The 71,843-nt window shown below is 46.8% G+C and overlaps 1 protein-coding gene and 1 non-coding gene across 3 annotated transcripts; both read right to left on the reverse strand.

The window, feature by feature from the left end:
* Positions 1-18,855: 18,855 nt before the first annotated feature.
* TRNAG-CCC lies at positions 18,856-18,928 on the reverse strand. The gene has a single exon. It is a non-coding gene; the product is annotated as a tRNA-Gly (tRNA).
* Positions 18,929-22,966: 4,038 nt separating this feature from the next.
* AK2 (adenylate kinase 2) lies at positions 22,967-43,105 on the reverse strand. Of its 2 annotated transcripts, none has more exons than XR_006342356.1 (7): positions 42,927-43,105; positions 34,366-34,491; positions 31,973-32,083; positions 31,749-31,843; positions 27,181-27,253; positions 24,474-26,008; positions 22,967-23,843 (listed from the first exon to the last, which is right to left on the reverse strand). XR_006342356.1 is itself a non-coding variant. In XM_043909652.1 (7 exons), exons 1-7 carry the CDS (start codon positions 43,023-43,025, stop codon positions 23,839-23,841), a joined length of 705 nt encoding a protein of 234 aa, XP_043765587.1. In that variant the 5' UTR covers positions 43,026-43,104; the 3' UTR covers positions 22,967-23,838. The 2 variants fall into 2 exon arrangements, 1 of the variants encoding a protein (XP_043765587.1); XM_043909652.1 differs by having other exon boundaries at positions 25,813-26,008; positions 42,927-43,104.
* Positions 43,106-71,843: the final 28,738 nt, after the last annotated feature.

A 71,843-nucleotide genomic window follows, 5' to 3' on the forward strand; every position in this document is an offset into this window, starting at 1 on the left:
GAATGTGAAAGTCACTGGTATATATACCAACCAGGCTCTTTATGCCTAACTATATAAATACACACACACACACACACATACACGTGCATATGTGCTAAGTTGCTTCAGTCGTGTCTGACTCTGTGCGACCCTCTGGACTCTAGCCTGCCAGACTCCTCTGTCCATGGGATTTCCCAGGCACGAATACTGGAGTGGATTGCCATTTCCTTCTCCAGGGGATCTTTCCCACCCAGGGATCAAACCCTCATCTCCTGTGTTGCAGGAGGATTCTTTCACTGCTGAGCCACCTGGGAAGTTCCAATTATATAACACGCCATGTATTACATATAATAATCAACATAATTAATATTATATATTGTATATAATGAGCTTCCCTGGTGGCTCAGATGGTAAAGCATCTGATCACAATGCGGGAGACTCGGGTTCGATCCCTGGGTTGGGAAGATCTCCTGGAGAAGGAAATGGCAACCCACTCCAGTATTCTTGCCTGGAGAATCCCACAGATGGAGGAGCCTGGTAGGCTACAGTCGATGGGGTCGCAAAGAGTTGGACACGACTGAGCGACTTCACTTTCACTTTCATTGTATATAATTACATATATTACAATATATTACATATAATGTGCTAGGCATAAAGAGTCTGGCACACAACAATTCTCATTATTGTTATCATTATTGGTTACTATTAATAGTTTCAGCACATTCCCTCTGAGATAATGAGTTGGGGTGTATCTCTTCCTACTCCTATTCTACAAACATTGTACACATCCTACTCCTATTCTACAAACACTAGGGAGGTCTCTTAATGTGATCGATTAGTGAGATGAGCTTCCAGCCTCTCCCTGCTCACTATTTCTCCAGACAAGTTAAGCCCCCTTGGTCACTCTGCCATACCTGCATGCCAACTGTATGTGTACTGTGAAGACCTCTCCCCGGGTGCCTCTTTTCCAAGGTCCTTCACCTGCACTCAGGTTCTCCTCAGCTGCAGGGCAGCTCTCCAGCCCATGTAAAGTCTGACAGCCCTGAGGAGCAAGAGAGGTTTCCTTCTTCAGTCTGGGACCTGCGTTTCTACTCGTCTGCCCAGTGTTTGGCAGCTACTTCACTGGGATGACTCACTCTGGTCTGAGGTCAACCAAAACCCCCAAGCCTTTTTCTCAGGAACTGTCTGAGCTCTAGTTGTTCGGATCACTCAGTCCTCGATGTTTGCAATTCATTTCTTAAAAATAGCATTTGCTTTCGAATCACAAAGGTAATATATGCTTGATGCAGTAAGTTAGGAAAATACAGAGGGAAAATAATCACTGGAAATGATTGTTTTTAAATGGACTGATTTTCAAAAATGACCCTATGTTTTTGTAATCAAGGGAAAAACACCACTGTCAAGCAATTTCCATTTTGAGAGAAAGAAAAAAGAATTGGAGAAAGCAAAACTAATCTACCATAGGGAAATTGTGAATTCTAACATATATAGATATCTCATCTCATACATAATTCAAATGTATAATATAAACTCATCTCCCAGAGACTACCATTGCTAATATTTTTGATATAGCCTCCAGGCCTTTATGTTTAACATTCTGTATTTTTAAACTTAAATCTAGGTCTAAACTTGGAAGTGAACCTGGCTCGGATTCTGGGTTTTGTATTTATTGGTTGTATCACTTTTGACAATTGAGTTAAACTCTTGAAGCCTCAATTTTCTCATCTGTAAAATGAAGGTGATAATCTCTACTTTCCAGGATTGTGATAAAGATGAAAATTAATGGAAATAAAGCACATAGTTGTTGTTTTAGTCGCTAAGTTGTGTCCCACCCTTTTGCGACCCCAGGGACTGCATCCCGCCAGGCTCCTCTGTCTATTGGATCTCCCAGAAAAAAATACTAGAGTGGGTGGCCATTTCCTTCTTCAGGGGATCTTCCCCATCCAGGGATCAAACTCACGTCTTCTGCATTGGCAGGCGGTTTCTTTACCGCTGAGCCACCAGGGAAGCCAAAGTACACAGTAAGAGACTGCAAAGAGCTTATATTTGGGTTGTTACTATTGCTAACTCCACCTGGCCAGTTGTTGCTCCCTTCCTGATCGAGGTGGGACACCACTCCTCTCTGTAGCCTTGCCTGGATGCTCTTACACATGACGCTTCTTCCCTGTTTCCTTGCTGCCTTGCGCCCATCCTTTACAGCACCAGACACACGCTGCTGTGCCCCTTGCACTCCTAAACTCCTCCAGGTCAGAGACTGTGTCCACCTTGTGCATTTCTGTGTCCCCAGGGTCCAGAAAAAGGCGTGACCCAGTTTGGCTGTCCGGAAGAGTCAAGTGAGAGAATTAGAAGGTTCTGGGGTTAAGAATTTGCCGAGGGAGTGCATGAATAAACATCAGGGACGTTGAATGCATGAATGGATGAGTGTATGAGTCAGTAGCTGCTGGCGTCACCTACCAGCCGGACCTTCTTTCTTCTAGCGGGAGCGAACCTTTCGTCTCCCAAGGTGGGCCTCCGCAGGTAAAGGGGCTGAGCTTCGGCCTGGCCCAGCCGCTTAGACCTGCCGCACCGCTGGGGGCGGAGCCTTTCAAGTCTCAGGTGCTTGGCGCATAGGGGGCGGGGCGGGGGCAGGGCTGGAAGGGTCAGGGAGGCCAGCGGGGGCTGGAGGAGCTGCTGGCGCCCAAAGGGGGTAGGGTCGGAATATTTCCACCCACAGAGATCGACGCGTTTCAGCACACCCGGCTCCAACAGTCTGCGGCCCTACCGGAGGCGTGAGCTCTGGAAGGGCTGAAAAGCTGAGGCCTTAGGGACGCGAGGCGGCAGGCGGCAGCCCAGGTGTCAGGGTACAAGCCTGGCAGGTGCTTCCCGCCGCCAAGACTGACCCCAGCCAGTTAGTTCACTTGCCGTGTGTGACCTTCGCTAAGTCAAGTCTCCTTTCCGGCTCCGGTTTCCCCAACTCTGGGGGCTTCCGCTTTGGAAACGACGGGTGAGGCTTGACTCTTTCCCAGGCAACCTCCAAAAAAGTCTGCGAAAGCTAAACAAAACTCAGAACCTGATACTCTACGGATACACTACTGAACAGACCTTTAGGAGGAACAAATTGCTCAGTCTGACGGAAAAGTCGTTATTTCTCGGAGCTCCTTCCTGCTTTCACTTTCCTTACCTGGAAAAGGGCCATTGATAGTAACTGTAACGCCGCCGCGGGTTGGCTGTGAGGATTAAGTGAGCTCTTGTGTGTGTGAGGGCTTTGCAACGGTGCGAGTGTGTGACTCGTCCTCTCAGAGAGGGGCTAGCTCTAGGCCCGGCCCAGCCTGGGGCCAACCCGGCACACACCCTCTGCTGTGGCCGGGGCAGAAAGAGGGCCTCCTGGGACATTCCTGAGTCCGGCGTGGCTGCAGCCAGACAAGCTAGTCCCTCTGTGTTGAGAGAGCCTGGCTGGCCTCAGGGCCTGTGGGGAAGGGAGTTTTTAGAGAAGGAAATGGTTGTGGTGAGACAGGATGATGGAGCAACTTCTCTCGGGGATCTGAGTGGAAAGCCCCTCGCTCCCGGTGCGCTCTCATGGTGGGATGTGGGGCAGGCGCGGGGGCCCGGCCCATCCTCCTCACCGCCAGAAAGTACCTGGTGTTCGCCAAGTGCTGAGGTAGGGCAACAGCAGGTCTTAGCTGACGGAGCTTGGGGCCAGCCCCTTGCCGTCTTTGGGCCTCAGAATCTTCATTTCCCCAGAGACGTTTCCCACGGTCACCCAGAGGCTGCTCCCACCACCCCTCGAGCCTCTATCCTGCCACTTTATGGGACAGCACATGGAAATAGCTGTTGACCTTAGACCCTGATTTTCTGGGTGACGTGGGAGGTTGTTTCCCCTCCCTGGATCTCAGTAGGGCAGAGTCAAGTTGCATCTGGTTCCACAGTGGCATCATCTTGAACCAAAGATATAGTGGCCAAGACAAGTATTTTGGAAACTCTGGGCTTGAGGACCGTAGAAAGGTCCAGTTCTGTGGAGAGATGAAAAAACACTTGGGATGTTTGGAGGGCTTGATCACTATTTACTGAATAGCTTGGAAAAGACCCAACCTTCTGTGTTTCTACTTCCTCATGGGCAAAATGGGGACCTTCCCCTCTGGGCCTCTTTTTCTTTCTCTGTAAGGTAGGAGGGGGATGGGCTCCAAGTGATTCTCTTCCCAGCTGTGACCCTGGGCACACACTTCACCTCCCTGTGTCTTAGCTTCTTCATCTGCCCAATGGGCATTTACCCCTCCCCTCAGAGTGGGGAGGGGTAAATATGGTGAACAGGGAAGAAAGTGGACACTGATGTGGGCACAGCCTGGCTTCATCTCCCCTACTCCCTGAGGAATCTGGCGGTACTGTTTCCATGGTGCTTGCTGGGAGTGACCATTTTTTTTTAAGAATTAAAAAAATTATATATTTGGCTGTACCGGTTCTTAGTTGCAGCACGCATAATCTTTTATCTTTGTTGTGGCAGTGCTTTCTTAGTTGCAGCATGTGGGATCTAGTTTCCTGACCAGGGATTGAACCCAAGCGCCCTGCATTGGGAGCTTGGAGTCTTAGCCACTGGACCCTCAGGGAAGGCCCTGGAAGTGACTTCTGGAATCATCTCTCTGAGGATCTGTTACAGACTTACAGTGGCTCTCCACTGCCAGAAAGGAATCAAGGACCAATCTCAGCCTCCACTCCAAACCTCCTACCACTCATACCTAATTCTTCCTGCTCTCCAAGACATACCAACAGCCTTCCCCAAACAAACCTTTTACTTTTCCTTCTCCAGACCTTTACTCATAATTTCAGGGTCCCTGCTGTGCTTGTCATCCTCCCTTTAGATTTGCACTTCTTCCAGCTGTCCTTCAAACTAGGGAAGCATACCCCCATGTACCCGGGAGCTGAAGCCTGGAACTTGTCATGGTTTATCCTCAATTTCCTTTTTCTCACCACCCACCTTTATACTAGCCCCAACCCATGAAGATTCCATTCTCTGTGTCTCTCATAGGTACCCCAGGACCTTGTGGAACATGTGGGGACAATACTGAATAGCCGGCACACACACCTTCTCTATGCTAGGCCCTGTGCTCACTTTGGAGGCACAGAGGTGGGTCCATCTTTATTCCTTAGGGGTTCCAGGCTGGTGGGGAGAGAGTCACATAACCACTCTCTTGGACTTGCCTCTTCTATTCCTTTACCATCTGAGCCCCTACACGGTAGAACACAGTGAGACCTATAAACATGGGTTGACAAGAACTGAATTGGCTCAGTGGGGAAGCCCGTTGGATCTCTGTTTTGCCATCTGAATAATGGTGTGGAACTGATTGAAGAAGGGAAGATTGGGGGCTTTTCCAGTTCCAACAATCTTGAAAGCAATGACTCTCCAGGTCAGGGAGCAGGGGGTGGGAAGGGAGACAGAGGCACCGCTGTTTAGACATCTGATGAGAGCAGGGGAGGTCCTGCTCCTGCTGGCCGGTTCCTTTGGAGCCCCAGCCCCTTTGCCCTCACCTGCTTGCCCAAGAGGGCGTAGGACCCTTTGTAAAGCCTTGCCTAAAACAGAGAAGCTGTTGTTTAGTCCTTCCCCAAGCCCCGCTTGGTTATCTCTGGCTGGCCCATGGCCTGACCTGGCTGGTAACTGGCTGCTTCTTTCCAGCTGGCATGAGGCTGGAGATCAGGCTGGGAAAAGACAGCCCTGGATCTCTGCCCAGAGGCTGCTGCGGCAATGGGTTCTCGAGTCAGATAGCCTGGGATCGAACCCGAGCCCTACCACTAGTTAGCTGTGAGGCTGTGATAATTTTATGTGCCAATTTGACTGGATCACAGGGTGTCCAGATAGCTCCAGACTTGGACTGGAACTAAACCATCAGCTCTCCTGGGCCTCCAGTTTGCTGATTCACCCTGCAGATCCTCGGACTCGCTGGCCTCCATAACTGCATAAGCCAATTCTTTATATATATAAAAAAAATCTCCTATATATGTGTGTGTGTGCTAAGTCACTTCAGTAGTGTCTGATTCTCTGCGACCCCATGGACTGTAGCCCACCAGGCTCCTCTGTCCATGAGATTCTCCAGGCAAGAATTCTGGAGTGGGTTGCCATGCCCTCCTCCAGGGGATCTTCCCGACCCAGGGATTGAACCTGTGTCTCTTTATATCTCCTGCATTGGCAGGTGGGTTCTTTACCACTAGCATCACCTGGGAAGCCCCATATAGATGTGTGTGTGTGTATATATATATATATATATACTTATAATAAATCTTTTATAGATATAAGTATAAATATTTGCATATAAAAATATAAGTGTGGCAATACATATCTCCAATTAGTTCTGTTTTCCTAATACTGAGGCTTTGAGCAATTTGCTTCCTCACTCTAAGTCTCTATTTTGAAACTTGTGAAGAATCGAAAAAATCATTTCTTGCTTAAGTACCACTTCCCTGCTTTAGAAGTTCTGTTATTTACTGAAAAGAACTCCAAATCTTCTTGGTAAGCCTTTCAGCGCTCTTTGCCCTGCCCTGGCTGCCTTGCCAAGACTCATTTGCCCATCCCTGACTGGACTCTCTGGCTCTAGCTGGATGCCATTCCCTCTCCAGGCCCCCTGCCTTTACACCAGCTGTTCCTGCCTTTGAAATGCACGTCTTCTCTTTTGTCTACTTGGTAAACTCTCACACCTCCCTCAGGGCCCATCTCCAGGGTGTCCTCCTCTCAAGACCTCTTTCTCCCTCAGGAGTTGTCTGTACCCTCACAGCGCCTGGCACACCCTGGTTGCTGTCACACTAATCATGCCATGTTGGTCTGTGTGTCTGTCTACCCAGACTGTGAGCCCCTCAGAGGCATGATGTTAAACCACTCATCTCTGTACAAAACAAGAGTGGTATTTTCCCCTTGTTTGTGTCAGTTCAACGTTTTTCAGTTTACCAAGTACTTTCAGATCTGTGATTTTACTTATTTATTTATTTGGCTATGTTGGGTCTTCGTTGCAGCATACAGGATCTTTAGTTGCAGCCTGTGGGATCTAGTTCCCTGACCAGGGACTGAACCCAGGCCCCCGGCATCGGGAGTGCAGGGTCTTAGCCACTGGACCACCAGGGAGGTCCCAGACCCACAATTTCACTTAAATTCCTATTAAAGCATGGAAGGAGGCAGAGTCAGGATGAAGGTCTCCAGTTCGTCCCACCTCCCCAGACAAGGCTTTTTCAGAAAGGAGTAGAGGCTGGTTATTTGGCTTCTAAGGCCTGCTGCTCAGCAGGAGCTGGAAAGGCAGGGCCAGCTTGTGCGGGGGGCAGGCAGGTGGGGAGGGTGCAAGGGCAGATGGAGGCCCCAGGACAGGGTCAGGTCTGATTCCAGATGTGTCCTTCTTGTGGGGATTTGGATTTAATTTCTCCTCCTTCAGTCTCTTTAGCTCCATAAGATGAAGCTCTGAGGGCTAGTGTGGAGTGTGAGATCATCAGGGAGTGCGTGCTCCAGGGATGAAAAGAACTGAACTGACTCCATAGATACACAGCAAATATATGCAAACACTTCAACTGTTACCATGATTCTGACAAGTGATCTGTTATTGTTTGAATCCCATCACTGGGGTCCACAGTATTCAAAGACTCCTCATTAAAACCCCCAAAAGATCCATCTGTAATGGTCTAGAGGTCCTCCCACTGGGATCCAGAGGCCCCTGAATGGGGATGAGATCCCCTTGGGATCCAAAGATACTCATCCCTCTTCAGGGCTTGAGGGTCCCGTGCTCCAGGGCTTAGAGCTTCCTACTGTTTACAGGTCTTTCTGAGGGTGGTGCCTGTGTCCCCTAGAGGCCTGTCCAGCCCTTGCTTACACTCCATTTCATTCAGCAGCAGTTCTGTTTGAAACATCAAGGGCAGAAAGAATCATGGCCCAAGTGTTTACTCTGAGCTCTGGGCTACCAGTAAGGGGGTTCCTGGATACACTAAGCCCAGGAACATGGTCTTAGCGTGGGGCTGCCCCAGAGCTGAAAATATTTCTTAGCAGCTCTCATCTCAAGGAAGTTGTTTTCCAGGAAAGCCCCTTGGGTGTCTGTCATTCCAGGGATGGTCTGGTCCAAGGCAAAGCTGGGAAAGACAGCGTCGCATTTCCTCCATGATCTCACTGGGTATCTCAGAGCCCAGACATGTGGACTCTTGCCCTAGATCTGTGGACTTGGGTGAGTCACTTGGACTTCCTAGGTTTCAGCTTGCCTCTAAATGGGCAGGTGGGCCCTACTTCAGGGAGGATCCAGCAAGATCAAAGATATGGAAATTCTTTACTGGTGACATCTGAATAATTTGAGAAAAATCCCGATGGGAGGAGGACTGTGAGGCAGTGGACCTGGAGTCAGATCCCCTTTGTGAACAGAGGACCTGGGACAAGTCATCTGGAACTTGGTAACATTCTCCCGTCTCGGGCTTCAATGAGTAAGCCAGCAACTCTGCATCCTCAGGCTCAGACTGCAACATTACATCAGGAATGCCTTCTCTGTCTACCCAGAGAGGTCAACTCCTTCTTATAAAGTTCTCCAGCTACATGTATTTTTCTTTTATTTATTATTTTTAAAATTTTGAATTAATTTTATTATTTTTTATTGCAAAATTTTTTTTCACGATGTTTTTTAATCGGAGGATAATTGCTTTATAGTGTTGGGTTGATTTCTGCCGTGCAACAACTCGAATCAGTCATAATTATATATATCCCCTTCCTCTTGAGCCTCTCTCCCCCTTCCCATCCCACCCTTGAATTAATTTTTAAAATTGGAGTATGGCTGCTTTACAATATCGTGTTAGTTTCTGCTGTATAGCAAAATGAGTCAGTTATACATACAGGTATATCCACTTTTTTTTAAGGTTCTGTTCCCATATAGGTCACTACAGAATATTGAATAGAGTTCCCTGTGCTATTCAGTAGGTTTTTATTAGTTATCTATTCTATATATAGTACTGTGTGTATGTCAGTACCGATGTCCCAATTTATCCCTCCCCTCCTTCCCCCTCTGGTAACCACTGATTTGTTTTCTACATCTGTGACTCAACTTCTGTTTTGTAAATAAGTTCATTTGCATCATTTTTAAATATTCTATGTATAAGTGGATATTATATGATAGTTGTCTTTCTCTGACTTACTTCACTTAGTATGGCAATTTCTAGGTCCATCCATGTTGCTACAAATGGCATTATTTTCATTCTTTTTTTATGGCTGATGTGTTTTTCTAAACAACCAAAACAACAGTAAATAATTATCAGCATGCTCCCCTGTTTAGCATTTGTCCTCCCAGCCAGACTGTGAGCTCCTTGCAGGCATCCTGTCTGGCCCCCTTCTCCAGAGATTAACATGGGGACTGACCCACAGGTGCTCAAAACTGTTTCTGCATCACCTGGCGGCTTTGAGCCTCAGCTGCCTCACTGGACTGCCAAGGAAATCTAGAAGATAGAGGATGAAGCTCCCAAGGATAAGGTGCTTGAGATAACTGGGCTGCTCTGTGAAGGACTTTGTCTGAGACTGGAGGGGATGGAGTGCCCTGACCAGGAGGGCAGGATGACTTTTGGTCTTGGAAGGGAGGAGGAACCGGCCACCTGGGGCTCCAGAGGCTCCCTCCCAGCTGCCCACGAGGCCTGTGTGTGGGCTCTGCTCCTTCTGGCCGAGGAGCCTTCGGCTGCGCCTTAGCGGCTTGGGACTCAGTGCGGCCCCGTGCTGCCTCCCACCTGCCCCTTCAGCCCCATTTCCTTGAACACATACACACTCCCCTCCCCACCACCTGCCACATGATGCTCAGCTTTTCCTCAACAGACCAGTCTTTTCTGCCTCCAGGCCTTTGCACAGGTTGTTGCCTCAAAAGGAACACACCCCACCCTCTTCTCGACCTGGAAGATGCAAGACACAGTGCAGTTCCCTGTTCTTCCTATTTGCAGGCCTTCCAGGTCACTGCAGGCAGAGTCAGCTGCTCCCTCCTTGGAGCCCCACAGACCCCCTTGGGTATCCTCTCTGTGCAATAAAGTACCGACCACACTGGGCTGCGGTTGGTTTTACCATCTGTTCCCTAGTCCCACAGCTAACTGGGAACTGCTTGGAGGCAGGAGTCAGCTCAGCCCTGCTCTGTGGCCTCAATACAGAGCACAGGGCCTGGCACTAAGGAGAGACCCTAAGTAACATGAGGGCCAGCTTTCCTGGCAGGAGAGATGACTCTGTGTGCCCCAGTGCCCTGCCCATCACAGGCCACGTAAGGAAGGAAGGACAAGGACAGGGGCAAGTTTTACTCATTCACCTTCCAGGAAACTGAGGCCCATGGAGGGGTAGGGATTTCCCAAGATTCCATAGCACATCAGTGACCCAGCTGGGGCTCCTAATGCTGGGTGCCAAGCTATGGGCTCTAGCAGCCTTGCACAGTGTCCTGGCTTTAAGCCAGGGTGTCTGGAGGCCCCTGGGGCCCAGGCCCTGCAGCTGCCCAGGTCATACTGGCTCAGCCGTTCTGGCTGGGCTGTCGGCCAACTGCAGCACGAGGCTCTGGATGCCTCTGCCAAAGGTCACTGTCAGCAGTTTGGGGAGGTGGCCAGGTCACTTCTCTCTGAGTGGCGCAGATACAGCGAGGCCTGGAGCAGTGTCTCCACTGGACTCTGGGCTCTGGGGATGGCCTTCCAGCTGGACAGTATCCTTGCTGACCTGATTAGATCTTGATTAAACCTGAGGTAACAGTCCAAAGTTGAATACGCGCTTGGCAAACCTCATTAGCATAGCATTATTATAATTGCTGTGATGCTAGTGAGAACCCATATAGCACAGAAACTGAAAGCACAGGCCCTGAAGTGTGCCACCAGGGTGCAAATCCAGGCTTCACCACTTAGCAAGCAAAGCAAGGTACTTGACTTCTTTACACCTCAGTTTTTCAATCTTTAAAAGAGGGTCCTGGGAGAATGGGATTTGTATAAGGTGATTAGAATCGAGCCGAACAGACTGATGACTGAGTGTTAACAGTATTTAGTGGCCCAAACCCCTGGACTAATAGAGCAGCTTCCTCCCGGGCTTCTATATCCCCTCTTCCCTCTACATTAAAACACAAACTGGGACTTCCCTGGCTGGGGCCCAGTGGTTAAGACTCCATGCTCTCAATGCAGGGGGCCCAGGTTTGATCCCTAGTCATGGAACTAAGATCTCGAATGCCTCACTGTGGGGCCTAAAATACAGAATCCCTCAAACTGACCATGTCACTCTGCTCCTGTTTGAAGATCTTTAATAACTGGCCCTGGGATGTGTATGTGTCTAAACTCCTTGACATGAGGGTGAGGTCTGCTGCTCCTTGGCCCCTGCCTGCCTCCCTAGCCTCATCTCCCATATTCACCCCTCCCACCCCACCCCTTGCCTCTGGCCATTCCTCTTAGGCTCCAGCCATAAGGAATACTTTACTGTCCCTGGAGCATGCTGGGCTTTTTCATGCCTCTGTGCCTTATATAAGTTTTTTCTTCTCTCACCACCCAGCAAACTCCTGCTTTGCTTTCAAGGCCCAGCTCCATGTTGGCTACTGCAAGTCTTCTCTAATGCACCCAAAGTTACAGGTATCCCCCACTTTTCAAAAGTTTGCTTTCACCACTTTGTGTTTACAGAAGACCCACCTCAGTACCTGTTTTTGCTAACCAAGGGGAATCCGAAGGGGATTTTCACTTTTACAAAACAAGGCAAAAAGCAAAAACAGCATTCAGAGTTTGTTCTGCAGCCAGCTGTAGAGGCAGCGTGCACCCAGAGTGGAACAGTGAGAGTGGCATGGCCAAGCTCCTTCCCTGGGAATTCCACTCAGCATCTCAGCATCAAGCCCCCATAGCTTTCAACTGTGTCTGTGAGCATCTGGGCTCAATTTTGTGCATCCTTGTGTCCTGAGGTAACTGCTTCTTTGCCTTACGCCATTTTGGCTTATGAAAGGTTGCAGTGGAACGCCCGATTTCAGGTATCAGGGGAAACCTATAATTGCTCTCACTTGTTTTCCCACCATATCACCCAACACTACAATTACCTGTCAATGTGTGTTTCTCCCTGGACGGTACCCTGTGCTTCTTGCATCCGCTATGCCTTGCTCAGCGCCAGCAGGCCAGAGGCAGAAGCCCAATGTTGGCTGAAGAAGTGGACTTTGAACCATCCACCCAGAAATGCAGCCCTGGGTCAATCCTATGCTGGACACTGGGTAGACCTACTTTTTGTCTTTGAAGGATCCTTAGTCATTTGTGGAGGTAGGTTGAGTCCATGTATTTATAAATAAAAAGGTGTCCAGGTGGCTTGTGGGCCCAATTATGTTTCCAGGAGATGAACTAGAGGTTGCCAGGCGGGTGTGGAGAGGGAGGGGACTCAGGGAGGAGAGACAGGTTGACGTTGATCTCAGGGACCTTTAAGAGGTTCTGTTGTAGTGTGGAGATTCCTTAAAAAAACTGAAAACAGAACTCCCACACAACCCAGCAATCCCACTGCGGGGCATACACACCAAGGAAACCAGAACTGAAAGAGACACAGATACCCCAATGTTCATCGCAGCACTGTTTACAATAACTAGGACATGGAAGCGACCAAGATGTCCATTGGCAGATGAATGGATAAGAAAACTGTGGTACTTATACACAATGGAATATTCCTCAGCTATTAGAATGCATTTGAATCAGTTCTAATGAGATGGATGAAACTGGAGCCTATTACACAAAGTGAAGTCAGTCAGAAAGAAAAATACCAATACAGTATACTAACATATATATATGGAATTTAGAAATATAGATGACCCTATATGCGAGACAGCAAAAGAGACACAGATGTAAAGAACAGACTTTTGGACTCCGTGGGAGATGGCAAGGGTGGGATGATTTGAGAGAATAGCAATGAAACATGTATATTATCATATGTGAAACAGATCGCCAGTCCGGGTTCAATGCATGAGACAAGTGCTCAGGGCTGGTGTACTGGGATGACCCTGAGGGATGGGATGGGGAGGGAGGTGCGAGGTGGGGTTCTGGATGGGGAACACATTTACACCCATGGTGTACATGATTCATGTCAATGTATGGCAAAAACCACTACAATATTGTAATGTAATTAGCCTCCAATTTAAATAAATAAATAAATTTACAAAAAAAGAGGTTCTGTTGTGCCAGAGTGTAATATACAAGGGGAAGATGAAGGTGGATGGGCCTCTGTGTGGCGGGCTGGTGAGTCTAGATTTTGCCTTGCAGGTAGCTATGCCTCCCTAGCCCCTTGTTCTAGGAACTCTTGGCCTGGAGATGAGTTTCTAGCACATTTCTTTGTTTCCTCTGTAAGCAAGGTGGGCTGAGGTAGGAGCTAGCAAGGCCAGGCAGCCCAATTAATAAAACACATTTGACACAAAATCTGTCCCCCACGGCTGCCTGGCAAATTTCCACTCCTCTTTCAAGGTGTGGCTCAGATGTGCCTTCCTCTGAGGTCTTCCCAGATCCACCTGGCTGAGCTGGTCACCCCCTGATGTGCTCTTACTGCTCCCTCCATGTGTCTCTGACTTTACATCTGTCTCCTCTACTAGACCGGGAGGTCCTTGAAGGCAAGCAATCTCATTTGTTTCTTGGTGCCCAGAGCCCAGTACAGAGAGTAAATATATTGAATCAATAAATGTGTTTATTTTGCAGATGAGGAAACTGAGGCTCATAGAATGTGAATGATACATATTAATAAAAGCTGCCTAGTAAGGGGCAGAACCAGGACCAAGCCCAGGTGTTGGGAGTCCATCCAGTGGGAACAGAAGGCGTGATTTCAGACAGCTGTGGGTCAGAGCTTGGCGAACTTTCAAAGGCATTATGCCTCGGTTCTGATCCCTGCTGCTTGGACAATGGCACAGCTGAGCAAGGAGGGGAGAAACATATAGTGAGCACCTGCTGTGTGAAGACCTAGCATGGGACACTCTCACATATAGGATTCTGTTTAATTCTGAAGAAGGTGTCACTGTCCCCATAGTACAGAGGAGGAAGCTGAAGTGCACTAAAGTGACTTGCCCACCATCCCCCAGCCAGGGAGATGCAGAAGGTGGGGAGTCAGGGGCTCATATGAGAAGGAGCAGGGGCTGGGTGGCGACTCTCAAAAGGGGATGACCTAGTATATCTTTTGAATGGGGGGGCCCAGTCATGTGATTGTGCCATCCAGCCTGGGGAGCACCTCCACCCCAGAGACAAAGGACCTTGTATTCTGGGGGTCTGCCCAGGGCTATCTGTTATTCCTGCTGTTCTCTTGGTCTGGCACAGAGCATGTGAGGGACCACACTGCAGCTCCACACCTGTGCCAGCCTGAGGCAGAAGCAGGGAGTCTCAGAGCCCGGCCTTGGCGGCCTCAGGCCAGTGGGGCAGCACGGGGTGGGGGAGGGCTCTGGCCTACAAGGGAGTCATATTAGCCCAAGCCAGTATCTCACAGGAGGGGACTCTTGCCCACCCCCACCCCAAAGTCATCACAGCGACTTCCTTTTGGTTTCTCAGCTGTTCTGAAGGGAAGATGTGTGGACTGGGATGTGGAAGAGGACAGGAGGATTCCGAAGGCCCTGCTGGGCAGGGCTGGTGTCACTGTGTCTCACAGACCATAACTTGGATAACGAAAGCCTCCATTTCCTGCAGAATCATCATGTGCCAGGTTCTGTGCTGGAAATTCAAAAGAACTATTTCTCACAACAGCCCTGGGAGGAAGCGCCATTATAACCCCACTATACAGCTGAGGGAAATGAAGCTCAGGGAGGTTAAGTGACTTGCCCAGGTCACAAAACCCGGCACAGAGAAGTTGGGATCTGAGTTCAATCTGGCTCCAGAGCTAATAATGCTCTTCAAGCCATATCGTTGTGGAATCCCAGGCTCCAGGGTTCCAGACTCAACTGGTTCCTTGGGAAAGTCCCAACCTCTCTGGCCTATTTCTTTTCCTATAAAGCAAGAGGATTAGAGAACGTAAAGCTGAGGGCTCTTTGATATCCCTCCGGTCCTCAGAAGAGGAGGTCACCATGGCAACCATAAAGGGCAGTTCACTGTGTCAAGCCCCCCAAATACAAAGGTGAAGTGCAGTTTTTGTGAGCTCACATAAGTCTAGTGAGAACACAGTCTCATGAAGTTCACATGGGCTAGGTGTTACAATGTATTATGGGGCTCAGGCTGTGAAGAGGCAGGGTTTAGAGAGGGATGTGGAGAAGGAATTCCAGGTAGAAGAGACAGCATGAACACAGGCTGGGAGACGAAATTCCGGAGCCTCACTTCACAGTCTTAACTACCTCTGTGATGATCTTCGAGGTCAGGCCACTCCACTAGTGCACACACTTCTCAGGTGGCCTTGGCCCTCTTCACTCACTAACATCATGGCTCCAGAGCCAGACAGGCTGGGTCCAAGGCCCAACTTCAACAATTACTCTGTGTCCTCTGGGTTTCAGATTCTCACCTGTAAAATGGAGACAATGAAGATACTCAACTTGCAGGTCGTTGTGGTGATTAACTGAGATAATGCCTAAAGAGGGGTTAGCATGCAGTCTGGCACATGGAAATGCTTGTGATATCTTCACAAGGGTCCTTCCTTCCTCTTCACTGCCCCCAGCCCACTACTCCCCATTGCCTAAATCGTTCATCTCAGGTTTTAGTTCAGTCTCTTCTCCGTGAAGCTTCCCTTGTCCTCCGGCTGCTGCAGCCCTCCCTCACTGCCTTCTCTTAACTCTTGCAGCCTATGTCTATGCCACACAACTCAACAACTGAGTCAGATGCCTGTTTGTTACCTCTCCAGGAACTAGATTGCTTTTGTCTTCTCAAAAATCTCAGTTTCCACTGGGGTTCCTCATGGTTTCAGGGAAGCTGATTCTACTCCCTCCTGCACTTGTTCTAATGGTAGGGCACATGATCTAGGCTAAGCCAATAAATAACCCCTCCCACTAATGGCCAGTTCACAAGTGATCAGATGATCTTTGTGAAGAAGCTAATCAAACGCGAAGAGCTGACTCATTGGAAAAGACCCTGATGCTGGCAAAGATTAAAGGCAAAAGGAGGAGAGGGTGGCAGAGGAAGAGATGGTTAGATAGCATCACTGACTCAATGGACATGAATTTGAGCAAACTCCAGGAGACAGTGAAGGATAGGGAAGCCTGGTGTGCTGCAGTCCATGGCGTCACAGAGTTGGACATGACTTAGCAACTGAACAACAGATGATCTTAGTCCACAGAAAATCCTGCTGGGAATTCTTGGATACAGATTCTCTTTCTGGCTCCAGATGGTATAGAGTGTAGATGTGAGGTCTGGAACTGCTGCAGTCATTTTGCTGGCATGAGAGTAGCCAACGTGAGGATGATCCTGAGAGCACAGAGCTAGGGGACCAGCAGAGAAATAGATCAAATCATCAAATCTACCAGGCTCCACTAGACTTCTCAGCTGCATGAGCCAACAAATTTCCTTTTCAAAGCCAGTTTGCTGTTATTTGCAACTAAAATCATTCTGATTCAAATACTATTAATAAACTACTTTTACAAAGAGATGTATTTTCTTCACTGCATATTGATTAAGCCCTTGCTACATATCAAGTGCTATGCTAGGTGTTAGGGATTTAACAATAAACAGTATTGATGTGGACCTATCCTCCTCAAGTTTATAGTTTAGTGGAAAGAATCAGGGATTTAAGCAACTGCTTTGGGACCTGACTCTGATGTTATATTTAACCTGCTTAACATCCAACCCCACTCCCTTGGACAATAGAACTCTGTCTTTTCTTTGGACACCATATAAATGCCTGGTCAAATGACCTAGGTCTGGCTATTTGGCATAGTCCATGACTCTGCCCACAGTGACTCAATCAGTAACGGGCATTAGGGTCAACTCTGGGGCTGCAGACTTTAAAAACAGTTCCAATACTTCTGCAGGGGTCATCCAACTGGAGAAACATAAGCCTGGGGTTTCCTTGAGTTGAGAGAATGCTAAGACTAGTTGTAAGAGTTGGTAGCAATAAAATTCTTTGATTTTACTCATTCATTCAATCAGAATTCAGTGCCCCCACCCAAGCTGCAAGACTGGGGAAAAGGAGATGAAGAAGACACGGCCCCTCCTTTTGAGGTCAGTCTAAAGAGGACAAATGAATAAATAATCACAACACAGAGTAGCCATACTAGGAGTAACCAGAGAGACACCAGCTCAGCTTGAAGGCATTAGTTTTCTAAGTATGTGATAATTATACACAGAAAAATTAGAAGACCCAAGGAAGTTTTTTAAAAACTCCATAGTTCCAACACTCAGCTATGATCACAGTTAACATACTTTCATCTGTAACCTCCCATGCTTTTTCTGTGTGTATAAACTAAAAAAAAAAAAAAAAAACCAACCCTAAATGCAATGTAATATATTGAGTTGGATCCTGGAACAGAAAGAAAGGACATTAGTGGAAAAACTGGTGAAAACCAAATAAAGTCAGAGTCTAATAATGTACCGATGTTAATCTCTTAGTTTTGACAAATGTACCATGGTTATGTAAGATGTTAACATTTGGAGAAGCTAGGTGAAGTGCATGCAGAAACTCTCTGTACTATCTTTGGAATCTTTCTGTAAACTTAAAATTATTACAAATAAATTGTTTACTTTAAAAAATGGACCCATTCTCTATCGTTTAATAGCCTTTGTTTATTCACTCAATATTTATCATGAAATTTTTCTGTCTTGGAATGATCTCATGATAGCATTCTATTTCATCCCTTGAATGAATCATAGCCTATCTCCCCTATTGTTGGAAATTTAGGTTGTTTCCAATTCTTACCCTGTCATACAAATGCTGTGAATACTTAGTCATTTCCTTAGGATACTTAACAAAATGGAATTGCTGAGGCGGAGCTGCCAGCTAGGGAACACATACGGAGCACCACAGGCTGTCACTGTTCTGAAGTGTCTGATACACATGAACTTGGTTGCGCCAACCACAAGGGGGAGGTACCGCTCTCATTCCTTTAGGGCAATTTTCAAAGGTTTTCAAAGGATGAGACAATAAATTCTCAGCACTCTCTTTCAGCCCAGTCCAGCACCTCCCTGGTACCCCTGCTGTGGACGCACACAGACCTCTCTTGCTCTTTTGCACACCTTCTCATTTTGGCTTCCAGGAGGGCAGTTCCTGCAGGCAGCCAACAGGTGGTCTGTGGAATAAGGGCAGGTAGCAGAGGTGGTTTCGGCAAACACTCCAGTGTCAAGCAGTCTTTCCTGGTTTGGTGTGGTAGCCATGTGGGGGTGGGGGGGTGGGGGTGGAGGTGGCACTGGGGAATAGGAAAGGGTTAAGACAGACATTCTGAAATACACCTGGTAGCTATGGTAAGGTCCTTTTATCCTCAGCAAGTGGCCATGGGAAAGGAGAAAAAAAGGGTCACTTATTGGGCAGCTGCTATATTTCATATTGACTCTGCCCACCTATAGATAAGTGCTATGATCCTCATTTTACAGTAAGCTTGTTGAGGCTTCACAGCAAAGTGTCACCCGAAGGCACACAAGGGAGCTACAGTCAGTGCCAAGATCTAACGACAGGTCATCTTCGCCACCCCCAACCCAGGCCCACAACCACTAGGCACATGACTGAACGCTGAGCTACAGTAAAACAGGGCTTCTCCCTCTTCTGAGGGACTGCTGGGTCCCACAGCAAAGGATCACCCAATTCACGGTCAAAGCACCCATGAGGAGAGCCTGGGGGAAGCAGGAAGAAGGGTGGCCTGTGGTTGACCTTTAGTGGTCCCTCAAGCCTACATGTACATGCCTCTGTGCTCTTCTGTGTTCTTGACATTACTTTTACAAAAAACAATATTTATTATTTATTTGGCTGTGCCGGGTCTTAGTTGCAGTATGCAGAATCTTTGATATTCATCTTGGCATGTGGGATCTTTAGCTGTGGCATACAAACTCTTAGTTGCGGCATGTGGAATCTAGTTCCCTGACCAGGGATCGAACCTGGGTCCCCTGCACTGGGAGTGCAGTGTCTTAGCTACTGGACCACCAGGGAAATCCCTCGACATTCCTCTTGAGCTGAAAACCTTCTCTTCCCTATGCTTGGTTTCAAGCATATTTCTAACCAGTTGCAGATTCCCCAAGAATTCTAGAGGCTCACTAGGTAAAAGCTGCCAGTAAGTGCCAGTGGCCTCCATACCTCCCCTTGAGCCATGACCCTTGCCTGGAATGCCCATCCTCCCTCCATGGACCCACATCGACCCACCTCCTCCATGAAGCTACCCATTTCTCTGTAGTCTGACTTCCTGCACCACATAATTAGCACTTTTTCCACATCCCATTTCTTTTCCAAAACAGACTCAAGGCAGTTTACAACACACATTGGGGCACAGAACACTAAAATTATAAAAGCAGAGTTTGGGTGAGGTGGGGTAAGAATCTCACTAAGAAACCATGGCAGAGGAAAGCATAGCAAGTGAACATTAGGGGAGCTTTCTTACAGCAGGTAAAAAGGAAACAGTAGAAAATGAAGCATTCCTTATCTAATTGAAGAGTGCAGAGCAGCTAAATAGGAAGCAAAAGGATCTCCTAGCTCCAAGCTCAGAGAGGTTTGTCCCCAAAGTCTTTATCTAAGGGACCCCATACAGAGTAATTATTTGCTATGCAGCAATGTTACCCTCAAAGTGCAGATCTATTTAGCCTGAGTTACCAGCATAGGGTGGGGGGCCTAAGTCTTGTCTTGCCCTTGCTGACACCTCTCTTTCCCCTCCTCTCTGCTCTCTGCTTGGGGGCACCTCATTCAAACTGGGTACCTGGAAAGGGCCTTCTGTAAGGGCAGCTCACCATCACAGTGCCCTGGATGACTCCAAACACACAGCTGCCACATTCCCAAGACATCAGCAGGGCAATGCTCCCTCTGGGGTGTGGGAGCCATGAGACGTGTGAAGCTGCAGCCTGAGAGGAAAGACTGTGAGGCAGAGCCTCCTGTTGCCACCCTTCCCAGAAGCAGGGGTTATTCCAAGAGCTTTGCAAATCCAACACATCGGTGCCTTCATGCCCAAACAAGGAAGCAAGAAAGAAAAACAACAGAGAAAACTACTTTACCCTGAGGTGGCACTCCTGACCCAGGCCCTTCACTGGGACAGAGCAAACCTACTCAGGTTTCTTCTCTGTTCATCCAGGCTTCTCTGCATCACAGGTGCCTTCAGAATCTGTCTTCCAGAAAAATGTCAAAGCAATTGGCACAATGGTGTGCGTGGAGTCACAGACCAGGCTTAGCCATTCATAGGTATATGAGCCTCAAAATGCATACATATAAGATGAGATAGTGACTATCACTATCTCACTTACTTCCACATGGTTATTGAGAAGACTGAGATAATATATGCAGGACCTACCAAACAGTAAGCATGAAATATGTTAATCTATTATTAATTATGAATATACAAAAATACAGAATTCTACATACAATTTCAGGCGTCCATAGACTTCTAGATCTTCAGGTTAAGAATTCTTACAAATTAAATGTCCATCAACGGATGACTAGATAAAGAGGATGTGGTACACATACATAATGGAATACGACTCAGACATAATAAGAATGAAATAACACCATTTGCAGCAACATGGATGCAACTACAGATCATCATACTAAGTAAAGCAGGAAAGAGAAAGACAAGTACCTTATGATATCATTTATGTGTGGAATCTAAAACATGGCACAAATGAAGCTATCTAATAAAACAGAAACAGACACACAGACATAGAGATCAGACTTGTGGTTGCCAAGAGGGGGAGAGGGTGGGGGAGGGAAGGACTGGGAGTTTGGGATTAGCAGATGTAAACTATTATATATAGGATGGATGAACAACAAGGTGTTACTCGATAGTACACAGAATTATCCAATCTCCTGGGATAAACCGTAACAGAAAAGAATATTAAAAAGAGAATGTACATGTATATATAATATAAAACTGAGCCATTTTGTTGTATAACAGAGATTGGCACAACATTGTAAATCAATTACACTTTAATTTAAAAAAAGAAAAAAACAAAAGAATCTTTAGCCTAGCTTGGTTCCCAACTCAGGAAGACGACAGCTCTTGCCCACACCCACATTTTCACTCTGAGCTCCATCAGCACACACCAAGCACCTGCTGCATACCCACGCAAATGTCTTGGTCACCAGTGTCGTCAGCACATCTGAGGGGTGGGGATTATTCCCATTCAACGGATAAGGTGCAATGATTTGCTGGAAGGCTGGTAGTGGAGGAGCTGCTGCTGAAACCTGTCATCTCTGACTCATGTAGCTTCTTCCTGAGAAAAGGCTGGTTAGGCTTCTGGAGGACCGAGCCTGCTCTTCACCCCACTCCATCCTGTCTGCGACATTTCGTGCACATGAGATCCTAAGCACATACTTTGGGTCCTCAGACTGTCAACGATATCCCCCAAACTGGCTCTGGCGGTGTGGGGCGTCCACAAGAAAGAACCCATCTGGACGGGCCCTTTCTGCTGCAGTGGCAGCAAGCCACTGGATCAGTTCAGCAGCAAGTTGTCAGAGACTGTGTGTGAGTCCCGACTGCTTCTTACGGCGCCCTCCGGAGTGTGACCACTGCCGAGGCCTGGTCTCCTCCCCCATGACAGAAGACAGCGCCAACCAGCTAGGGCGCTTTGCGGGGGCTGGGGAGAGGTCAAGCAAGGTCGTGGGTGTGGGGCTGCTGCAGAGTACCTGATGTGTCAGCCTTCCAGAAGCGGTGGGGACTCTTCATCCAATCTTGGTTTCCAGAGAAGAGGCCAAGCCCAAAGGTGTGAGCGAGCAAAAGCTCACCTGGTCTTCTTCCAGTTTATCCTTTCCACCCATACCACGTATGCTCCCAGGCTGTTCTGACAAAGATTTCCCCCAGTTTGTTGCATGATGATCAAGGGAACGGAAGAAAATTTTCATGGGACATTTAAATACTTAGGGAATGAAAAGATCAGTGCAAATAAATCACCTGAGAATGACCTTGCAGAGGTGGGGGATGTGGTAGAGCAGAAGAGGGAGCAGGAGTTCGGACACCAGAAACAGGCCTGCCTCTCTCCAGAGCAAGAACGCCTGCCTGGAGAAGGATGGTGCTTCCAGGTCAGCTCCAGCTGCTTTCAGGAACAGCAGTCACTTCTCAGAAACCCCAGTGCAAAGACAGCCCTTTCAAAGAGCACGAGAGCTTCAGTTTGGACAAATGATTTAAGCTCCTTTTTGCAGGGGAAGAAATGGATTTACAAAGAAGCAACCAAGGGTATTAAAGAGGCAGCTGAAAAGGCAGCCAAAAATCTGGCTTAGGGATTAGAAGCACTGGCTTTCTAGGCTGCGGACAACTGTTTGCTTAACAATCACCCACCCTGGCAGGAAGCAGGTTATTTTTCTATGTATCCTTGGATTCTGCTAGCATTTATCCAGTGTCTATTCCATGCCAGGTGCCAAGTAGAAACCTTCTTATAAACTTCATTTACTAGCAAATGAGTCTGAGAAGGTAGTATCACTAGCCTCTTGTTAAAAAATATTTATCAACTTTGGCTGCGCTGGGTCTTTGTTGCTGCCCGTAGGCTTTCTTCAGTGGCGGAGAGCACGGGTTACTCTCTAGTTATGTTGCACTGGCTTCTCACTGCAGTGGCTTCTCTTGTCGTGGAGCACAGGCTCAGAAGCTGTGGTACATGGGTCTAGGTGCCCCGCGGCATGTGGGATCTTCCCAGACCCGGGATCGAACCAGCGTCCCCTGCATTGGCAGGTAGAGTCTTAACCACTGGACCACCACTAGTCTCTTTTTCACACGAGGAAACAGGAGCAGAGTAAATGATTGGCTGGGATTTGATGTACATCTCTGAACCCCAAGCACAGCACTGTCTCCTCTGGCCCAAGCGCCCTCGTCCTAGGGCTCAAGAAAATCCTGCAGATGAGCTGAAGGCCAAGAGGGAGCAGACTCTTCTTATGAACACACACTTGGACCTTCCTGCCTTCTCACGACTTGTAGTGACCCCAAAGGGCTTCCAAGTCAGATCCAGAATTCAGCGTCAATTTACTAGCCCACATCTCCTTAAAAAATACCACAACAGGGGATACAAACTTTTCACACACTTTATTTAGGGGCCAAACAAGGCAGCATTTGGACAGTTAAGAAAGGCACCTCATTGAAAATAATACATCACAGTGTTGTAGTGATCCCGGTCATAGGATTTGAGGATGGAGAGGGCAGTCTTTGGATAATGTTGCTTAGGACACTTGCTCATTCATTAAAAAGAGTCCTTTCACATAATGTGAATGGAGGAAGGCAAGAGTGCCGGACTGTGGCGTATGCTGGGTGGCTGCCAAGGTCTCACCCATGAGGGCAGGTAAGCTGGTAAATCAGCGGTGAGTATGGAAGGGAGGGACACCAGCCTGCCCCATGACTCCAGTAAGCCGGATTTGTTGAGATGCTGCCCCCAGGAACACACTCCATGTCTCTTTCACGTGTGGAGATGACGTTCTGATTTCATGGTATGGGTAACCAGGATTAGTAATCAACTCCCGCCCTGTTCCAAGCTATGGGGCAGACAGGACAATAGTGTGATTTCCTGCATTCCTGGGCTGGCATGAGGTTCTGATAAAAGCTGAGGTCTCTGGGCACTGAGACCTGTCCAGTTGTCACCAGTCCAAAGTAAATGAAAACATGATTCCTTAGAAATAACACTGTATCTCCTTGTTTCTATTTATACCCTCAATTCAAGTGTTTTAAAAAATTAATTTTTCCCTTTGCTTATACTTTTAAGAGTCCTACTCCATGTAAAAGAAATTGCATCACGGCAGCACAGCTCCTCTCCCCCTCTTGGGCCCTTGCCGCTCCTCCCTCCCCATCCTTACCCTGACCGCCCCTCCCTCTGCCCAGCACCTAAGAGCAGGGATCATGCCGTGGGGTGATGAGTACTGGTGCAGTCTCGCCTGGCCTTCTGTTACTAGGCTGAAATAAAGAGAAGACAAGAGAAAACAAAATGGGTGTTTAAAAACCAAGCAAACATCAGAGAAGGTTGGCATGCACACCCCAGCAACCAAATGCATTAAACACTGGACATTTCTCTGCCAGGTGAAAGCTCTCATGCCTGCTGAGGTTAAGTTCTGGAATTAAGCGAGGCAAAAATTGAATTCTACCCACCCCCCAAAAAACATATGCACCCCCGACGACCTGCCCTTTCCCACTGGCAGCCCCAATAACACAAGTATGTGTGTGCATGTGTGAATGCACATGGATGGATGACAAATATTTGAGCAAGGATCATGCACACTCTATCAGCAATCATTCAAGGACCTCAACTTTGAGGCCAAGTGCCTGCCACTGTCCCCAGTCGAAGGGGAGTCAACTCTAAGATTCATGAGGTCACCTCACCCAGAGAAGCAGCCCAGATCCCGGCAGACACAGCAGACAGTTTTGATTTCACTCCCCTTCCTAGTCCATTCTCAGAAGTCATGTGCTTCCCAGAAACATCCCATGCCAGACTGGGTTTCCGTTAAGCATGGGTGGAGTTAGCTTCCAGCCAGGGAAACCAGGCAGAGCAGAGCCAGCAGACACAGAGGGACACAGATGGCCACGTACCGCAGCCAGTTTCCAGGCGGACAGAGGACAAGCCCTCTGGTGGTCCCATAGACAGCAGGAGAGCTCAGGTCAGGTGGGGGCTGGGCACTTCCGAGGCCACTGCACTGAGTCAGCAGAGTACCCTGGGCAGGTGGCATTATTTACTGGACCTGTCACTGACTTTTTAATGGTTTTTCCAGAGCCTGCTGTTTTTGTGGTCCCTCATAGCAGTCTATTAATTCCTCTGTTTGCCACAGATCAAACCAGAGACCAAAAGGCACAGCGTGGACCTCAGGAAATGCCTAAGAGCCGGGAGCTGAGGTTAGGAAGAAAAGTTGGTTACTGCCATAGGTGATCTTATTTTGGGGGTGGTCCTTTCTTGGGGAGACTGTGGCCACCACCGTCATGACATAAGGGGTGAAGGACTGGATATGGAAGGGAGAGGGTTGAGTTCAAAAGGGATATATCTGATTTCATATCCTGTAGAGACTGGGCTTGAATAAATTCTAATCAACATGATCCCCAAATCACCATTTTGTTCACACTTGGAAACTGAGCAAACATTAAAAATAAAGACAAATCTATCCTGCTGTTTTTGGGGAAGTGGACTGGCTGCTCTCAGATGCCCAGCCTGGATGTTCACAAGATAGTCTGAATTCAAGAGGACCTTTCACCTGGTTTAATTCTTTGGCATCAATTTAGTATTCAACCCAGGAACCAAATGATTCCTACTTTACAGAACCATGGTGCAGATCACAAAAATAATTCAACTTGGCCAGGCTCTGTCTATGGTGATATCCTCTCTCAGTAATTTCTGGAATCTAAGTGCCTTTTCATTCCTGTTTAGGGGGGAAAAATTAATGATCCCTTTCCACACACTGACCCGCTGACTTTTCATTATGGGTGAGAAAACAAGTGGAATTTCTGGCCAACAGCCTGCCATCAGGAACTGTAGCCCTGCCTGACTGCACGTGATCCAGGACTTCTAATTAGCTGGTGGAGATGGAAAAATACCCGGTAACTTGTCTGGCTGGTTAGTTTATTTTGGTTGAAAATAAGGAGTACGGCTAAAGAAGTAAACAGTCTCTCCTATAACTTAGGAAGTGTGAGACTGTACATATACTGACACACGTATGCACGCACACACACACACACATAGATGAGATGAGACTTGCACACACGCCAAAGGTACATGAAGCAAGTGCTTTTTTAATCAATACATCAAATGATATTCTTGCTGGCCTGAGGAAGCTTCTCTCTGCCTACTCTGCCATTCCCACCCACTTGTTCAACAGGGAAAGTAAGAAGAAAGAAATTCCTTTTTGGACCCGACATTAAATAAACACAACCAAGTCTTTACATGTGGCTTTGGAGAAGGCTGCTAGGATGCTTGCAAACACGATGTCAGGGGTCTGCGATGCATCGATGGCAGAGTGGATCCCCCGTTTACTGTAGTACTCCACCAGTGGGGTGGTTTGAGTGTGGTAGGCCTCCAGACGGATTTTCAAGGCCTTCTCATTATCATCTGATCGGCGGATCAAGGGTTCCCCAGTGATCTGAGAACAAGAAGAGGGCAATGAAAGGCTGGGACTCGGCAAGGTCTCCTAATCCAAGGCCAGATGCAGATCTGAGATGCTGTCTGATCCCAAAGTCCATCACAGGGAAAGACAGACAATCTAGACCTCCTTCAATAGAGAACTATGAAGACCTTCACTATTCCCAGTGAGCTGGTCCCAGGAGCAGACCACCTGGTCCAGAGAAATTGGGGAGCCTGAAACAGCAACTGTGAGAACAGGGCTGAGTGAGGCGATGGGCAATGTCTTTCTCTCATAGCTGGTGCTCAGGCTGTTCAGCTTCCAGGACAAACACTTTGAGGGTCAGAAACAAGAAAGACAGAGGCCCCTGAGACCAGGAGCATACATCAAAATCAGGGCTGCAGTAGCAATTACAATCTTAACTGCCTCAGTTTTTTTTTACCAGGCCATCAACGTTCTAAAAGTGGCAAGTGAGGGAGGGGATGCTGAGTGATAGCATTGCAACTCTGAAATGTGACAAAGCTGACAGATGGCTTTGAAACCTGTATGACCTGATGAACTTGCTCATTTGACAAAGGTTAAGTCCAGGAAATTCGTTCTGTTGTGGCCTGCATGTTCTGAAACAGATGAAATGAATTATTTATGGCAAATATTATAGCGACTATGTATGAGACTCTCCCTTTTACATCTGCAAACAATCGAAGACTGTCATAGGAACTTGGCAGTGTTAACCTGGCCAAGTTCTTCTGGAATCTGTAGGGTACAGTAGAGTCATTAGGGAGACAGGATATTCTTCTGAAGCGGGGCTGGTCAACAAACCTCTCTTCAGTCCTGTCCTCCCAACCCTGGCTTTAATTCGGGCTTCCAAGCAGCCTTCTCCTAATTAGTTCACCATTGAGGTTCCCATGATGCCAGGAAGGGGCTGCTCTGGACAAAACAGGTACAAACTGGGTAACATCAAGTAGCTGGCACGGGTGGCTACCTCAAGGTCAAGCAATAAATCACCTGGAGGGACCTCTAAAGATGAGCCACAGTCCATGTGATTTACGTGACAGTGATACTTTTCATAGTTTAGTGATGCTGGTAGGAATAGAGGGAAGATGGGAAGAACAAAAGGAAGAAAAAAAGAAGAAAAAGTGAAGTAAGAAAGAAGAAGGAAAGAAAAGGACATTTTCCATCCTGAATTTACATACATCATCTTTCATGGGTTCCTTTGGGGGGTTGAACTCATCGTGGTACGAGCGGCCACTCTGGGGGTGAATCAGTCTGCAAGACAGCAAATGAACATCAATCAGGCTGCTGGAACTCCAGGGGTCTCCAAGACCACAGGCACAGACAGAGAAGCTGGATGCAACGCCTTTAATCCAGCACAGAAACCAGTTACAGGCATCCCTTGCTTAGGAAAATAACTGGGCTTATATCAGAGTGAGTATCTTTTCTCTTCTGACCCAACATTAAAATAAGTGTCTGGCTGGCTGGCGGCTGGCATGACAGCCTGTGGGCTGTGTGTCCCATAGGTCTCACACAGCCACCCATGTATTCACCTGTTCATTCAACAAGTGCTGACTAACTGCCTAGTCCAGTTCAGGTCTTGAGCTGAATCCAGGGGCTACAGAGAAGTGAGTCAAGATCCCTGGTCACAAACAGCACTTAATGTAGAGAGGGAGACAAACGTGGAAATAAGTAACTACAATAGATGTGGTAATCCTTTAACAGAGACTTGGATAACCTGCCATGGTGGACAGAGGACAGAGAGACTACCCTTATTTTCTAACCTACTTTGGGTAAAAAACAAGAAAGGCGCTATATGAAAAGCATGTGCTATGGACGCAGATGCCACCAGACAATACCGCACACCTCTGTGACCACAGAGAGCCCAGCCATCAGAGGGCAATACTCAAGGTGTCAAGAAAACTGACACATTAAGTCACAGAACAAAGAGCCTAAGAAGCAGCTTTTATCTGGCACAGGATATGTAGGTAGCAGCTGCCTCTCTGCTTGTCCCCTTAAGCAATAAGCCCATGCCCATGGCTGGCAGTGGCCACACCACAGGAGCCCCGAAATCTAAGAAGGGAAGGAGGCAGGCCAAATGCTGCTCTGCAGCTGGGGCCCTCTCGAGTTTCCGTGGTCTCCCAATTCTTTGCCAACCAAGATCTGCCTGTTTAACTTATGGCGGCTCTCCTCATGAAGTCTGTTAGACCAGAGCTTCCCAACATTTTCTACCTCTTGGCAGGCACAGAAAGTACTCAGCGTGCTTGCTCTGGTGGAAGAGAGGGTCAGTATTTCAGCACATCAGTTGGGAAAGTTTGGGTCAGACTTCTGAAGCCACACAGATTTGCAAAATGCAGCACTGTGTTTTCCTAACAGCATACTTTTGCGGGCCAAGGGGTCCATTTATAGAATAATGTGGTCGGGGACGAGTGATTGCAATCACACAGCCCAAGGTTGAGCCTTTCTTTACTTGAGTTGCTGGAGGGGTTCCTCTGGTGCATTCACTCGAAATGACGCCCACTGGGAGACCCAGAGAGAGGAAGAGCAGGAGCTGGGGCTCGGCTACAGCTTTCTCTTTAGGAAGGGTTGGGGGCACGAGATGGGGACCATGTTTCTTTTTTCTGGCCGAACATCGAAGCATGTGGGATCTTAATTCCTCAACCAGGATCCAAACCCATGCCCCCAAGCATGAAGTCCTAACCACTGGACCAGCAGGGAAGTCCCTGGACCATGTTTCATCACCTTCTGCATAGCACAGGGCATATAGCAGCCAGGCTGCAACAAACACAACTCTCTCCTCTCCATGTCTCTACATCAGCTCTTGCTCACTCTCAGATTCCCTCAGCCTTCTAGTTATGTATAAACACACTGCTCCTTCTCCACCCCCAAATATCATTTTAAGAAGAATGCAAGACTCATTCCCTAGAAGGGAAAAGAAACCAATCTCCAAGTTCTTAAAATGGGACTGGTCTCAAGGACCAACCAAAACAGCTCTTAGAGCCACTGAGCCTGGCCTGGAGGTGAAGATGTTGGGGGGCCAGGCTGGGATGCTACAGCCTTGGCTGTGATACTTCAGACACCTGTGTTCTCATCCAGAGAATGGCAATGGCATAAGACATAAGAAACCAATGAAACCAGAGAGCCAACACTGAACAGGTTAAAACAAAACCCACCAGCCATACTTATGGCAAGGAATAAAATAATCACCCATAAAATTATTAGAAGTGAGGCCTGAGCCAATTCAGAAGACATTTACAGTGGGGTCCTTATCGTGTCAGATAAGATCCATATTAAACTGATTAGTTCCTGACTCTTTTTCTGGCAACCATCAGCACAGTGGACGATGAGGCAGAAAGCAGGCTTTTGGTGCTAGTTCTGCCACTGACATACATACAAATGGACTTGGAAAAGCACTTTCACACAGTCTGACCTGTTGTTTCCTCCTGTGTGAGGAAAGCACTCACTTCCAAACCAGGAGACTCAGCCTTCCCTCTTTCGCCCTCTACAATTCTGTAGTTTGTTCTCAGAATCTCTCAGTTCCCCACCAGCCAACTTCAGCCTCGTCACTCCACAGGTGGATCACACGAGGCTCCTTGGTGGGGTCCTTGTCTGTTTCTTCTTTCCCTCAATGGAGCCTGTATACCAGGACCAAGCCAATATTCTTACAGTGCTGTACTGGCCGCAGCACCTAGTGGCTTAAGAACATTCCATGACTCCTGACTCAGGCAGGTCTACCCTCTCTGCTCCTTGGCAGACCTTGCACCTTCCCAACCTCACTCATTCTACTACCCAGCCTGCCAGGCCATTTCTCCAGCTCTGGACATTCTTGCCTCTACTTCCTTCTGGGAAAGCCTCAAGAAAATCCTCTCTATCCAGGAAGGTCAAGTCTCACTTTATGTCTCTCTCATAGCCAACCTTCCCTCTCTGCCCGCAGGCTCTCTTACTGAACCCCTACTGCACTAAACAGCCCAGGTTTCACGTAGGGTTTGGGGATACTCTGAGGTCAGAGATGGGCACTGGTATATCCTCTCTTGGTCCCTTGCTCCCAGAGCTGTGCTGTGAACAAAGCAGGCACTTAGGAAGCTGGGCCAATCAGATCAAACGTCCCTTGTGTCATCTAGCTCTGTTAACATTTACTTTGCAATGTCTGGGACCCCAGCCCTGGTGATGTCCCTTCCTATCAACCCTACTGCTTCTTGGACTGTATCAACTTTGCCTACTCTGTGCCAGTGCAAAGAAACAAAAAATCTGCACTGAAGGAGCCTATGTGATAGCTGGAAATATGAAACCTGGACATTTGAAAAGGAAATTAAATACAAGGTGCATTCCCCTGTATCTAACACCGCCTTCCAGAACACCTCTAACACTTATTCTGCTGCCTCTCTCCTTAAAGACACAAACTGCAGACACATGGGGAAAAATGTTCAACTTTTATAAATGTATAGAAGTATACATTTATACTTTATAAATGTATAAAAGTAGTACATTTATAATAAAAAAAGTCCCCCTTAATTATATAACTTACATGTACTACAATGGTCAGAGCATCAGTTTGACAGTAGACAACTAGAAGAAACACAAGTATACAACAACTAGGGAATAATAAAGTAAATGATGGTTCATCTACTGTGAAATAACATGCAGCAATGAAAAATAATGGTCACAGGAGTCTGGTTCAAGATGGAAAGCTGACCACCTTCCTGAGATTCCATTAAAATGACTAAAGCGGGACTTCCCTGGTGGTCCAGTGGTTAAAACTTTGCCTTCCAATGCAAGGGGCATGGTTTCCACCCCTGGCCGGGGAGCTAAGATTCCACATGCTTTGTGGCCAAAATCCAAATCATAAAACAGAAACAATATTGTAACAAATTCAATAAAAGACTTTAAAAATGGTCCACATTTAAAAAAAAGAAAAAAAAAAAAACCTTTAGAAATAAAGTGTACTATTGGTACAGTAATAGACAAATAGATGAATTTTCTAAAAAGTAAATAAAATGACTAAGGGATAAAAATTAGCTATGGTCTATAATCAAGATAAGAACAGGAGGGTCTATTAGTAGTTGGAAGCTTCCCAGGTATCTCTGGAAGGCAGCACAAGGCAGATGTAGAGTGATGGTGAAAGGGTTAAGAGCAATGGCACTCTTTAAGAGCCACTTGTCAGAAGCAGAAGCGTTTCTGTGTTCAATGTTAACTCCCATAGAGAAGTCAGCACTTTAAAACAAAACACACAAATAAATTAGTGTTTTTTGCTAAGCTGGCTGTACCATGAACAAAATTTTCTTCAATTTTTTAAACTCTGTGAAGATGGTCCTACTATTTTTATAACAAATAAAAAGCCTACAGCAAGGTGTGGTAACTCCAACTGAAATCAAACTTAAAAAGCACTAAAATGCAGATACACATGTAAGGAATTTAGTATTTCTTAAGCACCCATGTGAGCAAAGTTCTGAACTATGCACAACATGCTATCTACCATGCACAATGGTTCCTTGAAGCAGGTACTATTAACCCCATGCAACATAAGGATACAGCCTTAGAGAGGTTAAGAAACTTGCCTAGGGTCAGAGTTAAGAGGTGACAGGACTGAGCTGCTGCTGGACTTCGGATCCCTTGCTCTTCTTTCCACATCCCCATCCCATGTCACCAAATAAGATCAATCCACGTGGAAATGGCACTAAGCTTCGTGGCTGGGATTAGGCCAGAGCAGTTCCTGTGGTCTGCCAAAGCTCTGAGGAAGCATGAAAAGAAGGGACCTTCAGGGGACAAATACCTTCCTGTGATTCTCCGGATGAGCAGAGAGTCTGGGATGCTGAACTCAATCACAGAATCAAGCTTCTCTTTCCTCTTCTCCATGAGGTCATCAAGCTGTAAAAAGAGCATGTGGCCCACCTAAGCTACCAGAGCTTGATAAGACCCATTTTCCTCAAAGGAATAAAGAGATGAAGGGCCAGGATTTGCTTTCCTGCCTTGGTGATAAAAAACCAAGTCACTCACCATTTCTGCCTGCCTCACAGTCCGAGGGAAGCCATCTAGAAGAAAACCATTTTTGCATGGAGGGGTCTCCAAATTCTTTTCAATGAGCTCCACAACCATTTCATCGCTCACCTGGAAGTCAAGAACAAAACAGTTGTTGGGGTTATATCCATTAAGTAGGTGGCATCAGCCCAACTCCAGGGTTACAAGTCTGTGTCTGTATAGCCTGATTACTAAACAGGTTCTTGATCCCAAAGCAGCAAAAATCAGAGCACCTATGGAGTGGCTCCCTTTGGAAGATTCAGTTTCATGATTATTTCTGTAGTTGCCACACATGCACTCTCTTCCCTTGAGACTCTCCTGTGTCCCAGTAATCTGGGAGAGGAAAGAGGATTCCAGGGCCTGTCACCCCACCCACAGACCTTCAAGTCTTAGGTCCCAAAGGCCTCTCTGGCTATTCGTCAGAGTCCTAACCATCAGATAACAGCTTCTCAGCAAATAGCTGTCCTCTAGACACAAGATAGTGAGGGTATACGGCTGAAAGACCACCTGAGGAAGGCTCCAGGAGAGAATGAGGGTTGACCAAAATGTCAAAAGGCACCAACTTAACCTGTTTCACAATTTTGATTAGGCTAACAGTAAAGTGACCCAGGCCACCTTGGACATGAAGCAACAGAGTTTACTGACCTGACAAGACTGGGTCAGAACCAAGGAGCCAGCCCAACACCCTCTGAGCCTCTCTGAAAACCCTAGTAAAGATCCTCTCTGGCTTTCAAAAACTGGTTTTCCTCCTGGGTTATCACTGGAAGAAAAGGTCCCTGCCAGTGCTAAAGTGAAGGCTGCCCATTTTGGCAGCTAATGCTCTTATCTCCTGGGACCAGCTGTGAACTTGGGGACAAAGTATAAGCTCTGCGACTAAGTGAAGGCTAGAGATAAGTAATCTCATTGTCACATCCCATTTTTTTCTCAGTACAGGATCTTCTATCAAGGTCCAAAGTCCAAAATACTGAGCTCTCAGCAGTGACTGACAGCCTCACTAACATGAAGGGAAAGCTAGAAATAAAGGGGCAGTAGGCGCATCAGCAGAGCTACCCCAGCTCCAAAATCTCAAAGCCTGGCAGGAAGTAACTCAGCCCAGCATGTGCCCTAACCAACATACTAAGATGTGTAAAGACCAGAGGCCCAAGCACAAAATGATTCTTCCCAAGACCAAGTCCCAGAAAAACTCAGTTACGATTAAGCTCTGGCACCCGGATGGTGCTAGTGGTAAAGAATCTGCCTGCCAATGCAGGAGACATAAGAGACGGGGGTTCGATCCTGGGATTGGGAAGATTCCCTGGAGGAGGGGATGGCAATCGACTCCAGTATTCTTGCCTGGAGAACTCCATGGACAGAGGAGTCTGGCAGGCTACAGTCCATATGGTCGCACAGAGTCAGATACTACTGAAGCAACTTAGCACACACACTAACCAAAAACGATCTAGTGGATAACAAATTGTACTTCTCCTATCAGATCAACTGGACTAAAAACAAGAGAAAATGCTATTATAGTCTCCAAATAAGGATACTTTTGTTAACTGCCAAGCAACCCCTCTGTTAAGAGACACAAAAGACAGTCACAAAAGTAAGTAAAAGCACTCTGTGCCTTTTTGAGTCCTCTCTTGAAGGACCCTTGAGTTCTGGTCTAGGGATGTCAGTTTTGTTTCTGGCCCTAAAAACTAGGCGTATATTGCAAAATACGCCAGCACAAAGGAACTTCAAGATTACTGTGAATAAAATCAGTGCCATAAATTCAGAATGAACCAAGTAGACTTGCTAACATAAAAGTTCATATAATCTTCCAGTTTGTTAAAACACCCCACAGCACAGGGCTGCCTGACAGAACTTTCTACAATGATTAAAATGTTCTATCTCGGGGCTTCCCTGGTGGCTCAGTGATCTGCCTGACAATGTAGAAGACAGGTTCGATCCCTGATCTGGGAGGATCCCATATGCCGTGGGGCAACTAAGCCCATGTGCCCCAACTACTGAGCCTGTGCTCTAGAGCCTGGGAGCCACAGCTACCGAGCCCACAGTGCCACAACTACTGCGGAGCTCACGCTCCACAAGAGAAACCACCGCAATGAGAAGCCTGCACACTGCAACCAGAGAGCCGCTCCCACTCGCCACAACTAGAGAAACACCTGTGCAGCAATGACGATGCAACATACCCGAAAATAAATAAATAAAATTATAAATAGTAAAAAGTTCTATATCTGTGCTGGATAGCAAAAAACTGAAATGTGGCAAGTGAAACTGAGAAAGTTAACTTTAAATTAAAATGAATTTCAATAGCTACATGTGGCTGGTGGTCACCCTGGCAGGGCAGACCTGGGCTGAGGAAGATCAACATTCATTGGTCCCACCAAACCTACCAGCTTCCCGGCATCCATAGTTGCTTTCAGCTTCTTTCCCAGCTCTGAGCCAGAAGCCACCATGGCCCTCAGCATGTCTCCAGTAGCCAAATGGCAGACACAGAAGTTTTCAGCCAATTTGGGTGCCTGTGGAGGGGAAGACAAAACACAGGATACGGTTAACAGCACAGGCCTTGGAGTTTGACTGCCTGGGTATGAATCTGACCCTGCCACTTATTGGCTGTGTGCACAAAAGCCAATTTCCTTACCTGTAACAGGGATAAAACTACCTTACATTATATTCTAACCTATGATTATAGGGTTGCAGTAAGAATTACATGAGATAATATATGGAAGGCACTTGCAACAGTGCACCTAGGACAGGAAATCGCCATAAATATCAGCTATTATCACTGCTTTCACTAGACACACTAGTGACACATAAGCCTCAGCTCCCCATTATGAAGGGAATAGAAACAGCAATACCAGCACTTCACACAGTTGCCCTGAAGTTTAAATGAGTTCACGTATATAAAGCACTTGGCACAATGCCTGGCATGTAGTATGTTGAATGAGTGTTTGCCAAAGGAATGGATGTGTGGATGTCAAGTACTGTGGTCACTAGTGTGGGAGGCAACTGGAGCCAGATGCAGAAGTTTCTCCCTGGCAGACGCGGTCTTCCCCTTCCCTGTCACTAGGTAGCTGCATTACCTGGGCCAAATCACTTAACCTCTCGAGAGGCAGAGTTTTCTAATCTGTTTAAAATGAAAGCACAAAGGGCTCCATCTCAAAAGGTAGCAGTGAGCATCAGATGAGCTATATATGAAGACCACCTAACAAGCAGTGGGGCTTCCCAAGCGGGTAAAGAACCCACCTGCCAATGCAAGAGACATAAGAGATGTGAGTTTGATCCCTGGGTCAGGAAGATCCCTGGAAGAAGAAACGGCAACCCACTCCAGCATTTTTGCCTGGAGAATCCCACGGGCAGAGGACCCTGGCAGACTCCATTCCATAGGATCGTGGAATCAGACACGACTGAAGCGACTTAGAACAGCAGAGCACCTGGCGAAGTAAGCTCTTAGTAGGTTTAGTAGGCAGGATAGCCTTTTGGTTAAGAGCACAGGCTGGAGAGTCAGACTGCCTGGGTTTCATACACCAGGTCCGCCAAGATTGGATATGTGACTTGAGAAAAACTCTATCACTTTTCTAAATTTTAAATTTCCTCTAGGTAAAATGGAGATGGTACTATCATCTCCTGTATCACTGGATTGATGAGATTATGAAGAATCACTGTAAGTGCTCAGGAAGCATCAACTGTTACTGTGACCCCTGCCTTAATTCCATATTCATTCATACGCCTCTTCTAAGAACCTTGCTGGGAGCCAGTGAAACAGATAAATAGGAGACACAGACTCTGTCCCCTATGAGAGCTCACAGTTCAGTAGACTATACAACTGAGTGAATACCAGAAGAGGACGAGACCCTGGACAGTTCCACACTGGTTTTGCAGAGGCAAAAAAGAACGTAGAATTCAAAAGGAACAGAATCAGTTCAAAAGCCTAACACTTACCTTTCTGGTTCAACTGTTTTAGAAAATAAGTAGGGTGGGGACCTTGTTCAAACCAGTTTGTTAGGAGTTTTCTTAGGTGCACACGATAAAAGCTAAATAGACAGGGTTCAGTGCAACAAGTGCTGGTTTGAGTCACGGACTGATTCAGCTCAAGCAAAGAACTTCCGAGCAAAACAGAATCCAGGTGAGGTGTTAAAAACAGCACTTTAGAAAAGCAATGAAGGTCAGGCCCCTCTGGCAATGGAAAGTCTCTGGTTCTTTGGGCTGGCACAGCAGCCACAAAATCAGAAGGCTGTGCTTTTCTGGCGATCTTTCTTCTTGGTTGTTGAAATTAACTTGGGTGGAAAATTTGGAGGTCACGCCTTTTCCAAGGGAGAGACCAACCAAAACACCAGCGAAGCGCTGTCAGCACAGAACCTTACCATCCTATTTTTATCACCCCAAATCACAGGACACTTTTGTTCTGTTCCAGGTGACTGGCCTCTGCAGCTCTGTGGAACAACACTCCCAGAGGGAAGGGGTGGCATGGAGCAAGACTAACGCCTTCATTTTTTGCTGGATGCACAGGAATCATCGTGGTGGGCTGCAAAGAGCATGAACTGAGGAGTCAGACAGATCTGCATATGAACCTGGCAGCCCCCAAAAGCTGTATGACCTTCGGCTAGTTACTTAACTTCTCAGAATCTGTTTCCTCACCAGTTAAATGGGGGACAATGTCTACTTCACAGGGCTGTTGTGAGGATAAAATGAAATAAAGTACCCAAAACATCAGACACACTGTGTGTGTGTGTGCTCACTCAGTTGTGTCTGACTCTATGTGACCCCCCAGGCAGATTCTTAACCACTGCGCCACCTGGGAAGCCTCAGACACTGTTAAGCATTCAGTAATTAGAAGACCGCCTTCATGGTCTTTATTTTTTACACTATTCTTTAATTGCAAACTATAGAAGCAGCCTGATGAAATGGCTGTTATTATATTCCCCTGACTTCACACTTATACTTTAAAGCAACGCTTTTTCTACTCCAAACCACCTAAGGATGCTGCTGAAATACAGATTCTAGTTCAGTAGGGTGGGGCCTGAGCATCTGATTTTAAACGTGCCTCAGGATTGGCTATGCTGCTGACCCTTGGGCCATACTCTGCTGCGGCTGAGGCCCTGAGCCACAGGTCTCACTAGCCACGGGCCACTATCGAGCCCAAGAAACAGGCACCTCACCTGTGTGAGAAACCTGTGGTTTGGGAAGGTGTGGGTCAGAAAGGCTCCAACTGTTAGCACGGGAGGCAGCATGGTGGGGCGAGGGCTCTCCAACTTCAGTGTATCACAATCATCTAGGGCACGTGCTAAAAATACAAAGCCAGGCCCATCCTTAAAGTGTATGATTGAGTGGCTTTCAGACCTGTTATGGGGACTTGGTAAGATTATATATACACAAAAGAATTCAGCACAGTGCCCGGCATTTAGGGAAATAAAGGGAAACTGATAGTCAAGATTTGATTTAATCATGATCACTTGTCTTCTCAGGGGCTTCCCAGGTGGCTCAGTGGTAAAGCATCTACCCGCTAATGCAGGAGACGTAAGAAACATGGGTTTGATCCCTGGGTTGGGAAGATTCCATAAAGGAAATGGCAACCCCTCCAGTATTCTTGCCTGGAAAATTCCATGGACAGAGGAGTCTGGTGAGCTACAGTCCATGGGGTCGCAAAGAGTCGGACTGAGTGACTGAGCACACACACTTGTTTTCTCACCTCAACATCGTCTGTGCAGTCTTTCCCACTTTCACCTCCAGTGCTTCTGCGCATGCAGCTGCAATCATCTAAAATACTGCTGGACACGCCACCCACCCCCCAAAACACACACACATTCAGAAGCCTCAACGTTCCCCCAGGACGAGGGAGAAGTTCTAATAGCTCAGTAACATGCTCCATGTCCTTCCCAACCAACTTCCTTTATCTCCCAAGCTACTCAAATTGGCCTCCACAAGCCCCCTACCTGGATGCCCTGCACCACTGCTAATAGCTGCTCTGTTTGGTTTCCAAATACATAAGCATCTCCATGGACCTCAGCTCAAGCTCCTCTCTATGCAGGAATACCCTCTCCCTTCCCCTTACTGGTCCAAGTCCTACCCTCCCCCTTCTAGAGTCAACTTCTGAGCATCTCTCCCCAACCAAAAGCCTCCCCAACTATCCTTTCTTCCTCCGAGAAGGAATCATCAGCTAACGGGGTGTTTGCAAGATGCCAAACAATTTTTCCATGCATTGCTTTACAGTATGTATAATACATAACTGGAGAAGGAAATGGCAACCCACTCCAGTATTCTTGCCTGGGAAATCCTATGGACAGAGGAGCCTGGCAGGCTACTGTCCATGGGGGTGCAAAGAGTCAGACATGACTTAGCAACTAAACCACATAATACATAACAAATACAGGAGGTAGTTAACTATTTTTATCTGCATTTTACAAATGAAATTCAGAGGCTAAGTTGCTCCAAATCGCAAAGTTAGCAACGGCAGACCTGGTAACTGGTCTCAAGGCTGTCAAGCCCTAGCTCTTATCCATGACACTAAATAGCCTTCTTTACCCTGCAGCTCTAGCAAGGAACTTACCTAACAAAACATGCCACCACCACCCCCAAAGCCTTAGTGCCGTCCTTGGGAAAGGTATGTATGTGTGTGTGTGTGGAAGGGAGTACAAGGAGGCCTTCTTGATATGGGTACAAGCTACACAAGTATGTTCACATGTGAAAATTCATCAAGCTGCCCTCTTAAGATGTCTGCACCTTTCTCTATGTGTATTATACTTTTAAAAGCACAAAAACCTGTGTTTGAATTTCAGCTCTGCCTTTTAACTGACCATGTAACCTCAGGCTAGTGATTCTTTGAGACTATTTCCTCATCTATAAATTGGTGTATCAGTGGGTACGTAGAAGAAAGAATGGAACATTCTTCACTGGAAGGGTAGGAGGAAGAACAGAAGATTCTCAACAAATCACAAGTGAAAGTGGCTCGGTCGTGTCCAACTCTTTGTGACCCCATGGACTATACAGTCCATGGAATTCTCCAGGCCAGAATACTGGAGTGGGTAGCCTATCCCTTCTCCAGTAGATCTTTCTGACCCAGGAATCGAACTGGGGTCTCCTGCATTGCAGGCGGATTCTTTACCAACTGAGCTATCAGGGAAGCCCTCAACAAATCATAGTCCTTGTTCTAACCCTGAACTATCTGAGCAGTTGTCAGTCACTCATCAGTACTTCCCCTGTGGTACTCTGCAGTAGTAAGTACTGCTTGCATCTGTGTTCGTTTCTGCTCCTATACCTAGACTGCAAGCAACAACAGGATGTTAATGCTGTTCAAGAAATCAGTCACAAGTTCAAATCCTATCTTTGATACTTTACCTATGTCCTAGGGCAAGATACAGACTGGGCCTCAGTTTATTAGTAAAAAGGCAAAGATAACAACAGGACTGTCCTCCAAGGGCTGAAAGATTAAATTAGATGACATTAAATCTGGATTAAAAGGATTAAATCTCTGGCTGGGAAGGTGTGGGGGAGATGGGGGGGATATGGGGGGGTCTGTCACAGAACCCAGGAAAGGGTGACTATTTTGCAATACTACACCCTCTTGAAGGCTATCCTGCAGCTCTAGCAAGGAACATGCCTAAGAAAACATGCACAGGATAGGAGACAAATCTAACCCAGGGCAGCAGAAAGAGCAGGAGCTCCAGAGTCATTTCAGAAGCAAGAGCAGCCAATTACTTGCCCTGTAACCCAGAGAACAAGCTCTTTGGACTTTAGTTTCTCTAGCTGTAAAAGGGGGAATAAGAACGTGGGTCTCACTGAGTTTGCTTCTGCACTGTGTTAGCGCACAGACGTAACTGACCAATCCTGATCTGCAAGATGGCAGCTGACAGCCCACACGTGCTGGCCGTGAAGAACCGGTGTCAGCTGGACACATGGAAGAAACTATGAGAGGGCTTGGCAGAGGAAAACAGGAAACATGTCCGTGCTCTTGGCCACACCCTAGGAACATCCAACCCCAAAAGGGAGACAGGGAAATAAGGTTATTTAAACAAAATAACAAACCCATGTGGTCCAGATATTTTAGATGTCATTATGCTGATGCAAAAGCAGGCAGTTTAAAAATGTTTAACTATTTTAGTTAAAACTAAGTTTTAAAAGGAAACAATTATTTCAGTCATGCCAACATTAAATACCTAAGACACTGAGTTTATAGAGGTGTAAAAGGAAGCACCAGTGGGAAGAAAAAAACTACTGAGTAGGTACTAAGTACTAATCCAAGGTACAGGACAACCTGTAAACTGAAAGAGACTTGAGGGTCTTCCCTGGTGGTCCAGCAGGTAAGACTCCAAGCTCTCTATGCAGGGGACCGGGGTTCGACCCTCAGTCAGGGAACAAGATCCCACATGGCGCAACTAAAGATGCTGCATGTGGCCACTAAAACCCAGTGCAGTCAAATAAATACATAAACACTTAAAATACTCATAAAATAGACTTGAAATGCAAATGAATAGAAACATAAACATTTACTCCTACTATTTATTTTTTATGGGACATTATGTTTTTCCACAAAAAAAAGAATGTCTTTTAGAGATACACACTGAAATATTTACAAATGAAATGTTACAATATCTGGGAGCTTCTTTAAAATCATTTGTGAAGGGAGACTGGATGGGGAAGGAATGGCCACCAGCTGATGGTAGCTGGGCCTGGATAATATGTACCTGGGAGCTCATTACACCATCCTGTCGTCTTTTGTGTATTCAAACTCTTTATAATTAAAAGCTGGGGTGTGTCTGCAGGCTACAAGCTGCTGCAGGCTGCCACTCTGCAACCTCTGATTTATGAAGTTTTAACTCCTTAAAACTACAACTGCCAGTATCCCTATGGTTCCGAATACCTTAAGAAAGGTGTACAGAGGTTAAGCAACTTGTGTAAATTTTACCCTTTCAAGTCCCAGCTAAAATCACATCTCCCTGACTTCCATAAGGCCTTCTCTGACCAACTCTCATCATATATACACCCTTATAAGTCAGCTCATAGGTAGAATTTCCCCCAAAACTTCCTGAGTACATCACCCTTTACACTGAGATACAACTGAGTTGGGGGTTGAGGGAGTGTATTATCAATTAAGATGAATGAGTCTACAATTAGTGAACACCTACTATGCACCAGGTTGTCATCTAGGTGTGCTTTACAGACATATAATTTTCCAGTATCCCTGTCAAATTTTGGTCTAGAGGGACAAGGACTTTCTCTGTCTTGTTTACTGTTCTACCTCCAATGTCTGGTGCTCAAGAAATGCTGAATGCGTAAGTATTATCTTCATTTTTCAGCTGGCAGCAGTGAGGCCTAAGTTACAAGTTTGTTAAACTGTCAAGCCCTTGCCTCAGCACTGAGACGGGCTGTCCATTTCATAACCACTGAAATTATTAACTTCAATATGAACTATGAAAAAAAATCAATGCATTTGAGTTACCTTGTTTATTTTGGTCACTCACAGCAAAAGTCCATAGAGTTTGGGATTAAACATACCTAGCTGCAGGTTACCTAATAACTGAGGGTGGCAGCAACAGGAAAGAGGAACCTTCGGTGTGAAAGGACAAGGGGATTAGGTAACAGTCAGCCTCAAAGGGCAAACTGGCTCTGGCTACAGAGAGAAAAAGGAAAAGTGGTCTTTCTTGACTGAGTGCATGCATGCTCAGTTATGTTCAACTCTTTGTAATCCTATGGACTGCAGCCCACCAGGTCCTCTGTCCATGGGGTTTTTCAGGCAAGAATACTGGAGTGGGTTGCCATCTCCTTCTCCACGGGATCATCCCCATCCAGGGATCAAACCCAAATCTCCTGCACTGGCAGGCATATTCTCTACCATTGAGCTATTTCAGAAGCCCTTCTTGACCTAGTAGCCAGAGCTGAAAAGCAAAGTCACAGGAATGAACTGAATCCTCCCAGACTCCCCTTCTCTGCATCATCCATATCTAGTAACTTCATCAAGTGCCAAGAAATGTGCTGGGTGTTGCAAGAGTTCCAAGAAAGAGTAAGACAAATTGTTTGCCCAGACTTTGCAATCTTTGCAAGGACTAGGAATAGAAAAGGGGGCACAGAGCAGCATCCAGAACCCCATTTCCTTAGGAGCTCAGATTTTCAGGAATTCTCTCTTTAGACCCTAATATCCAGCAAAATCCTGAGGTCTGGAAGGGGTGAGGGCAATTCCAGGAGGATAATAATCCAATCTATGGGCTTCCAAATCCTGAGATCATAAATCTCATTCCTGACCTATGGGCCCATTATGTCCCAGGTGCCAAGAGAGGCCTCAGTCAGCAGAAAGTGACCTCACTCCAATCACGCAGAGCCTTGAGGTTTCAAGCTCCTTGAGGTCAATTTTACTAACTTGGGAAAGTCATCTGACCTTTCCAAGCCTGTTTTCTTACCTGTACATTGAGGTACCCTCTCATCCACCTAACTTGGCTCAAACAGGTCATACCTCACTTCTCTGAGTAGTTCTCCTTATCAGCACAGGACAGCTAGCGCTTTCCCCCACGTCCGGGAGATGCTCCTCCGCCTTCAGGTATTAGTCAATACCAGAAACGTACCCCTACCGGGTGCGTAACCCTGGAACGTAATCCACTGTCAAATCGCACCGAGTCTAGGGTCCCTGTCTCCAACTCGGGTTCCGATCTACATGCCTCAGCCCAGGGCTCACCCTTACCCTTCAAATCTTCTCAGCTTCTAAACCCTAAAGGAAACTACTCAGTCCTTAGATCCCCTAACACAGCACCTCAGGCCTGGGACACTCAAGAACTCTAACTCAGACTCCCTCGACCTCCAACTTGGACCCTCCCCAAAACACCTGCCAGAACTCCAGACGCCAGCCAGGGAACCCCGAGTCCAGGCCTCAGCCTGCGCGGCCTGAGTCTGGGGCGAACCGGAACTTCGGCCGCCCTGACCTTGGAGTTCCACGGGCTCCACCGACAAGCCCGGCTCAGCAGCTCACCTGGGTACCCTTGCCGGCTCCGGGCGGCCCTAAGAGCACGGCTCGGATGCCTTTAGGAGACTCTGGGACCGGTTCGGGCGCGGGCACGTTGGGAGCCATGGCCGCCAAAAGCTCTCACTGCTCAACTCGCCCGCACACCTCTCAGGTCCAGAGCTTCCAGGCCAGCGCGCCACGCACGCCACGCACGCCTCGCTCGCCGCTCACACTGGTCCGTCGCCACGTCCATCAGTCTGCTCCGCCCGCCCCTGAGCTCGACGGAAACTTCAGCTTACCAACCACGCAGCCAGACTGGGGAAAGCTGCTTTTGATTGGGCAGAATCGATGAGGGAGTAGGAAGGGGCGGGCCACCATGTACGAAGGGGCGGGGCTCGCGGCGGGTGTGCGGAGTGGGCGGGAAAACGTGAAGCAAGCCTACAGGCCGGCCTCGGGGTTCTAGGTAGGCTTTTGACAGATAATGGCATGGGCAACCCGAGTGAAGTCCTATAAAATTGCTCGTGGGAGAACAAATGAGTGAAATCAGTTTTAAGAGACAGATTGGCTAATATGTATCAAATATCCTTTGGTCTAGCAATTCTACTTCCAGGAAATCCAAGGACATAATCTAGGATATACGTAAAGACTTGTTTAACAAAGATATTAATTACAGCACTTACAACAGTCCCCAAACCTGAAACACATAAAAACAACAACAAAGGCAATATCCTAAATGTTCAACAATAAGCTTAAATAAATAGCAAAAGGTTTGTATACTGAAACCCCCTCACCCAGTTCTATATTTAATCACGTGGAAAAATGGATACAAAATTGCAGTTACAACAAGATCACAGTTTTGTTTGATAGTTACAAGTGATGATCTTTACAGAGTGTGATTAATGGAGCAGTCTTCCCTTTTCTGTGCATTTTTATATTTTCAAAAAGGTCTGTAATGAATTCTGTAATAAGCAGGAAAAGGGAGTTTTTCTCAAAAGACGTGTCCTTCTCTTGGACAGCTTTATGGTGTGTGAAAGTTTCATCCACACCCTCCAGGAAGCAACCCCTGAGGTCCTGGCAAGATCAGCCCCAAGGGCCTCTTTGGACCTTTAGTCCAGAGTGTGATCATGAAGCAATTTTGTTTCTCCACAGACTTATGGCAACTCATTTCCTTTTTTTCCCCCTTTTTCTGTTTTTCCCCCTAGCCTCACCAAGTGGCATGCAGGATCTCAGTTCCTCAACCTGGAATTGAACCCGTGGCCCCTGCAGTGAAAGGGCAGAGTTTTAACCACTGGACTGCTAAGAAAGTCCCACAACTAATTTTCTACATCCTGGAAATGAATTTCCTATCTCTTCAGCTTGGTTTCTTCTATTTTACCTCACAAAAGAAGTTGACATTCATTCCTCATGCCTACACTTGTCTTCTGAGGTTCCTGACCTTAGAGAATGCAGTGATGATTATGCCATTTAAAAACCAAACATTTAATTGGTTGCACAGGTATTAGTTGAGGCGTTTCGGCATGTGGGATCTTTTGTTGCAGCATGCAAACTCTTAGTTGCAGCATATGGGATCTAGTTTCTTGACCAGGGATTGAACCTGGGCCCCCTGATTTGGGAACGCAGTGTTTTAGCCACTGGACCACCAAGAAAGTCCTATTATGCCCATTTTTCAGGAACATGTGCAGTGACCAGCCCAAAGCCATACAGTAGTGGAGTCACAATTGACCCTGAGAATCGCAAGCTGGTGCCCCAGGGAGCACAAGCTTCATGAAGGTGAGAGTGGAAACCTCTAGTTGCCTCAAAGTCATTTCAAGAAGATCAGAGTTTATAGAGGTCTGATGAGCTCAGGGCACTAGAACAAGAAGAAATAACAGCAGCCTTTCCCTTCTACCATCAACCCCTACAATGATTCTAGCCAGGGATGGAGCCCCCAGAAAGGAAAACAGCTAAGATTACACAGAAACACACAAAATGTCAGGGTTATTCATTCAGGTTTTTAAAATGTCCTAGTCTTTGGGCATACTAAGGATCATAAAGGGAATATTGACAGCTCAGGGGAAGGAGAGAGTACCTCATTCTTCTTTCACTCAACTATTAAATTTTAGTAATAGCTGCTATCATCTACATATTATTGAGTACTGTGTGCCAAATTGCATGCCAGCACTGTGCTCAAAACTTTATATCCATTGTCTCAATTAGTTCTTACAACAGACTATACATGCGGTCACTGCTTTATTATGTGCAGTTTTTAAACTAGAGGAAACAAAGGCACAGAAAGGTTAGATCATCTGACTGGCCGGTACCCAGTCCTGCCAGGTGAAAAGACAGTCTCTGGAGATGTGAGACGCACAGCACAGCTGGGTTCCAGCCAGAGGAATCATGGAGGTTTCTGCAAGAGGGATCTTGAAGATTACTGAGGATTTGGCTTTGGGGTGGGGTACCTTTCAGGCTGAAAGAACATTTGGAGCAAACCACCTGAAGTGAAAGAGAGTCAGGGGTGCCGGGGGGTTTATTCAGTGGGTTTTTGGGAATCAGGAATTTTCTTAGGTCATGATCAGATTGACATTTTATAAAGATCACTTGCAGGAAGACTGGAGATGAAAGAGATGAATGCAAGACAGGCTAAGAAATCTTTCTGTTAGTGTTCTGTGGTAGACAAAATAATACCCCCAAAGATATCCAGGTCCTAATCCCGGGAATTTGTGATCATGTTACCATACTTGGCAAAGCAGACTTTGTAGATGTGATTAAGTTAAGGATTTTGAGATGGAAAGATTATCCTGGATTATCTGGATGGGCCCAATATAATCACAAAGGTCCTTCCAAGGGTAAAAGGGAGGAAGAGAGCCAGAGAAGATGTGATGACATGAGCAGAGGTCAGAGTAGTGTGATTGTTGGCTGCAGACCACAAGTCAGGGAATGATGGCAGCTTCTTAGGCTGGAAAGGCAGGGAGACAGGCTCCCCTAGAGCCTCCAGAAGGAACACAGTTTCTTTTTTTTTTCCCAATTGTTTTTATTAGTTGGAGGTTAATTACTTTACAATATTGTAGTGGTTTTTGCCATACATTGACATGAATCAGTCATGGATTTACATGTGTCCCCCATCCTGAACCCCCACTCCCACCTCTCTCGCCATCCCATCCCTCTGGGTCATCTCAGTGTACCAGCCCCGAGCACTTGTCTCATGCATCCAACCCTGGACTGGCGATCTGTTTCACACTTGATAATATACATGTTTCGATGCTGTTCTCTCAGATCATCCCACCCTTGCCTTCTCCCATAGAGTCCAAAAGTCTGTTCTATACATCTGTGTCTCTTTTTCTGTCTTGCATATAGGGTTATCGTTACCATCTTTCTAAATTCCATATATATGCGTTAGTATACTGTATTGGTGTTTATCTTTCTGGCTTACTTCACTCTGTATAATGGGCTCCAGTTTTATCCATCTCATTAGGAACACAGTTTCTGATCATACCCTGATGTTAGCCCCAGAAGACCCATTTCAGACTTCTGACCTCCAGGATCAGAAGACAATACATTGTGCTCTTCTAAGCCACCAAATTTGTTAACAGCAGCAATAGGAAACTAAGACATGTTCTTTTGGTGCAAGCAACAGAAACAGACTTTGACTACACTAAGCAAAAAACAAAAGGAATTAATTCAGGGGATATAGTTGTACAACTTCGAGCCTTGGGGATGAGAGGAGCCAGAGGTGCCTAGGGTAATCTACATATCAGGAACAAGGGGACAATGCAGAGGTGAATGTTTATTTCCTCCTCCAGTTTTTTCCGTGTGGAGAGACCTCTTTCAGATAACACTCTTGCCTATTGCCTCCCTCCTTCACCCATCTATCTTCCCCAGAGGGGGAGAAGGAGGAGTGAATTATCTGATGTGAGTTTAGGGAGAATGAATGGAGCTCAACTCAGCTTTTCCTCCTTCTTTCAGATCTACCTGCCCATAAGAACCTTGGTTTTTTTGTGCCCTTCCTCAAAGTTTTAAATTTCTCAGGGTCTGACCCTCATAGAAAGGACTATGATATTCCAGTACTGTCTGAGACTGGGTAGAGTAGATTATTTGGGGGGTTCAGTATTAGTAAACTCACATGTCAATCAGACCTAAAGGTAGGTTCCCAGCAACTTTGTCAGTAGCAAAGCTGATATTCTGATCTCCCTCTGCCCTACTTCTGTAGCTATCTCTCTTTTGGTTCTAAACTTGGATGAGAACCAAGTTCTACCTGCCAAGTACTACCCCCAAACTCAACAAAGAGTTTCTCACAGATGCTATGATTGGAATGACTCAGTCCAACTGTCTTCTATACCTGTGTCCTTCCACTCGGTATTTACAGTCCTGGCTTGGTTTGGAGCTCATGTTCACCCCTTGCCAAAGGTGGAGAGTACCTTGACTGACAGTTCCCTCAAGACTGCAAGGAGGGAGAAGTAGTTCTTCAAAAACAAATGATGACAGTTTCCAAAATAAGAGGGAAGAGCTGTTGGGCATGCAGAAGTGACAGATGTCAAGTCAGAAGTAGCTATGGTAAAAGTCCAGGAGAGAGATAATATGGGACTGGAGTATACAGGTAGAGCTAATGGGACTTGACACCAGACCAGATGGAGATGACGGTGTCCCAGGTGATTAGGGGGATGGTGGTGCCACTAATTCATCTCATTCATTCCTTAATTGACTCATTCAATATACATTTATTGGGCATATGTTATATGCCCAATATTGTGCTGGGTGCTAGGGATCCAGTGGTGGGACGAAGAGAGCAGTCATAAAACTTGCAGTCTAGTGGGGAAAAAAGACAAGATGGTGATTTCAGCACGATGATGGAGACTGTGCTGGGGAAAGTACAGTCTGCAGCAGAAACACAATGGGGTGGGAGAACCTAGCCTAGATTTGAAGGGAAGTGACATCTAAGACATGAAATCTCAAGAATGTGGAGGAGGACTTCCCTGGTGGTCCAGTGGCTAAGACTTTATGCTCCCAATGCAGGGGGCCTAGGTTCAATCCCTGGTCACCGAACTAGATCCCACACGCTGCAACTAAGAGTTTTGGTGCCACAACGAAAGATCCTGTGTGACACAACTAATATCTGGTGAAGCCCCAAAAAGAAAAGAATGAAGAGGATTTGCCTGGAGAGGAGGGAGGGGAAAAGGGGGAGAGTGTATGTAAAGCCCTGGAGGCAAGAGAGGCTATGGAAAGTTGAGGGGAACCTTGATACTCTGCAGAAGAACGTCTCTTTTATGCTGTGGAAATTCTGTCCTGCAAAGGGCTTGGGGAAGAAGGAGCCAGCTCTCACCTACAGAGCTGAAAGGGTGGAATCTTGCTTTCCTTCCTCGCAACTGGGAAATGAGCACATGACCAGGCCTGACTAGTGGGATGTTTCTGCCCAGGACTTCGACCTTTGAGAGAGAGAGAGAAGTAAAGTGGCAGGGCCTGTTCTTGGAGGGGAGGGGAGAGTCCCACAGCAGTGTGTAGCCAGTGGCCAGTAGTGGCTGTCCAACCAGGCTTTTCCTGTGTTACATCTTTGCCTGTGTTCTTAGCCTAACTGCTTTTGGTTCCTATCTACATTTGGAATTTGTAAACCCCCCACATTATTCAATAAACTCCTTCACTGTTTAGGTTAGGCACCAAAACCCTGATCCTACTGACCTGAGAGAGGGTCAGTCTGGCTGCAGCTACCACAGACGGTAAGAGAAAAAAAAGAAGAGGGTGAAGAGGCAGGGACTCAGAATTTGCTGGGAGCTTCTATGGAAGGCTTTCTTCTACAGTAGAAAGGAAGATATCCAGGGGGAAAATGTCCCTTCCTGCTTGCCTTTGTATATTAGGGAAGCATGCAATACCTAGCTTAATAGCCATCCTGGGACCATTTGGTAGGAACCAAGGCTCTCAGAGAAGCTGACCCAGAGTCAGACATCACTGAGCTGCTCAGTTAAACAACCTGATACCTACCAGCATCTTCTTCTAGGTCCCTTGTGATGAGAGATAAACTCCTCATGTTCAAGCCACATTTATTTGGGTGCTCTTATGTCTGCTGCTACAGGCACCTTATGGAACTTGGGCAAGATACCTAACCTCTCTAGGCCTCAGTTTCTCTTTGCAGAGGATGATCATACCTGCCTCACAGGAGCATAGTAAACACTGAACTAGATAATTTGTTGCTGTTGTTCAGTCACTAAGTCCACACTTTGCAACCCCATGGACTGCAGCATGCCAGGCTCATCTGTCCTCCACTCTCTCCTGGAGTTTGCTTAAACTCATGTCCATTGCATCAGTGATGCTATCATCCTCTGATGCCCCCTTCCCCTTTTGCCTGCAGTCTTTCCCAGCATCAGGGTCTTTTCCAATGAGTCAGTTCTTCACATCAAGTGGGCAAAGTATTGGAGCTTCAGCTTCGGAAGCAATCCTTCTGATGAATATTCAGGGTTTATTTCCTTTAGGATTAACTGATTTGATCTCCTTGTAGCTGAAAGGACTTTCAAGAGTCTTCTGCAGCACCACAATTTGAAACCATCAATTCTCCAGTGCTCAGCCTTCTTTATGGTCCAACTCTCACACCCATACATGACTACTGGAAAAACCATAGCTCTGACTATACAGACCTTTGTTGGCAAAGTGATGTCTTTGCTTTTTAATATGCTGTCTGGGTTTGTCATGGCTTTCCCTCCAAGGAGCAAGCATATTTTAATTTCATGGCAGCAGTCACCGTCTGCAGTGATTTTGGAGCCCAAGAAAAGAAAACCTGTCACTGCTTCCACTTATTCCCCTTCTATTTCCCATGAAATGATGGGATGGGGCTTCCCAGGTGGCTCAGTGGTAAAGAATCCACCTGCCATTGCAGGAGACACTACCAGAGACACAGGTTTGATCCCTAGCTCAGGAAGATCCCCTGGAGGAGAAAATGGCAATCCACTCCAGTATTCTTGTGTGGAAAATTCCATGAACAGAGGAACCTGATGTGCTACAGTCCATGGGGTCTCAAAGCACACAGCATGCCCACACAATGGGACTGGAGCATGATCTTAGTTTTTTTACTGTTAAGTTTCAAAACAGCTTTTTCCCTCTACTCTTTCACTTTCATCAAAAGCCTTCTTAGTTCCTCTTCATTTTCTATGATTAGAGTGATACCATCTACATATCTGAGGTTGCTGATATTTCTCCTAGCAATCTTGATTCCAGCTTGTGAGTCATCCAGCCCAGCATTTTGCATGATGTACTCTGTAGAGATCAAATTGCCAACATCCGCTGGATCATCAAAAAAGCAAGAGAGTTCCAGAGAAACATCTATTTCTGCTTTATTGACTATGCCAAAGCCTTTGACTGTGTGGATCACAATGAACTGTGGAAAATTCTGAAATTGATGGGAACACCAGACCACCTGACCTGCCTCTTGAGAAATCTGTATGCAGGTCAGGAAGCAACAGTTAGAACTGGACATGGAACAACAGACTGTTTCCAAATAGGAAAAGGAGTTCCTCAAGGCTGTATGTCATCACCCTGCTTATTTAACTTATATGCAGAGTACATTATTAGAAATGCTGGGCTGGATGAAGCACAAGCTGAAATCAAGATTGCCAGGAGAAGTATCAATAACCTCAGATATGCAGATGACACCACCCTTATGGCAGAAAGTGAAGAAGAACTAAAGAGCTTCTTGATGAAAGTGAAAGAGGAGAGTGAAAAGTTGGCTTAAAGCTCAACATTCAGAAAACTAAGATCATGGCATCCAGTCCCATCACTTCATGGCAAATAGATGGGGAAACAGGGGCAGACTTTATTTTCTTGGGCTCCAAAATCACTGCAGATGGTGACTGCAGCCATGTAATTAAAAGATGCTTACTCCTTGGAAGAAAAGTTATGACCAACCTAGACAGTGTATTAAAAAGCAGAGACATTACTTTGCCAACAAAGGTTCGTCTAGTCAAGGCTATGGTTTTTCCAGTGGTCATGTATGGATGTGAGAGTTGGACTATAAAGAAAGCTGAGCACCGAAGAATTAATGCTTTTGAACTGTGGTGTTGGAGAAGACTGTTGAGAGTCCTTTGGACTGCTAGGAGATCCAACCAGTCCATCCTAAAGGAAATAAGTCCTGAATATTCATTGGAAGGATAGATGTTGAAGCTGAAACTCCAATACTTTGGCCACCTAATGTGAAGAACTGACTCATTTGAAAAGACCCTGATGGTGGGAAAGATTGAAGGCAGGAGGAGAAGGGGACGACAGAGGATGAGATGGTTGGATGGCATCACTGACTGAATGGACATGAGTTTAAGTAAGCTCTGGAAGTTGGTGATGGACAGGGGAGCCTGGTGTGCTGCAGTCCATGGGGTCTCAAAGACTCGGACACAACTGAGCGATTGAACTGAACTGAAGCACAGCACTGAAAAAGGACAATGATGTTGGGTCTTAAAGCTTCTGCCCAGAAATGGCACAGGCTGTGGAATTACCACAGTCATATGCACTCACATTTTATTTGCGAAAGCAATTCTCCCGGCCATATAGCAACCAAGGAGACTGGGATATAATCCTCTCACTGGGAGGGCCCCAGTAGGAGGAGCAGTGAACATTCATGAACAATAATATAATCTGCTTCCTGAAGGAATCAAAATGAAGACTGAGAAAAGCTCCTTGGAAATGGCCTCAAGGAGTCTGTCCATTTGGAGAAAGCAACGGCGACCCACTCCAGTGTTCTTGCCTGGAGAATCCCAGGGACGGAGGAGCCTTGGTGGGCTGCTGTCTATGGGGTCACACAGAGTCGGACACGACTGAAGAGACTTGGCGGCAGCAGCAGCAGCAGTAGTTTGTCTATTACCTTTAACAAGGGAGTAGTTTCAGCTGGAGCTTGGGGTGGAGAGTGGATTGAGGTGGGGGAGGTGTGAGTCAAGATTCCTCATTCTTGAGGCTGGGCCAGGAAAGGAGGGAGACAGTGAGCTGGTAACCTGAGGAGTGGCCAAGTGGAAGGGAAGGTGTCTTCTAGAAAGAGGTAACCTGTTTATTAGCCTGAGTGTCATTTTTAGTATAACCAATCTCTTTCTGCCACTGTAGTTTTTCTGCCTTCATGCTAGGGATGACAGTAAGGAAGACAAAGAAAAGAGAACGAGTCTCATTTGAGGATGCTAAATGCTGAGGTCCTGCCTAAGGGAAAAGAAAAATAGAAGAAGCAAAGTTAGCTCCCCACTGCCAGAACCAAGCATTTTCATAAATCTGGGGAAACTTGGGGGTCAGTGGCACGAAGAGTATCAATGATAGGAGGTGTGGGAAATCCTAGAGCAGATGAAGATCTATCATTTTCCTGGGGACTGGAGTGTGGGGTGGGATGGGGGGCAAAGAAAGCATAGGATCTCAGAGCCCTATCCCCACCCATGATTCAGAGCAAGGCCAGAGACCCGAGACACCCTATGGCCCCGCTCCTGACCCAGTGTACAGAAGGGGCATTAGAATGCATAGCTGCCCATTGGGGGTTGGTGGGCAGTGGACACTGGTGACCAGTGGATTAGAAGAGGCCTTGAGAGAGTTACAAGGAGCTCACAGGAGAGACCTCTGTGGACTGATGACCGGAAAGCAAATGGGGACAAGGACAGCCCTGCAGGCCCTCTCAGGAGGAGCCTAGTGTGGTGGTCAGCTGCCGCCACTGCTATTTTTATAAGCCCACAGTCCCTTATCTAGGACCAAATGTGATTCAGAATTTGGAGTTCTTTTGGACTTTAAACAAAAGTGATAGCAGTGCGTTATGTAACGCCGTGAGTGTGGTCGGGGGCAGCCCCATGTAATGAAATACATGAATATTTCTGCAGTAAAATGTATGAGATGCCTAAAGATTATAGAGACTCATATCCTTCAAGTTGGAATGTCTTTCAGGTCAGATTTTGCTGCCAAGGAACTTTTGGTGCCAAATTTAAAAAGTCTTTCCTAAGGCAGTCCTGGGAGTCAGCCTGCCTCATTCCCATCCCTCCTCCCCCTTCCCCAGATCTAAGTGGTCAGCAAGTTGTATCTGCCCTGTCTCCTTAACACCTCTCATGTCTGTGTCCTTCCTTCCTTCCCTCTGGCTCCATCCTGGTTCAGTCCACCTTCCCCTCTCACCAGGATTATCTCAACTGCCCTCTGGCTGACCTCCTATAGCCTCCAGTTTCTCCCCAGTATTGCTCTCAGAGGAGCTGCTGTAGAATGCAAACTTTTGGCCTGGCTGGGATGTTCCATCAGGAGACTGAAATGATTAATGAAAAACACCAGCAGAACTGAAGAATGCCAACTTTTCTTTAATGGCCCAGTGTATGGAAATCTGGGCTTTCCAGGTGGCCAATGACCCACCTGCCAATGCAGGAGACTTAAGAGACGTGGGTCCAATCCCTGTGTTGGGAAGATTCCCTGGAGGAGGGCACGGCAACCCATTCCAGTATTCTTGCCTGGAGAATCCCCCTGGACAGAGAAGCCTGGCAGCCTACAGTCCATAGGGTCACAAAGAGTCAGTCATGCCCGAAGTGACTTAGCGCCCATGGAAATCTATCTATTGGGAGTCCACTAAGCAGGAGACATTGTGCATGTTCCCAGATGGAGGTACAGGGAGCTGAGGCCTCCCAAATCCACACTGAGATGCAAGCTGCTGCTCCCCCACAGAAAGAGGGTTCTGCTAGGTGTGAGAAGCCTCCATCTCCTCCTGGCTCCTGGCTGACTGCTTAGGCAGGAGCTGATTATGTGCCTGCCTGGTGCAGGCAACTAGCACAAAATGTATATCTCAGAGTTTATTTCTCAGGCCTAGGAGGACCAGGCTTCAATCAGCCTGAAAGCTCTCCTTGCAACTCCCAAATCCAGTGCTGACCTCCAGAGTGCCTGGCTGGCTGGCCACAATCACAGTTCTGTTTCACAGGTCACATTGGCCCAGCGGGCAAAAACCAAAGCAGGCCAAGAGGTCAGCTATGCCTGCTTGGGCCCATAAAGGTCAAAGGGCTTCTCAAGGCAGAACAGCTGCCTTTGATCCCACTGCTGTGTGTATGAAAAAAAAGAGAGGAGAGAAATGCAGCTCAGGGTCCTTACTGTTCTAGCTTCAGTGATCCCGCATGATCACAGGGCTTCCATTTCACTCTTGCTTTTTGGCCATCATGGTTCTCCATAATTTAATTTTAAAATCATTTTTTTGTTTATTTTTTGGCCTCGAAGCTTGCAGCTTAATTCCCTAACACAGGGATTGAATTCAGGCCCATGGCAATGAGAGCATGGAGTCCTAACCACTGGGGCACCAGGGAATTCCCTGAAGAATCATTTATTGAGCAAGTATTTATCCCAGGCCCTGTGTTCAACTTTCTGCATATAATTTTACTGAGTCATCACATCCCTAGGGCTGTGTCAGAACTATCACAATCCTGTTTTCTGTTTGGGAAAATCAAGTCCCAGCCTGGTTGATCGCTTGCTTGAAATCCTGCAGTTAGTGAAAGCTCCCACCACATGGCATTTTCTTTGGTGGTAGATCACTGTCATTCGCAGATATTTTCTGCCTTTCCCTGTTACATATCCCTGCTTTGTGAAACTTCAGCAAGAAGTGGGCAGAAGTGACATACATAGCACTTCAGGGCAGAGCTTTTGAGAGCCAGTGCAGGATTTTTATGTTCTCTTTGCCCTGCCTCTGCAGACACAGAAACCTGTGTTAGGATGGATCCTCTCTTGGATCAGGTCTCCGAGAACCTGCCTGGAGGTAAAACCCCTTTTTGATTCATACGAGTGTAGAATATGAGGAAGAAATTTATTTTGTGGACTTTCCCTGGTGGTATAGTGGATAGGAGTCCACCTGCCAATGCTGGGGACCCAGGTTTGATCCCTGGTCTAAGAAGATTCCACATGCTGCAGAACAACTAAGCCTTTGTGTCGTAACTACTGAGCCCACACTCTAGAGCCTGTGAGTTGCAGCTACTGAGCCCATGTGCTGCAATTCCTGAAGCCCAGGCACCTAGAGCCTACAGCCTGTGCTTTGCAACAAGAGAAGCCACTGCGGTGAGAAGCCCGCACACTGCAAGGAAGAGTAGCCCCTGCTTGCTGCAAACAGAGGAAGCATGTGCACAGCAACGGAGATTCAGCACAACCAAAAATAAATAAATAAAGTGATTTATATAAAAAAGAAATTTATTTTGTTGTTTCAGGCTACTGAGGTTGCCCCTGTTGTTTCTTACTATAGCAAAACCAAGTCCATCCAAACTGATCTATCCCTCACTGGGGTTAAAACAAAGTGGCTGGACAAGAGGCTCTTGCCAAGTGAACTGAGACCTACTTACCATGGACTTTGAGTTTCAATTACCCACCCTCCCCCCATCTACCAGAGCATACCCACCCTGCTTCTGTACCTTTCTGGGGCTCCACAACCTCCCCTGACCTGGTACCTACTTCCCAGTCTCTGTAACTTGCTTCGTGTCCCTTTGCCATCCAAACCACAATGCTGAGATGCAGTTTTCTAAAGAACTGGCTAAGCCCAAGCCACTTCAACAAGCAAAGCCTTTCAGCTCGCAGCGTTTTGAGGTCACTGTGGCCAAATGTTAATTTCCATAAATGCTGCCAGCCTACCAAGAAAAGGCTTATGTTGTTAACAGCAACCAGTACACGCTTTGGGGGGAAGGCTGCACACACTGCCTGTGAGAAACGAGCCAGAAATTCTCTTGGAAAATGATGCTGCAGAACAGAGGGCAGTGGGTTGGAATTGCTCCTAAAACAACATTTACTGAGCACCTACTATGTCGTGGTGATCAGAACTCTGTGGTCCCTGGGTCAGGGATCTCAGATGACAATGGACACAGACAAGAGAGTGAGCAGAGGATGGTAGTACAGTGTAATAAATGAGGTGGGCTGGTTAATTTAGTCATTCATTCATCTGATGCATATTTATTGGGCTCTTCTGATATGCTCAGGACTGGACATCTAGTGCAAACCAGACGGGGGTTCTCACTGCCCTGCTGATTTTTTTTTATGCTTAAATTTTTTTTTTTTTTTCACTTTCGGCGGCACTGGGTCTTTGTTGTGGCACACGGGCTCTTCATTGCTTCGTGCACAGGCTTTCTCTAGTTGTGGTGAGCTGGGGCCATTTTCTAGTTGTGGTGTGCAGGCTTCTCATTGCAGTGGCTTCTCTTGTTGCAGAGCACAGGCTCTAGGCCATGCAGCCTCAGTAGTTGTGGTGCATGGGCTCAGTTGTCCCGCAGCGTGTGGAATCTTCCAAGACCAGGGATAAGACTGCGTCCCCTCCATTGGCAGGTGGATTCTTAACCACTGGACCACCAAGGAAGTCCCTGCCCTGCTGAAGTTTCTAGTCTACCAGACACCAGAGAAATAGACACAATGTACTAAGGAAGCATTTAGTAGAAGTGAATAATCTGGGAATGGGGTGGGCATTCTGGGATAACTTTACAAAGGACATGACTCCAGAGCTGAGTCCTGAAGGATGAGCTGGAAGGAGGCAGCAAAGAAGAAGCAGGAAGGGCATTCCAGGAAGAGGAAACTGTTTAAGCAAAGGCCTCGAAGCATGAATCAGCTTAGTGCACTTAGTAAGTGCAATTAGTTTGGTTTGAGTGAAACATAGAGTTTATACGAAAGAGGAGGAAGAGATAAGGTAAGAAACTAGTCTGACAGGCACTTTTTATCTCAAAGAGTCCTAAGTTCCAGGTTCACTTGCTTGGACTTAACCTGAAAACAGTAGGAGCCATAGGAAGAGTTTGAGTTGGAGTATTTATTAGTTAGAAACAGGCTCAACTACTAAAATGCAAATCAAAACCACAATGAGGTACCACTACACGCCAGTCAGGATGGCTGCTATCCAAAAGTCTACAAGCAATAAATGCTGGAGAGGGTGTGGAGAAAAGGGAACCCTCTTACACTGTTGGTGGGAATGCAAACTAGTACAGCTGCTATGGAGAACAGTGTGGAGAGTCCTTAAAAAACTGGAAATAGAACTGCCATATGACCCAACAATCCCACTCCTGGGCATACACACCGAGGAAACTAGATCTGAAAGAGACACATGTACCCCAATGTTCATCGCAGCACTGTTTATAATAGCCAGGACATGGAAGCAACCTAGATGCCCATCAGCAGACGAATGGATAAGAAAGCTATGGTACATATACACAATGGACTATTACTCGGCCATTAAAAAGAATACATTTGAATCAGTTCTAATGAGATGGATGAAACTGGAGCCCATTATACAAAGTGAAATAAGCCAGAAAGATAAACACCAATACAGTATACTAACACATATATATGGAATTTAAAAAGATGGTAATGATAACCCTATATGCAAGACAGAAAAAGAGACACAGGTGTATAGAACAGACTTTTGGACTCTGTGGGAGAAGGGGAGGGTGGCATGATCTGAGAATAGCACTGAAACATGTATATTATCAAGCGTGAAACAGACCACCAGCCCAGGTTGGATACATTAGACAAGTGCTCAGAGGTGGTGCACTGGGAAGACTCAGAGGGATGGGATGGGGAGGGAGGTGGGAGCGGGGATCAGGATGGGGAACACATGTAAATCCATGGCTGATTCATGTCAATGTATGGCAAAAACCACTACAATATTGTAAAGCAATTAGCCTCCAACTAATAAAAATAAATGGAAAAAAAGAGAAAGAAACAGGCTCAACTACTATAATAAAGACTCCAAAATAACTATGGGTTAAACAAGATAGAGGTTTACTTGTCACTTATGTAAAAACCAGAGTAGGTAAGCCAGAGTGGGCATGGTGGTTCCACAATCGTCAGGACCCTGCCTGGCACCTTCCCTCCTGTTGCCCAAACATCCTTAATATACTGCTTCCTTCTAGTGGTCCAAGAGGGCGGCTTCAGCTCTGATCACCACTTCTGCATTTCAGCCAGCAGGGAGGAATGAAGGGGCTGTGGAAACACACCCCTTTCCTTGAAAGGCATAACCTCCAATTTGCACACATCACTGTCTTTCATTGCTCTGTCCAGAATGTAGTCTCATCACCACCCTTGGCAGCCAGAGTGCCAGGAAACATAGCTTTTATTCTGGACAGACATGTGCTCATCTAAAATGTAGAGACTCTTACTAAAGGAACGATGGACGTTGGGGGACAACGAGCTGTCTTCATCAGGGAGTGATAATCCTATTTGTCTTTTGGAAAGGTCTCTCTTGGGAAGGGTGGAGAACAGACTGGATGGTAAGAGGTCAGAGTCAAAAGTATAATCCAATGGGAGCTACTGAGGCTTGAGCCAAGGCAGAGACATCTAGGGTCGGAGAAGTGGACAAAAAAGGCTTAGGAGATATTTGAAAGTTGAATGGACAGGACCTGGTGGTCAATTGACTCTACTTCTAATTCACTGTACATATCATAATACTGTGCCTAGCACAGTGCCTGGCAAACAACACATGCTTATGAGTGAATGAATATATGAGGTGAAAGGGGAATGAATAAGTGAGTGAATGAATGAGGTGAAACAGGAGGAGTCAAGAACAACAACAACAACAACAATAATAATGGCTTCAGGAACTAGTTTGAAGAATATCAACACTTAAAGGTAAATATCAAACAGTTAAAAAAACACCAGCTCTAATCTGTCACTCCCCCTTTCCTGATGGGCTCTTGCCTTCCCCCACCTCCTATGAAGTTGCCAGCTGGTTCCAAAATGTTCAGTCATTTTTGGTTTTTAGTGCGGCCTCTCTCTCTCCTGTTTTCCTATTTTTTTGGCTGCCCCAAGGGCATACCAGATCCCAGTTCCCCAACCAGGGATGGAACTCCCGCCCCCTGCAGTGGAAGTACAGCATCCTAACCACTGGACTGCCGGGGAATTCCCTAGTTTTGGGTGCAGTCTTTAGTTTGAGGCATTACCTCGGTTTTTCCTTTTTTAAAGAGCAATCTCTTATTGGGTTCAAAGTTGCAGCAGGCAGGACCTGTGGCAGGAGAGGAGACTGGTGTTCTCTGATCTGTCTCTTCCCTGCCCTCTGGTGGACGAATGAGAAGGAAAAAAAAAAAAAAAAGACGTTTCCTTAGGTGTCTCTTGCTGACCCTTGGCTGACCCCTCGGTGACTGCTTATAGCGTGGCTGTGTTCCTGTCATCACAGTTGCTCAACTCATTCATTATCTACAGACGTGGTGCGTGGAGGTGCTCCCCCCGGCAAGGCCATGCTGTTCAAGGACTCTGTGACAGATAACTTCCTCTGCTGGCAGCCTCGAACTCCCTGACAAGGCTTGCTCTTAGCCTCCACTGGCCTGCTGCCCCTGAGCTTCTGCTCTCTGCAGCCCCAATCCCAGGGCCCATGGACATGGGCAGAATTAGTCTTTCTTTGTCTTCTTGCCCATCTGCCACCTGGCCACCTCCCTGGACTTTTCTCTGCAGTGCCCTTGATTTTGGCAAATGTCAGGGACTCAGTTGACACCCACGGGGAATGAGCAGTCAGATGCCCTCTAGTGGCACCTGGAACTAGATGAATAATTCTCCTGGCTCTGTTCGCACAATCTTGTTGTTAAGTTGCTAAGATGCATCCCACTCTTTGCGACCCCATGGACCCCTCCAGGCTCCTCCGTTCATGGAATTTTCCAGGCAAGAATACTGGAGTGGGTTGCCAGTTCCTTCTCCAGGGAATCTTCCCGACCCAGGAAGACTGAACCTGCATCTGCTGTGTTGCAGGCAGATTCTTATTGCTGAGCCACTGGGGAAGCCTACGACTGTGTAATAGAGCTCCCTGAACTTCATGGGAGCAAGCAATCAGCATTTGATCACGCTCAAGGATTCTGTGGGTCAAGAATGTGACGGGGCACAGGGGAGATGCCCTGGCTCTGCTTGCCTTAGGTAGCCTCCAAGATGGTTCCCAATAACCCCTGCCTCTGGGTTTTTACGTCGTTGTGTAGCCCCCTCCCACTTTCCACCAGATTGGTTTGTGTAACCAACAGTATATGGCCGTCTAGGTTATAAAAGATACTGTGGTTTTTGCCTCTCTTCCTCTTTTTGATTGACCTTTTCCAGATTTAATATTCTCAAGTCAAAAGCCTGCTATTTCTCCCAATATAATATAGAGAAGTATATATTATTTCTCTATAAATATAATATTTATATTATATGTAAAAAATATAATACAGAGAATTTCCCAGCACATCCCAATAAAGCTAATAGAAATGACTTCGAATTTGGCAAACTTTTTTCCCTGAGGAAACCTGGCAATTGTGTTGAACACACTCAGAGGCTGTGCCTCTCTTTTCCAGCAAGAAGCCAGATGCCACGTTGTGACGACACTCATGTATGGAGAGACCCATCTAGGGAAGAATTGAGGCCTCCTGCTGACCCCGGAGAGAAATGACTGCAGCCCGAGGCTGAGAGCTTGACTGCAACTTCACGAGAGACCCTAGTCAGAACCATCTAGAGGTGCTCCTCTCGGATTCCTAACTGTCAGAAACTGTGAGATCACAAATGTTTGTTGTTTTGAGCTGTAGCATTTGGGGGGTATTTTGTTATACAGTGATAGATAACTAATACATTGCTCCATGATGTCTGGGCCCTTTGCTGGGAAGATTCAAATGGGTAGGGCTAGAATCACCTAGAGGCTACTGCATTCATGGGGCTGGCACCTGAGCTGGGATGGCTTGAGGGCTCAGCCGGCCCTGTTACCTTGAGGTAGGAGATAGATGGGCTCCAGGTTGGACATTTACAATCAGCCACCCTTCTGTTTGTATTTCCTGGGATAAGAGATAGGTGGGCTCCAGTTGAGGAATTTATAACCAGTCTCCTGTTTGCTCTCGGAAATGGAAGTAACAACGGAAACATGTAAATGGCCAGTCTTTACCTCTTGTAAACACCTCAAGGGAATAATCATGGCAAGGACAGTTTAGTTCAGTTCAGTCATTCAGTCATGTCTGACTCTTTGCAACCCCATGCACTGCAGCACGCCAGGCCTCCCTGTCCATCACCAACTCCCGGAGCCCAACCAAACTCATGTCCATTGAGTCGGTGATGCCATCCAACCATCTCATCCTATCGTCTCCTTCTCCTCCTGCCTTCAATCTTTCCCAGCATCAAGGTCTTTTCAGATGAGTCAGTTCTTTGCATCAGGTGGCCAAAGTATTGGAGTTTCAGCTTCAACATCTGTCCTTCCAATGAATATTTTAGGACTGATTTCTTTTAGGATGGACTGGTTGGATCTCCTAGCAGTCCAAAGGACTCTCAACAGTCTTCAATACCACAGTTCAAAAGCATCAATTCTTCGGTGCTCAGCTGTCTTAATAGTACAACTCTCACATCCATACATGACTACCGGAAAGACCATAGCCTTGACTAGACAGACCTTTGTTGGCAAAGTAATGTCTCTGCTTTTTGATATGCTGTCTAGGTTGGTCATAACTTTTCTTCCAAGGAGCAAGTGTCTTTTAATTTCATGGCTGCAGTCATCATCTGCAGTGATTTTGGAACCCAAAAAAATAAAGTCTGTCACTATTTCCACTGTTTCCCCATCTATTTGCCATGAAGTGATGGGATCAGATGCCATGATCCTAGTTTTCTGAATGTTGAGCTTTAAGCCAACTTTTTTACTCTTCTCTTTCAATCTCATCAAGAGGCTCTTTAGTTCTTCACTTTCTGCCATAAGGGTGGTGTCATCTGCATATCTGAGGTTATTGATATTTCTCCCTGCAATCTTGATTCCAGCTTGTGTTTCATCCAGACAAGCATTTCTCATGACATACTCTGCATGTAAGTTAAATAAGCAGGGTGACAATATACAGCCTTGAGGTACTCCTTTCCCTGTTTGGAAACAGTCTGTCATTCCATGTCCAGTTCTAACTGTTGCTTCCTGACCCGCATACAGATGTCTCAAGAGGCAGGTCAGGTGGTCTGGCATTCCCATCTCTTTAAGAATTTCCCACAGTTTGTGGAAAGGACAAAGAGAGACAAAAACCCCGTCTGAGTAAAGGATCAGGAAGACATTACACAGGTGCAGAAAGGCTCCTTGGAGTCAAAAATCAGGGGATAATTCCGGACCATAATGAGTCTTGCTCCTTCCAGAAGCCTTCACTTTGAGATCCATCTTGGCTAAAGTGTGCAGGTGCACCCCAGGGGAGGGTCCCGAGACAAATTAACTGGGGGTGGGGTGGGGTGAGTGGGGACACAGCAAGGTGATTGACCTGAGGAAGGACAAAGACCTGAAAAACTGCCCCTGTATAAAGGAGTTAAACTTTCCAAAGGCTGAGTCTCTCTGTGAGAACTCGCCCATGTGCCTTTCTACATATACTTTTCTTTTCAATAAACTTTTTACTTTACCTTCTGCCTCCTCACCTGAATTTGTTCTTGACTAGGCAGGCAAGACTAGGGACCTTAGCCCTAACTGCTGGCTCCTATGGTCCAGTGGTTAGGACCCCCGGCCTGGGGAATTGAGACCCTGCTTCCAGTTACCGCTCGCCGCTGCTTGCTGTAAGCTCTGTTTACTTCTGTATGTGTCCGAACTTAACCCGGAGGGACAACACATGGCCGGGTCACGTCGCCTGGCTTCTCCCAGAAAAGTAGCTGGGTTCTTGGAGAGGGACTGTCTCAAGAGGGACTGTCTACAGAGTGAGCTTTCCAAGAGACTAAGGAAGAAGTTGCAAGGTTCCTTTTGGCCTTGTCTCAAAAGTCACCTGGGACACCTGTTGTATTCTGTCTCCGTGGTCAGCCCAGATTCAAGGGGAGGGCATGTGACTTGTCCTCTTGATGCAGGAGTGATCAGGTCACATTGCAGAAGACCCAGTGAGATGAGACATACTATGGGGGGCATAGTTGGACATAGCTGCCCAGACACAGGGAGCAGAACCAACCCATTGCTCCCTGCTCTGCCCAGGGAGAGAGGACACACCTCTACCCTGTGAATAGCACCCTGGGTCTATTTAAAAGGTGTCTCCTGCCAGGCTCTGTGGGGAGCCAGCAGTCCTTCAAGCTTGGAAGGTGGAATACTTTTTGCCTTTTGGTCTCAATTCTTTCTTCTGGTGTTAATCCTACCTTTTTGGATAAACAGAGAAGGTCCTGCCTGGTATCTTTTCCCACCAAGTCGCATTACCCTTTCTCTGCCAGCTACTGCACTTAGCAGTTTATCTTAATTGATCCTACACTCACCCTACTAGCTATCACCCATTTTACTGACAAGGGAGTCTTCTAGCCAAAGTCACATAGCTGGAAGGTGGTAGAGGAGGGACTCAGCACCCTGACCCCTAAGTCCATGCTCCAGGGGCCCTGAGATTCCAAAAAGCCTACTGGATGTTGGAAGCTTAGCTCTGGTCTTCCTCAAGGCTCTGCCAAGGGTGAGGCAAGTGTGCAGTGTGAGAGGGAGGGGCTGAACGGAGGTCCTCAGAGAGGCCTGGCTTCCAACTTTTGCCTGAGTGTTGGGGCTGGATGGCAGGTGCACTGTTTGGGTGAAAAGGGAGGAAACAAGAGGAGGAGAGTCGGGATTGACCATCTTATTGAGTCTGTCCTCAACCAGCGAGATTTTCAGTGACCCGAGGGGACAGCCCTGGACTCAGGCCCTTCTGTGTTTGTTGGCCTGGAAGTCCCCTCTCTGTCCTAGAACCTCTGGGTGGAGAGCTCTTTGAGCTCCCGAGGCCTGGGGATTCTCGGTCTTGGAGTGATTTCTGGCACAAGTGGACAGGTCTCCCACCAGTGTCCAGCCTGCCTGCCCCACCGCTTGGTTCCCTGTTGACCCCTACATCCCATCACACCTCACTTCCAAGTTCCCAGCACTTACTGCCTGGTCAGGCACTGAGCTCACGTTGTGTGCTGTGCTAAGTCATCTCATTCGTGTCTGACTCTATGTGACCCTGTGGGCTGTAGTTGGCCAGGTCCTCTGTCCATGGGGATTCTCCAGGCAAGAATACTGGAGTGGGCTGCCATGCCCTCCTCCACGGGATCTTCCCGACTCAGGGATTGAACACACATCTCCTGTGGCTCCTGCCTAGGTGGCAGATTCTTTGCCACGGAGGCACCAGAGAAGCCCTGAGCTCATAGTGGGGACCGTTAAATAAATGAGATACAGGGACTTCCCTGGTGGTCCAGTGGTTAAGATTCTGCTTCCACTGCAAGGGGTGAGGGTTCAGTCCCTGGTCAGAGAACTGAGATCTTGTATGCCACATGGTGCTGCTAAAAAAAGAGAGAGAGAAAGAGAGAGATAGCTTCTGTCCTCAAGCAGATCACAGTTCAATAGGAGGAGAAACATGCAGAATTAACTGCCAGTTGTCAGGTGTCAACTGAAAAAAGCACAACCTAAAAGTTGAGAATTATGATTTATTCAGTGGACATCCTGAGGACTAAGGCCTCTCAGATAGCTCTGAGGGACTGTTCTAAAAAGCTAAGGGAGGAGACAGGATATATCGGGTTGCAAAAAAATCCCCCAGGTAGTCAGAATATAAAATGATTAATGTTAATTAAAGAAAAAACTAATAAATTTAGCACTTTCTTGTGCATGGGAAGATGCAAGAGTCTGGGATCCTTGAAATCATTCTTTTGATATGCGTCTTAACTATCTAGCGCCAGGATCCTGTTTATCTCCATCCTGAATGCCCTCAGGGTACACAGTTGGGGCGGCTGCAGTGGCCGATGGCACGATGGCCTCAACATCCTTTGTTTACTGAAATGGCAGGTGACATTCTTTGTCCTCACACTTCACAGGGCACACTGAAGAAGGGTGAGACTCACACTGAGGTGAGAGTGCCTCACTCAGCAGTAAAAAGGAACGAACCACTGATACACACAACCATGGGGATGGATCACAATCATCATTCAGAATGCAAGAAGCCAGACACAAAGGAGTACAGGCGGTCCAAATCCACGATTATGACGTTCTAGATCAGGCACAACTGTGGATCAGGTATAGATAGAAATAAGATCAGCGGTTGCTTGGGGGAGGGAGGATCGACCCTGACGAGGCGTGAGGTGATGGCTGTTCTGAGGAACGTTCTGAGGATGCAGGGCATTGTGAGGGGATGGACACATTCTAAACCTTGACAGGAGTGTGAGCTTCAGGAGGATATTTGATTGTTAAAACTCATCGAACTAGGCTTGGGCTTCCTTGGTGGTCCAGTGGTTAAGAATCTACCTGCCAATACAGGGGACGTGGTTTCGATCCCTGGTCCGGGAAGATCGTACATGCTGTGGGGCAACTAAGCCCATTCACCACAGCTACTGGGCCTGAGCTCTAGAGCTACCGCAAGAGAAGCCCACACACCACAATGAAGAGTAGCTCCTCTTCCCTGCAACAAGAGTAAGCCCAGTGAAGACCCAGCACAGCCAAAAATAAATCAATAAATCACATCGAGGGTAAAATATGTATTAAAAATCTGATCAAACTGTATAGCTAAGATCTATGAATTTCATTATATGGAAATTATACCTGTGATGGGCAGCTTTCAAAATAGCCCCCAGGGAGCCCTGCCTCCTCATGTAATCCCTGCCTGCACATTGTATCAGGTTAGTCTGTGTGGTGACCTAGAATATGGCAGAAATGATGGCATGTCACTTTTGAGATTAGGTTATAAAAGATGCTAAGATTCTGTCCTGTACTTTCTCTCTTTTATTTTGCTTATTCTGCCCAGTGTTAGGCATCCCTAGGGAGAAATGCACAAGGCGAAGAACCCAAGCTTCCTGGCTGTGTGACTGAGCTTCCAGTAAGAGGATCCTTCCGCCTTGGTCAAAGCTCTCATTTGTCTGCAGCCTTGCCTGACCGCAAACTCATGAAAGACCCTGAGCCAGGCCACCCAGCTAAGCTGCCTCCTGATTGCTGAGCCTCAGAAACGGTGTGAAAGCATATATGTTTGCTGTTTGAAGCCATTATGTTTTAAGAGTTATTTTGTTTTGCAGATGTAAATGACAAATACAATAGTTCAACAAACTAAACATGTGGGGAAAACATCTTCTAAGGGCTCCTGGCCCAGAGAGCTTTCCCAGGGACCTTCAAGTGTTTTCTGTGGCTCAGACTTCTGGGCTCCACCTCCACGGTGGGGAAATGAGGGGTCTGAGCTCTGTCTAGACATCAGGAACTGGTGTCTCCAGAATAGCCACAGCCTCTACCCATGTCCACCACAGGAGCCGACTGCACACAGCACCCAGGCCCACACCTGCAGAGCAGAGAGGACTCCAGAAATGCGCCCCACCCAACCTCACCCATGTGCACCTGCAGGGATCCACTTGGGGCTCAGAAGCTAACAGCAGCTACTATTTTTAGAACACTTTCTATGTGTCAGGTGATGTGCAGAGCTGTGTGCATCTTTTAATTTACTCTTCTCAACAACCTTCTGCAGGAGATATTACTAAACCTGTTTCACAGTGGAGAGAATTGAGGTTCAGAACACTCAAGCAAATTGCCGGGGTCAGAGAGCTACTTCGGTGTGGCAGCTTTAGATTTAAATTCTGCCATGTTTAGGTCCCAAACTGGGAGACTAGAAAACAGAAGTTCCTGACCTGAAAATACTTTTATCATCCATTCCCTGTAAGAAGAAGAGACACAGGCTTCCATCAGAGAAAAGGGCACCATCTCAACCTAGATTTCCCAGGGCAGTGATGTAAAGAGATTGCAGAGGATATCTAAGTCACCAAGAGACTCATAGACGGAGTCACGAAGGAGGGAATGTGGACCCAGAGAGGAAAGTGACTTTTCCAAGGGTTCCTGCCTGGTGCTCTTTGCACAGAACTGCCCTGTCCCTGACACACAAGAGGGGAATGGTTGCCATGTGGGGGAATAATACTGGGATACAGGGTAGCTTTGGGGTGGATGAAGGAGAGAAAAAGGGGAGCCGAGGTAATAGCAAAATGGAGATCTCAGTTTTGTCTTGGGTCATCCCCACCTTGGCTAGGGGATACATAAATCAGCATCACAGTTTGTCCCATGGAGAGCTTGGGGACCTCAGAGGACATCACAGAAAAGCTCCAAGAACAGAGCCAGCCCCATGGTGCCACCTGATGAAAAGCACTGTGCCATCATTGTTGTGACTCCGAGCTGCCTCGTTCATTCATTCGATAAATATTTATTGACTATCTGCTTTGTGCTAAGTACTGTTTTAGGAGCTTAGGATATTTCAGTGAACACAAGAGACTTGCCTTTATGAAGCTTAAAGTACATAGACTTAATATATAAATTCTAAGATTCTGGAAAGTGAAAGGTGCCGTAAAAGAGGAAGAAGTATGAAGGGGGAAGAGGACCAAGAATGACAACAGTGTGTGTAGAGGGTGGGTTGAAATCTTTAAAAGGGTCGTTGAGTCTCCCTTAAAAAGGTTTCATTTGAACTTTTAAAGACTTAAAGGAGGTGAGGGTGCATTACATCTGGAGTGAGACATTTGTATATCTCGAGGGAACACTCTCCAGGTGAAATACAACCTGATGTATTTGGGGTGAAGGGGAATTATGTCTACAACTTACTCTCAGACAATTTAGAGAAAATAAGTTATATGGACATACAATAGAAATAGACATACAATATATATGTGTGAATTCACATAAATAAATATACTTGTATAGAGAGAAAAAGAATGACAAAACTGTTACAATGTTAATATTTGGGGAATCTGGATGAAGGGGGGCACCCTTTTTATTTTCAGGAGTTTTCTGTAAGAAATTCCAAAGTAAATATTTTTTAATAGATTTATATTATTAAAAGAAAAGCATTCCAGGCAGAGGGAGCAGCTTGTGTAAATACCCTAAGATGAGAGCATGCCTGGACTTGTGAAGGAGACACTCAGGGTGCCAGCAAAGAAAATACAGATGGTCTCTTACTTATGATGGTTCAACTTACAATGTTTCAGCTTCACAATGGTGTGAAAGCGATACACATTCAGTAGAAACCATACTTGGAATTTTGAATTTTGATCTTTCCCCAGGCTGGTGATATGCAGTACAATACTGTTTTGTGATGCTGGGCAGTGGCAACCACAGCTCCGGGTCAGCCATGTGGTCACAAGGGTAAATCACACGTACACTTACAACCATTCTGCACCCACACAGCCATTCTGATTTTCACTTTCAGTGCAGTACTCAATAAATTACGTGACATATTAAGCACTTGATTATAAAATAGGCTTTGCGTTAGATGATTTTGCCCAATTGCAGACTAATGTCAGTGCTCTGAGCACGTTTAAGTTAGGCTGGGCTGAGTCACGATGTTCGGTAGGCTGGATGTATTAAATGCATTTTCAGCTCATGATATATTCAACTTACAATGAGTTTATTGGAATGTAACCCCATCCTAAGTTGAGGATGATATGTAAAGGGAATTCATCAGTGTTTATTACCGGCCTAGCATGCATCCCCCTTCTTCAGGTAACAACACTCCTTTGGGGAGCTACCCCTGCCCCACTTTCCTTCCATATTCATCCTATCTCCCAGCTCGGGGGAGGGAGGTGGCTGGAAATGAAGGTCCAGCCAATCAGATACATGCACATAAAGCAACAGGCCCTAGGAGACACGGTCCTGGGGTCCAGGGCTGGCAGATGGGGTGATAGCCTGCCCGAAGAGAAAGCCAGCCTCACCAAAGGCCCAGCTGAGACTTCAAGCAAAGTTTGGGTCTCAACTTTTATTCCTTGGTGGTTTAGATACAGGAGAAAACAAATTCTCTTTTTGCTTGGGCCACTTTGAGTGGGAATTTTTCTTACAGAAAAATGTGTTGAGTGCTCCAAAGTGTTAGTGTCAGCCTCTCTTAGGAAGGGGCACTGAGGCAGAGACCTGAAGGATGAGCAGCAGGTGGATGGATGAAGAGTCAGGGAAACTGGTCCAGGAAGAGGGACTGGCGAATATGAAGGCCTCAGGAAAGGAAGGGCAGAGCAGGAGATGCAGGAAGGCCTGGATGGTGGTGGCAGGGAGAGCGAGGAACCTGGAACTGGGTCCCTGATGCAGGACTTCACAGGCTTTGTTAAGGATCTGGGACTTTCTCCCAAGAGCCATGGGAAGTCACTGCAGGGTTTAAAACGGGGATTGACAATTTACATTTGATGTTGTTTGTATTTTGATAAGAACACTCAAGCGGCAGGGTGGGACTAGATTGGCAGAGGTAAGAGTAACGCAGGGGAATCTCTTCGAAAATTACTGCGGACCTGCAGGCTAGATATGATGACAGCTTAGAGGACGATTGTGGCTATATAGGGGCTTCCCAGGTGGTGCAAGTGGTAAAGAACCCACTTGCCAATGCAGGAGACCCAGGTTCAATCCCTGTGTTGGGAATATCCCCTGGAGAAGGGCATGGCAGCCCACACCAGTATTCTTGCCTGGAGAATCCTATGGACAGAGGAGCCTGGTGGGCTATAGTTCATGGGGTTGCAAAGAATTGGACACGACTGGAGTGACTTAGCACACACTCATGCAGGTGGCGATATAGAGATTGGATGGATTTTGTACTGCTAGTCCTCAAAGATGGTCCCCATGAACCGTGCCTCCCAATAGTCATGTTTTGTGTAGTCTCATCCCACGTTGAATCTGGGACAGCTCTGTGGCCCACTTTAACTAATAAATGCAGAGGAAGTGATGCCACGCCTCTCAAAGGCGGGAGGTCTGGTGTCTATGCTATGGAGGACTCGGCCACGAGGCATCTGTGAAGGGGTTTACCCAAAGGACGCAGGCCCTCTCGCAGATGTCAGGCAGGGCTGGAAGCCTCAGTGGTGGTTTAGTCACTAAGTCGTGTCCAACTCTTGCGGCCCCATGGACAGAGGAGCCTGGCAGGCTACAGTCCATGGGATTCCATGGGATTCTCCAGGCAAGAATACTGGAGTGGGTTGCCATTTCCTTCTCCAGGGGATCTTCCCAACCCAGGAATCGAACCTGGGTCTCCTGAATTGTAGGCGGATTCTTTACCAATTGAGCTACAAGGGAAGCCTCAGAGACAGAGGCAAATCCTTACTCTCTGGCTCCCTCTGGAGAGGATTTCACTGACCCTGGCTTTGACTTATTACTTAACCGCAGTCTCGGTGTCTCTGATTGGTCAGTTAACTGGAGGTATATGGATGCTCTGTGATTTTATTTGCCGTGGGGCAGAGGAGCAGGAACCCTGAGGTACAGACATGGCTACCTGTCTATTCTGGGGGTGAGGGAGCAGTTTTCAAGGGGAGACCATGTCACTACAGCAATTTAGGAAGAGGCCCAACTTGGGTCAGGCTTCCACGACTCAGTACTCAGCACATCGGCGCTGCCCCTGTGCAATCCCATAGGGTTGGAATCGAATTCCATCACCCATCCACCCACCCCCTCACACTGCACTGACTCTCTTCCTGAACCTCTGACCCCTGCTGGGTGTTCCTTGGTTCAGGTCCCAAAAGTTCCTGTGGAGCTGCTTCTCCCACCCCGTCCCAGCAGTGTCGCTCTGACACAGTTCTAGCTTTTCTCCTCTAGTCCCCTGGACCCCCCAGCTCAGGGTTATAATACTGACAGCTACTACTTACAGTGCATATACTAACGTACATGTCAGGCACTAGGCGAGAACTTTATTACAAATAATTTTATTTATTTAGGTTGCACTGGGTCTTCATTGCTACAAGAGAACTTTCTCGAGTTTTGGTGAGCAGGCGCCACTCTTGTTTGTGGTGTGCAGGATTCTCATTGCAGTGGCTTCTCTTGTCATGGAGCACAGGCCCTAGGCTCACGGGCTTCAGTAGTTGCACTTGGGCTCAGTAGTTGCGACTCACGGGCTTAGTTGCTCCTTGGCATGTGGAAACTTCCCAGACTAGGGATTGAACCTGTGTACCTGCATTGGTAGGCAGATTCTTATCCACTGTGCCACCAGGGAAGCCCTAGGCAAGAGTTTTTTGTAAGTTCATGAATTTCTGACATGAAATCTAGGAAGTAGTTATTCTTATGCCCATTTTACAGATGGATAAATTAGGCTGGGGCAAAAACCTACCTGGGCCAGCTGAACGGCTAGACAGTTTCTAAGTAACAAGAGAACAAAATTCGTGGGTATATAAGTTTTGCTCTATTTCCTGGGTGTACACTCACTGGCTGTGTGACCTTGGCTGGTGGCTCAGATGGTAAAGAATCTGCCTGCAATGCAGGAGACCTGGGTTCAATCTCAGGAAGATCCCCTGGAGAAGGGAATGGCAATCCACTCCAGTATTCTTGCCTGGAGAATTCCATGGACAGAGGATCCTGGCAGGCTACAGAGTTGTACATGACTGAGCGACTAACACTTTAACTTTCAAAGTGAGGCTCACACACAATAAATAACTTTGCCAAGGTCACACAGCCAGTGAGTGTGGCCCCAGGAAACAGAGCGAAGCTTATATACACACAAAGTTTACTCTCTTGTTACTTAGAAACTATACAGCTGTTTGGCTAGCCCATGTAGGTTTTTGGCCCACTCTACTTCCCTACCAGAGAAGGGATAGAGGTAAGAGCCTGATGAGATTTTTCAAGGGTACATAGTTTTGACCCCTCTGCCTGCTGTTATTTCAAGTTCATTTAGGGCAGGGGTTCTCAAAGTCTGGTTCTTAGGCTGGGAGCCTCTGCATCACCTGGGAAATTGTCAGAATGCATATTCTCAGGCCCACATCAGGCTAACTGAATCAGAAACTCTAGGGTGGGCCCCAGAAATCTGTCATTTAGCAAGACTTCCAGGTGCTTCTGATACACACTCATTTGCAAACCATTGAAGAATGCAGAAGAATCAACATCCTTTCCATTCTTCTCCCAGGGGGCTCTGGCGACAGCAGCTGACCAAAGCGAAAATTTTCATCTGAGTATTTTTTATTTTTAATTCGGTTGTTGTTGTTGCTTTCTCATCACATTTGTTAGAAATGACTCAGGGCTGGCTTGAGAGATAGTGTGTGAATTCCTTAATTATTGCACACTATTATTATTATTATTCACATTTGTGTTCAGCCTAAAAGAAAGGGAAAATAAACGTAAAGAAATCCAAAGGACCAAATTCAGCATCTTAGCATCCTGTCTGTGTAGGGAAGGGCTGTGTCTATAATCCCACATTCAGTCCACACACTCAAGCTTTGCCTCCTTGGTGCCCAGTCCCAGGCTGG

The sequence above is a fragment of the Cervus elaphus genome, chromosome 8 (genome assembly GCF_910594005.1).
Source record: "Cervus elaphus chromosome 8, mCerEla1.1, whole genome shotgun sequence".
In the NCBI taxonomy this organism is placed as follows: domain Eukaryota; kingdom Metazoa; phylum Chordata; class Mammalia; order Artiodactyla; family Cervidae; genus Cervus; species Cervus elaphus.

Bases quoted from the DNA above. Each gene is read 5' to 3' on its own strand.
- AK2 (XM_043909652.1), bottom strand. From the start codon at position 43,025: ATGGCTCCCAACGTGCCCGCGCCCGAACCGGTCCCAGAGTCTCCTAAA. The intron at 32,084-34,365 runs GTAGGTTTGGTG...CTTGACTTCCAG, and splicing joins CTATGGATGCCGGGAAGCTG to GTGAGCGATGAAATGGTTGT. The intron at 27,254-31,748 runs GTATTTGTCCCC...GCTGTCTTGCAG, and splicing joins ATCCGGAGAATCACAGGAAG to ACTGATTCACCCCCAGAGTG.